Source organism: Etheostoma spectabile, unplaced genomic scaffold (genome assembly GCF_008692095.1).
Source record: "Etheostoma spectabile isolate EspeVRDwgs_2016 unplaced genomic scaffold, UIUC_Espe_1.0 scaffold00006419, whole genome shotgun sequence".
Lineage (NCBI taxonomy): Eukaryota > Metazoa > Chordata > Actinopteri > Perciformes > Percidae > Etheostoma > Etheostoma spectabile.
The window spans coordinates 21,182-93,270 of NW_022603378.1; the positions used below are offsets into that span (position 1 = coordinate 21,182).

A 72,089-nucleotide genomic window follows, 5' to 3' on the forward strand; every position below is an offset into this window, starting at 1 on the left:
ACTCCGCAAAACTGGTGACTCCTCCGCGCATCTCTGGTCAAACTGGGGTAACTCTCCTACGTGCAGCTAACTTGTACTTGTGTTTTATCTGTTTTAATGATTTTGTGTAAAGCACTTTGAATTGCCCTGTTGCTGAAATGTGCTATTCAAATAAAGCTGCCCTGCCCCTGCCCTAACAAGCGATCCCATTGGATTAATTCGTCCAATCGCATTTTCCATTTATCTGCCTCTATTCTCTTAAAGGAACAGGACCATAACCATGTTTTTCTATTTTCTCTAAATGGACATGATATATTAGCAGTCTATTTCCTAAAATGCATAATATGCTTGGATACAATAAAGGAGGGTGCATGACAGTAAGCACTGTCACCCCCCCAAAGCAATCCTGTACCTCAGTGGAGCCTGAAACTGATTGTCCTCCATGTGGTGGTAGTCAGACACTACAGGCCTGTCCCTCACAGGCTCAAATGCGTAATCCGTGCCATTAAAATAAATTTTTTTTGTGTGTATATTATGTGCTGCAGCCGATGCCTGTATACCTTCGCAGGTCCTACCATGCCAGTGACGTCATTGATATTATCAGCGTTCTATTACTAACAAACGCAATTTTTGTGTTGCTTAAAAAAAAGCTATATTGATTTTTTAAATATTTTTTTTAGTGTAATTCATTTGTGATTACCATAACCAACAAGTTATCAAAAGTTAGTTTTTCAGTTCAGTTCCTCTTTAAATGTGTGAGCATTTACTGCGTCTCTTTTCCACTGTAGTGTTCATATTTTGGAGTCTTCTCCTCCCCAGACCCAGTGTGACGTTCATTGGCTCACTTTCAGCTGGAGTCTTCTTTCTAGAAGTGGATCTTTTGACTAAATGTTGATTCTGAGTAGGTTTCCACGGCTCTGATTTGGATCAGGTCCCAAATTTAGGACCAATAAAGTTATTTAAGCAAGAGTAAATATGGATAGAGGACATTTTTACAAAGACACTTGATGTCCACATGTCAAATAATGTCCTGCCAGTGAAAGACAGGAAGGTCTTTTAAGTATACGATGTAAGATAATCCGGTAACCCTTCCTTTTACAGTCCCCTAATTACCAGGTATTTACCTGGTAAATATATGGTAAGTTATAGTGGTTAATTGGTAATTACCACAGGTAACAAGTATGTAAATGCACAGAAACTACAAACTAATTACTAGGTATTTACCTGGTAAATATATGGTAAGTTTTAGTGGTTAATTGGTAATTACCACAGGTAACAAGTATGTAAATGCACAGAAACTACAAACTAATTACTAGGTATTTACCTGGTAAATATATGGTAAGTTTTAGTGGTTAATTGGTAATTACCACAGGTAACAAGTATGTAAATGCACAGAAACTACAAACTAATTACTAGGTATTTACCTGGTAAATATATGGTAAATGATGTATTTGTGTGTAATTACTAAAGGTGATTAGTATGCAATTACAGAGAAACTATAAGGGAATAAACACCACTATTAAATATCAACTCAACAAAGTACTGTGTACTTATTACCTGTTTAGGTTGGTAATAACTCAGATTTAATTGTGTACTTCCTCAAAATGTAGGCAACCAATTTTTAGAAACACCTCCAGTATTACCCATCAATTCAAGTTAGGTTTGTAGTTATCCAAGGGTTATGTTGGTAACAGCCCATGTTTATTTATTACTATCTTGAAATTAAGATGTAGTTTCCAATAAATTACCATGTCTTACATAGTTGTTCTTCATGGATACACCCATTAATAGAGGGTTTATCACATTATTTACCTTACACTTACCTGGTAACTACCCCGCAGGAACAGTTTCTCCTAGTGTCATGGCACATACTGGGTATGTTCTTGAAGATGTTTTTACAATTTACTCAGTAAGTAAAGTGCAACTGTACTGTAAAAGGAAGCCTTGTTTATTTCCATGGTATTACCAGACTCTTACCACATCTTTTGCTACTGTTTATACATTTATGAAATCACAAACTTTTACCATGTGTGTTCTGAAACTTAACTAAAACATTCTCAGTAAGTAAAGTGCAACTGTACTGTAAAAGGAAGCCTTGTTTATTTCCATGGTATTACCAGACTCTTACCCTATAATCTGTCATAGATTTTCCTCCACTTTTTCGGCAGCTACAATTACTATGTAGAACAACAGTATTTACTCATTAAGAAGGCTGAAAATATACTGTAAAAAGAAGGTACCTTTTACATGGTATCAAAAAGAATTTAAATAAAGAGATATTTACAAACTTAAATCGTATTAACAACCCTTAGTAGAAACTGGGTTCAAACAAACAGAACCCGAACAAAGTGCAAAAGTGGGCATTAACAATAAGGACAGCAGTGTGGCCTCTCACTTTCTAAATTTATATTTAATGGGGAGCAGCTCCGAATCTTGTTTCATTTTGTTTATTTTTTCCCCAAGAGGTTTGTTGCCCTCTAAGAAGGCCTTGCAGGTTTTTGCATAATTGCCTACAGTGTCCTCCTTGAACACTGGCAGCGGGCCGAAGTTTTCGCCTTCTGCAGCAATCACAATTTCAGCAATGATAGCAGTCAACGCGATCGTGTTCCGGTCCACATCCAGTGTTCTGCAGCTGAGGCTCACGCTCCTGGTGCGTCTAAACTCTTTTAAGTCCTCTGGACTCTGAACTACAAGACAGATCATAAAACCACATTAAAACATTATATCATAACCACACAAAAATAGAGTGTTGACTATATAAAACCGGACATTCAGTCATTAAGTGAATAACCTGAAGCAATCTAGTGCCATCACAACTCTTCTTCTGTGACATCAATAATGTATTACAATAAAACACATGACTGATTCATTATTGAATATGGTTGAATATGGCAGATGTATATGGAGTTGTGGATTGTGTGTGTTGGCAGTAACCTTAGCCTTATACTTTTAACACATAAGGGCACTGCATTGAAAATAACATTCTTATATTAAGAAAATGTCATATGTAAATACAAATGTAATTTAGTTGTGAGCCTTCTTTTTTTTTAATTATATGAGTCACCTCGTTTTCCAAATGCTGTGTGGGTTTTCTTCTTCTTCTTCTTCTGCTTTCTCTTCCTGTTCCCTCTTTCAGAAGAGGAGTCCGACTCAGAGTCAGATGTTGAAGAGTCTGAAGAATCCATAACCCTCTTTTTGTGAGACCCTTAAACAGAGTAACAAAGGTTTTTACAAATCAAGCAAGCGACACAGGTTCAAGGTTTAACTGATAAAGAGAGAAAACACCCAGAACAACAAACAATCCACAGGACCTTACGGGACGTAACATTGTGGAAAAAAGCCTTCTGTGTTGGTTATGGGAGGACCACAGTCTGGATACCTTTTGAAGTTGTTGAGGGTCCAGTCTTTACTAGGTTGCAAGCTTTCTCCCTAAGGAAATCCCGTTCTTCTCTTAGAAGCCGGTTCTCCTCTTTCAGAAGCCTGTTTTCCTCTTTCAATAATTTAAAATCCTCCCGGAACTTATCCATGGTTGGAGCAGTGGCTTTCTGTTGAATCTCTACAACTATAATAGATGCAAACAGAAATATATTTAATGTTTAAGTATTTCTTTTTCATTTTACCGTTAACTCCAATGTGCACAACTTGTTCTATTTCAATTGCACTGCAGAGCTTTGTAGTAATCAGGCATCCATATGGGAAAGGCCTTTAATTCCTATTGCACTAAAATAATATAGGCTACTATGAAACAGTTTTTTTTATTTCAAACAGAATATTATTTGTGTAAAAAATTTCCAATAATAATATCAAATACACGTCATTCATTTGATCTAGCTCCGACAGACAGCTTATACGCTTTTATTTTGAAGGCAGCAACGTAACAAATACAACAGCAGGATGAGAGAAGTGTAGCAAGTTAGCAGAGAGCGATGGACTTCACATGACAGGATTCAGAAATTGGATTCATTTTTATGAAAAGCTGTTTTGATTCTTTTGATCAGTGGACCCTTACAGACTGAAGGAAGATAAATAATCAGGAACGGACACATTCGGACTTAACGAGGCTTCAAAGGTCTCTTGTACCTGCACGTTACAGCAGTAACTTTAATCTATAAGAATTAGACTTTGGGGCTCATTGTTTCCGTTAAATGAACTGAACGACTGAAGTGTGGAGAATTTAACCGATCTAACGATGTGCCAGCATGTCCATACTGACACACTGATTAAACATTAATATTTGTATTAACGATCTAAGCAGCTTAGAAGCAGCTAACTGTAATGTGTGCTGTTATACATGTTGTAGGTTGTTTACTGCAAATGTTGCTGACGTTAGCCTGATAGTTAAGTTATGCTAGCAAATAAACAAGTTTTTGCAGAGCTGTGACTGAGCAATCACACTAACTGTAAAAACCGTAACGTTACAGTGAAAAAAACAACTTGTAAGAGTGACAGTTGGTGGCACACTAAACATTTGATTTGGCTTATTAAATTCTTTACTAAAGTTATGTAATTTTAAGCCAACGTTACCTTCATTATCCAACTGAACCGGCCCATCATCTGGGGGGCTTCTGCTCTTATTGGTTCGTCTGGTAACTCGCGTCCTTGGCATGACTCTGTGTTTAACAATATTGAATATGATAAAAAGAAATTAAACAATGAAAATATCATAGCTAAAACACTTAAGTTATTTGTCTGAAATTAGCACTTGGGTTATAACGATATAACGTACCTTCTCTCAGTAGATAACCTCAGCGCTCTTTCTGCCGCCGTCGATATTCAGACTCTTCCGGTTTGACGCATTTCCGGTCTTTCCGCGGGCATTTGCTTCAGTGATTGCGGCGCCACGACAGTGTGAGTGTAATTAATTTATACATATCTATAATATACATGTTAAATTTAAGAGACACAAGAGTAGGCTACTACAGCTACATCTAATATTACGTCTCTTATAGTCTGTATTTTTCAGAAATATGACACTGACAAGAACATTACTTCAGAGGACAGCACAAGGGGGTAAAAAATTAATAAAATGGCTACAGAGGGAGAGGCTTTTGTCAAGTAAAAAACGATGCCCTGTGTGCAACAGCAGAATGAAACTCAAAAGAACCAACACGACCAAGGATGGATATAGGTGGTAAGAGCCAAGCATCACTGCCACACAGGCTACACCTGGATCAATGTGCCATTAGAATATACAGTGTGTAGACTGGGGGACAAGTGACAGTAAGCACAACTATGGGACAGTGATACTGTATTGTAGCATCCTGAGTTAGAAAGGATGTTATGTTACATAACAAACATATTTCACAAGTCAAACACCCAATTTGAATCAGATTTAAATATTTCACATACTAAAGAGAAAACACAAAGCCTTTAGAACATCACCTGGGAAAATCTAGCTTCTGATGATGCCTACAGATCACAGACTCAATACCGTTACTGCATGGAAAGGTTATGTGACCAAGAACTCACTACAACTATTCTGCATAATGTTAATCTGTCCAAATACTTTGAGTACAAAAAGTGCTAATCTCATCCTGTATGGATGTAAGTACCCAAAACTGAAGCTGACAGTGTGTACTTTAACCTCAAGGCCACGGAATCCTTTCACACTGATGGTGTTGAAGTACAGAAACAAAACATAGACTTACAGTACTCATTCTAAGTTTAATGTTCAACAATGATCACCCAGTACTTTATTACAGTCTGACAAACTATGCAATGTTGGATGTTTACAGATTATGTCATATGTTACAGGAGCTGTAGAAAGGCAAACCACAGGGGAAGGGGCATCACACGATCCATCAGAGAGGGCTCAATATTCTCCAGGTCACACATTACGTTAGCATCATGGATGAAGATTATGCACAGGTTGGGAGCTCTCTCTGTTTCTCTGTCTCATGCTCGTTCTTTGTTTTGGTTACACTGTAACAATGTCCTGCAATATTGCCTAATATTACTGATTTAGTCAATCCACATTGCTGGTTTGTTGATAGGTAATTGAATTATTATGTTTAAACGTTGTATTATTACAATTAGGCTATGAGGGTATTAACTGGTAATATGTTGATATTAGTTGTCATGTTCATTAGTTTTTTCTCAGTTTGTCGCAGGGTTTGAGGAAGAGACAAGTGGACATGATCGAGGATGGAGTATGTGGGAGCAGCCAATCATTGACCAGGGTGACTACACTGTTAAGAGAAATCTGTGGTAAAGCAGTCAGGCGACTGGAGATTAGACGGAAAATGCGTATAGGAGGGAGGAGAGCTTTTGTTGCCATAGATGAGAGCAAATTCAGACACAAAAGAAAGGTAAAGTCTGGTTTTGTAAATAAAATGGTAATGACTGTTTTAAAAAAAAAAAAAAGTACAGTGCATCTTGTAGGTGGACAACCATTAAGCAAGACATTTTACTTATTTTCAGTATGGACGTGGACGACATGGACACACCTGGAGAAGACGGTCTTGGGTCTTTGGAATGGTGGAAGTCAAGGGATGCCAAAGACGTCCCATCTTAAAGCTTGTAAAATATCGTTCCAGGAAGCGACTGCTTCCAATTATCCAGAAGTACATTAGACCTGGTAGTAAAGTGATAAGTGATAGCTGGAGTGCCTACAACAGGTTATCACGTCATGGTTACATTCATTATCAAGTGAATCACAGGAGACATTTTGTCCACCCTGGGAGTGGTGCTCACACGCAGCATATTGAACGGGCGTGGCGAAATTATAAAGAGGACATTTACAGATACAGAGGAAACCTGACAGAAAAGGCATTAAAGATGAACTTGAGGTTTATTGAGTGGAGCCACTGGCTTGGAAAGGAGCACAAGAAGGGTATTCTTGGACGCCTGTTTAAAGACATCAGAGCGTGCTACCACGTTTAAGTGATGCTGATGGGGTAAATACTGCAGATTTTCTATTGTGTGATTAATAGTTTCAGTCTATTTAAAAAAGAAATAAAATGAAAAATAGACTCAGAGGCCACATTACAAACCTATCACAAATTATAAAGTATGGTCTGATGTTAAGTTTGTAAATATCTCTTTATTTAAATTCTTTTTGATACCATGTAAAAGGTACCTTCTTTTTACAGTATATTTTCAGCCTTCTTAATGAGTAAATACTGTTGTTCTACATAGTAATTGTAGCTGCCGAAAAAGTGGAGGAAAATCTATGACAGATTATAGGGTAAGAGTCTGGTAATACCATGGAAATAAACAAGGCTTCCTTTTACAGTACAGTTGCACTTTACTTACTGAGAATGTTTTAGTTAAGTTTCAGAACACACATGGTAAAAGTTTGTGATTTCATAAATGTATAAACAGTAGCAAAAGATGTGGTAAGAGTCTGGTAATACCATGGAAATAAACAAGGCTTCCTTTTACAGTACAGTTGCACTTTACTTACTGAGTAAATTGTAAAAACATCTTCAAGAACATACCCAGTATGTGCCATGACACTAGGAGAAACTGTTCCTGCGGGGGTAGTTACCAGGTAAGTGTAAGGTAAATAATGTGATAAACCCTCTATTAATGGGTGTATCCATGAAGAACAACTATGTAAGACATGGTAATTTATTGGAAACTACATCTTAATTTCAAGATAGTAATAAATAAACATGGGCTGTTACCAACATAACCCTTGGATAACTACAAACCTAACTTGAATTGATGGGTAATACTGGAGGTGTTTCTAAAAATTGGTTGCCTACATTTTGAGGAAGTACACAATTAAATCTGAGTTATTACCAACCTAAACAGGTAATAAGTACACAGTACTTTGTTGAGTTGATATTTAATAGTGGTGTTTATTCCCTTATAGTTTCTCTGTAATTGCATACTAATCACCTTTAGTAATTACACACAAATACATCATTTACCATATATTTACCAGGTAAATACCTAGTAATTAGTTTGTAGTTTCTGTGCATTTACATACTTGTTACCTGTGGTAATTACCAATTAACCACTAAAACTTACCATATATTTACCAGGTAAATACCTAGTAATTAGTTTGTAGTTTCTGTGCATTTACATACTTGTTACCTGTGGTAATTACCAATTAACCACTAAAACTTACCATATATTTACCAGGTAAATACCTAGTAATTAGTTTGTAGTTTCTGTGCATTTACATACTTGTTACCTGTGGTAATTACCAATTAACCACTATAACTTACCATATATTTACCAGGTAAATACCTGGTAATTAGGGGACTGTAAAAGGAAGGGTTACCGATAATCCCAGGAGACACGCCCAATCTGACCGGTCGTTGCAGATTACAAAATGTTTCATTTGTTCTGATTCTTTGAACTGTTTCCTGATTAAATCTGTTTACTGTAAATTAAAACGCCGAAGAAGAATGAAGCTAAGGTTGAACGGCCACACCTTCAATAGAATGTCATCAGGTTATGTTATCTAAGATGTAAAAGGTTAAAGGAAGTTGTCATGTAATATGCCCAAGTGAACGGGGCTATATACCTTTAAGGGCATTCTGTTACGTCCCTACGTAAATATGCACGCAGCGCCAGTAACGTGAGTCACGCAGAGTTGTGAAGAGAAGTTTAGCACAGGCATGTATGTTTCCTGCTCGTCTGCTTGACAATACAAGTGTTCATTGAAGTCTAAAACCCGTGTGGACATTTGAATTCTTTACATGGTGTCAGAAGCGTTTGACGGACGCACTGCTTCTTCGAAAGATGGCCAAGTTTCACCCGCCGGAAAGTTTTGCCTTTGATCGACCGAATGAATGGGCTGACTGGAAGCAACGTTTCCAGCGATTTCGGCTAGCCACCAAGCTAAGTGACGAGGACGGCGTGGTGCAGGTCAGTTCGCTGATTTATGCCATGGGGCCTGAGGCCGAAAACATCTTCAAGTCTTTCACCTTCGAGACGGAGGAGGAAGAGAGTGACATCGACGTTGTGTTTGGAAAATACGACGCATACTTCTATCCTCAACGCAACGTTATTCATGAGCGCGCCTGTTTTCACCAGAGATTGCAGCGGCCCGGTGAGAAAGCTGAAATGTTTATCAGAGCCCTGTATGAGCTATCAGAACACTGTGACTTCGGTGCAAATAGAGAAGAACACATCCGTGACCGCATTGTTGTGGGCATTTTGGACAAAGAACTGTCACGTAAATTACAGCTAATGGCTGATCTTACACTTGCCCAAACCATTACAACTGTACGCCAGTCCGAGGAGGTTACACTCCAAGTTCCCCTGCAGGGTGAGTCACATGCAGCAGTGCAGGAAATACGCGGGAGAGGATTTGGCAGAGGAAAGCCCAAGTGGAATCCTAAAAAGAGAGGAAACGATCAAGGAGACTCGAAATGTGGAAAATGTGGGAAATTGAAACACAAAGATCCGGAAAGGTGCCCAGCCATGAACTCTACATGCAACAAGTGTAAGAAGGTGGGTCACTGGGAAAAGAAATGTTATAGTAATTCAGTCAGAGAAGTGACAGAGACTGTTTCACAGACACCGTACTTCCTGGGGGCAGTCACAAACGAAAACAGACATGATGAACAATGGACAATACAGTTTACAATTGGAACAACACCAGTTAAATTCAAAATTGACACGGGTGCAGATGTGAACGTTATGGGAGAAGGGACTTTCAAGACACTAGTTCCCAACAAAAAATTGGAGCCCTCTGATATCACACTGTGCAGCCCAGGCGGTCAGTTGGACTGTTTAGGAAAATTTCAAGCCATCACAGAATACAAAGGAAAGCCGTACTCTTTTCCTGTGCACGTCATCACTGGCTGTAACGCAAACAATCTTCTAAGCAGAGTCACAGCAATGATGATGGGGCTTGTTAAACGTGTCGAAGAAGTCCACAAAGCATTCGGTGAGCATGGAATCCTCAAAACCGAGCCTGTCAAAATCCTGTTAAGAGATAATGCTGAGCCATACACAGTGCACACCGCTCGTCGTGTCCCATTGCCTTTACTGCAAAAAGTTAAAGAAGAATTAAAACGCATGGAGGAAAATGAGGTGATTGAGCCTGTGACTGAACCCACTGACTGGTGTGCGCCTATGGTGCCAGTTCCAAGGAAAAATGGGAAGGTGCGCATCTGTGTTGATTTGAAGAGGTTAAACGAGGCTGTAAGGAGAGAGAGGTATGTCCTCCCAACTGCTGAGGAGATTACCGCAAAACTCAGTGGTGCAACCATGTTCACGTCTCTGGATGCTGCTTCCGGGTTTTGGCAGATACCTCTACACTCAGAAAGCACCAAGTTAACCACCTTCATAACACCCTTTGGGAGATATGCATTTAAAAGACTCCCATTCGGGATCACAAGTGCTCCAGAAATCTTTCAACGCAAAATGACTGAAACACTCAACGGCCTGGAGGGCGTGGCTATCTTCATGGATGATGTCCTGGTGTATGGAGACACTCCAGAACAGCACGACCAGCGTCTTAGCAAGGTGCTGGAAAGGATTGAGTCAGCCGGCCTGAAGCTAAACAAAGAGAAATGCAAGTTCAGGCAGGACAAGCTTCACTTCTTGGGTCAAGTCATTGACAAATCAGGTGTGAGACCTGACCCTGATAAAGTCAAGGCGATCCGCGGGCTTCCACCACCACAGAATGTGCAAGACCTAAAGCGTATTCTGGGCATGTTTAACTACTTGGGGAAATACATTCCCGATCTGTCTACAGTAGGTCAACCACTTTATGACCTGTTAAAGTCCAAGACAGTATGGATGTGGGACCACCCTCAGCAGGAGGCATTCCAGAGGATTAAAGACATCCTCTCCACTTCTCCAGTCCTGAAGTTCTACGATGTGAACCGCCCTACTGCTGTCTCAACCGACGCCAGCAGTTATGGTATAGGCGGAGTACTGTTGCAGCTACATGATGGGGAATGGAAACCTGTGGCATACTGCTCACGTCGTCTGTCTGATGCTGAGACGAGATATGCACAGATTGAGAAGGAGTGTTTGGCGAGTGTCTGGGCCTGTGAAAGATTTGAAAAGTACCTGTGTGGCCTTGAGAGCTTCAAATTGGTCACCGACCACAAACCCCTAGTGCCACTCATGAACCAGAAGGACCTGGACAACGTGCCAATACGGTGCCAAAGGCTACTCATGAGACTTATGAGATTTAAGCCAGTGGCCGAATATGCACCAGGGAAGACCTTAACTGTTGCAGACACACTCTCACGGAGTCCACTACAGTGTCTGGTAAAGGAGGCTGACACTCACTCAGACGTAGCGTGCTACATATCAGCCGTTGTTGACGCCATGCCGGCAACTCCACGTGAGGCCATAAAGACAGCTACAGCAGCGGACTGTAACCTTCAGTTGGTGTTACAGTACATAAAGTCGGGGTGGCCAGAGTACATAGGCCATGTCCCAGCAGCAATCAGAGAGTACTTTCCCATGAAAGCTGAATTATCTGTATACAATGGGATCGTTATCAGAGGCAGCCGTATGGTGATTCCAGATGTGCTGAGAACAGACATCCTGGACCGAATACACGACGGACACCAAGGTTTGTCAAAGTGTAGGGAGCGAGCCCATGCGTCTGTATGGTGGCCCGGCATCTCATCAGAAATCTATCAAAAAGTCAAGTCCTGTCAGGTGTGCTGTGAGATGAAACCCAATCAGCGGAAAGAACCCCTCATCTCTACTCCCTTACCTGACCGGCCTTGGAAGAGACTTGCTATGGACCTGTGCGATCATGACAAAAACACTTACCTCGTTGTGTCAGACTATTTTTCCCGGTTCCTGGAAATTCTTCACCTGCCGACAACCACTGCATCGCAGGTAATCTTGAAGTTGAAGGCAGTATTTGCCAGATTTGGCTGTCCAGACGAGGTCGTATCTGACAATGGGCCTCAGTTTTTATGCCAAGAGTTTAAAGACTTTGCGAGAGAGTTTGACTTTGCACACGTCACTTCGAGTCCACATAACCCTCAAGGGAATGGACATGCAGAGAGGGGTGTTCAGACCGCTAAAAGAATCTTGAAGCAAAAAGACCCTCTGCTCGCCCTTATGTGCTTTCGGTCGACGCCTTGCACCACCACAGGCGTGAGCCCGGCAGAGCTACTCATGGGCCGAAAGATGAAGACAACCCTTCCGACACTGGAGGCAAATCTACAGCCCAGATGGCCTGATCTGGAAACGGTCAGGACTAAGGATGCATTTGAAAAGGAGAAACAAGCGTTCTACTTCAATAAGCGCCACGGGGCTAGGCCCTTGCCTTCTTTAAAGCCAGGTGATCCCGTCCTCATGAAGCTGGACCGTCAGAAAGACTGGAGAACACCGGCCGTTGTCTCTGGAGGCAGCGTCACTCCACGCTCCTTTGTCGTTGAAACGCCTCAGGGAGCAACTTTGAGACGCAACCGGCGTCACTTGCAGCATGTTCTTCCAGCGGCTGATGCCACACACCCCCTGGCTCCAGATAGGCTTCAGCAAGGAACGGCCGCACAGCAGTCTGGGCCTGCGGTCTTCACGGACACCGCATCACCGACCCCCAGTGTCAAACCACCAGAAACACAAACTGGACTGTTCTATACCCGGTCTGGTAGGCTGAGTAAACCTGTTGTAAGGTTGGGTCTGTGAAGGAGTAATCACATGTTTGCTGTGACAGTGTGGCTGTTTCGTTGTTGTTTTTTTTGCCATGGACTGTGGGGAGGGGTAAAGGGAAATTTAGGCACATGTTTAGCGATCCTATAGACTTTAAAGTTATTGACTCTGTGAAGAGAGCTTATGTTCTAATGCTTGTTAGTGTAATGCACAAAGTAATGTTGAGTTAAGCCTATGGATAACTGTGACTTAATGTTTAATCATATACAGTACCCTTTCAAATGTTCAGTTATTGGAGCAGTCAGGATATCTTTTGTATCTCGTTCATTCTCTGAAAGAAACAAAACTAAAAAGGGGAGATGTCATGTAATATGCCCAAGTGAACGGGGCTATATACCTTTAAGGGCATTCTGTTACGTCCCTACGTAAATATGCACGCAGCGCCAGTAACGTGAGTCACGCAGAGTTGTGAAGAGAAGTTTAGCACAGGCATGTATGTTTCCTGCTCGTCTGCTTGACAATACAAGTGTTCATTGAAGTCTAAAACCCGTGTGGACATTTGAATTCTTTACAGAAGTTTCACTGGGAGATCACGCAAAACAATAGCAAACAACAAACAAAGCAAATGCACAACATTGCACGATGATTATATAGAATACAATAGAAAGCTTTTATTGTCATTATACACAAGTACACAGTACCTGTGCAATGAGATTGAAGCCAAACCTTCACACTGTTGACACAAAAATATAAGAAATATAATATAGGATCTATGTAATCACTCTATCACGCCTTAAAAGTACTGAAAGTTATTCTTGATTGAAGGTGTTTTGGAGTTGATTCCAGATGTTTGGTGTATATGACGAGAAATACTTTACCAAGTTCTGTTCTTGTTGATGGAATAATTAGTATTTTTTGATACCCTTGTCTATTAAACACTATTATGGTAAGTGAGCATATTTTAAATGCAGAGGGGTAATTTACCCATTAGTGCTTTAGAAGTGAATATCAGTAAAATGTAATAATAATAATAATAATAATAATTCATTTTATTTATAACGCACTTTTCATTCCTAAGAATCTCAAAGTGCTACACAGGAGAATAATTAATTACTGCACTTCTGAGGGAGAATGAGGACCATTGTACAGTTTCATACTGAATGCATGGTGAGTCCTAGCTGCTGCACCAGGCTGAGTGGTACTGCACATCTAGTTTCTTTCAAGGAAAATTAAAGTAGAGTGCATATAAATGATGTCACCATAATCCAACCCTGATAGGAATATGCTCTGTACAAACCTTTTCCTGGCTGAATAAGGAAAACACCTTTAATTTGTCCATCTGGCCAATGTTAACTGCTTTAGATAAGTCAAATGGAGTAAATAATATTAAATAATAATAAATGGAGCAGCACAAGACTTCATCACCTCAGCTGAACCTGCCAGCCCCGCTGTACCTATAGCTCACTGGTCACTATAGCTTTACCCCCCCCCCCGCAACCTGCGCTCAAGCAGTTACATCTTGGTCACCCCAAATCCCCCCCCCCCTCCTTTGGCTGCCTGTCCTTACAGTTCTCAGCTGCAAAGGACTGGAATGCAAACCCCTTATCTCACTAGCTGTCTTTAAAGTATGTGTGTCTGAGCTCTGATCTGATCCCTGTGCGTGCTAACTGTCCTCCATCAGTCACGCTCTGTTTCACACCCCCTATTGCATTATTGCAGCCATTACTTCAGTCACCCCCCCCTTGCATATTTGCACAGATGCACATCTGCACCTGCATTGTTTACACATTCTGTTTCCGTTCTTTTGCACTATTCACCCGCCCCGGTATGCTCAGGTCTCATCGCCCCCCCCACCTTTGTTGTCACACAATGTTTGCACACCACATTCTGCACTAACTGTCTACTGACTCTTTACTACATCTCAGCATTCAGAAAGTCAGTCTATTCATATATACTGTGTTATTACTGATCTCCATCACTATCTAGACCACACCTTGCACCCAGTGGACGTTGACTCGTTACTACATCTCAGCAGTGTGCTCATACTTTGCTGCACCGGCTGTGTCATGCCTACTTAATCTCCACTCTATGGAGCCTGTTGTATTCTGTTTTCTTCTACTGTACTGAATGAGAAACTGTAAGTTGTCTTGAACGCTTATACTTTTCTTGGCCAGTTCGCTGATCTAAATGAGAACCTGTTCTCAACGGCCAACCTGGTTAAATAAAGGTTAAATACAAAAAAAAATTAAATGAAATGGATCTCTGCATCCACGCTAACGCTACATGCTAAACATACATAATAAGTTATAATAAGTTTTTATAATATTATTAAAAACACACCTAGCTAAATAATGCTAGCTAACTTCAGGCTTACCATCACTGACGGGCTACCTGTACAATCTGAAAACATGGCGGCCCGCTGGTGTTCAGGTACAAGTGAGACTTAATGTCTCGTGTTTTCTGGATTGTTATATAAATTATTTCTTATTTAACCATTTGTTTTAGGTTTTAGGATTAACTGGCTTTGTGAAATGTTATATTTTCATATTGATATGTTTTATGTTTATTTTGTGATTGATATTGATTGGATTTGTTTTATTAACTTAACGTTTTGAACACTAACCCATAAATGAAGGTAATGTATTTAAATGAGTGTTATGAAAACGCAAAAATCTTCTGAACCATTATTTATTTGTCTGTGTGTGTGTGTGTGTGTGTGTGTGTGTGTGTGTGTGTGTGTGTGTGTGTGTGTTCGTTACTTCAGCAGATGAAGGTCTCAAGTGAAGAACTCTTGCGAGAAATAGAGACTTGTTTTTCTGCGCTCAAATGCAACAATGAAATGATGCTAATTTCTTGTTTTCCACAGTTATAGTTGTCATAATGCTGAAAATCAGAAGACAGAAACTTTTTCAAAACAAATTTAAACAGCCAACACAAAGGTGAGATTTATGTTTTTATCAGAAATGTTTTCAAACTGTTTCTTCCACTTTTAGGAGAGAAAAGATTTCAGTGATGAAGACTATGATGGCAGTTTAATCTTCTTCATCTTCCAATTCATGCTCACTAAAGAAGCCTCAACACTGTTATTTGGATTAGTAATCTACATATTTCTTTGCTTTGAGCCTTACTCTGTTTAAATGGAGTGCACACATGTTAAAGTGATAAATAATCATTGTTCTGTTATATTAATCATCATATTTGGTTCTTTGTTACCAAGCTGCAGGGCCGGGCCTTCCTGGGGGAGAAAAGACAAGGCCTGCTTCTTCTTATTATTCTTGTTTAGGGTTTTACGGCAGTTGGCATCCTATTCGTTGCATTACTGCCTCCTACTGTTAATTACTTATCTATACTTTTCGTTTTATTATACTATTATTTTAGTAGACCAGTGTCTTTAAAAAATGCAAACATATATTTCCGTAGTTATGGAAACCCCACGTTCAAGAACATCTTTAAAACCTGAGTTCCACTGGTCCTAACATACGTAATCCTGCAAACATGACCCCTGTTTCTCGGATCAAGTTCCTGTACGACATCCGGACTTCCTCCACGGTCTCCATTTCCTCACGTAGACTCTCATGTCCAGTTGTTTTCCTATTTATAAAAAAACTAGTGTGACCAACCCTCAATTTACTGATAATGACTCGCTCCTTTCGGTTAGCCCCAGTGTTACCCACCCCTCCTACCTTATTTTATGTAATAAACGGCATACACACACACACACACAAACACACACACACACACACGGCTGGATAACTGCTGTAGCCTTGAGTGGCAAGCTTCAGTGGTGCAGTACAGTCACACGCAAAATTATGGATCTGCTGTAATATCATCACACCCCAAACCGCCATCGTCAGACTTTGCCTACAGAGAGTCAGAGTCTGTCGGATTTTTCTCCCTAAAAGAACGTTTTCCTCACCTTGAATACAAAATTGTGCATATTTAATGAGATATTACCTAATATGCATATTTCAACATACAAATTTCAAAAACTTGTAATAATTTTTTTCTATTCACCTGTAGTTTCTCGCCTTAAACACTAACGGGCCTTTGGTTATTTATTTAAGGGGCCACCAGAACAGTTTTGGGATGTTTTGTCAAAATAGACTCGACCCTCCCTTTGCCAGCGATTCATTTTTCTATGACCCTCCAAAGTGATTCAGAAAAAGGCATAACTTATGTACTGGTTTGCATGTGGCAAAGACATCCAGATAACCATTGCTTCTTTACAACCATGACACATGAGTTAACCTCTGCCATCTGATCTTACACATCTCACTCCACTGTTATGGTCGACATTTCAGTAGATTTACTCACTACCATGGAGACTAAATGCACACTTCCTGCATTACTGCATTACCTCAAATACTAAGGTACTCCTCTAATAAAATAATAGTAAATAATAGTAAAAATAATAAATAATAGTAAATAGTAAAAATTCTGTCTATAATAATAGCCACCTGTATATATATATTCATAGTACATATTCACCTGTAAACTCTGTAAACCATCAGTATATTATGTTCATTGTACATATCTGTAAAATTTCTACTTATAGTAATATCCACCGGTATAATATATTCACTACATTTCCAGCTGTATATCTTGCTCACAACACTTGTTATCTATATTTTATATTAATAGGACAAACCCATCTGTGAAATCCTGTTCATAATAGTATTAATTTCTATATTTATTATTCACTTATGAACCATTGTATATCCTGCACTTACTGCTATTGCACTTCTGGTTAGACCCAAACTGCATTTCGTTGCCTTGTACCTGTGTAATGACAATAAAGTTGAATCTCATCTAATCTAATCTAATCTAATAAACTAGTGTTTACATGAAATAAAAAATTGAACAAAGTATGCTAAGTAGGTGCCAGAAATCACATTTCCTTTAAATCTTTTGCTAGTGTGACCTAGTTTGACATTCATGCAAAAAAAAATAATCTTTGAAGCGGCTGAGAGTTTTTATTTTTAAAGCAGACTTTAAATTATATTCTAACAATTTAACAATTCACCATGAAATCCAATCGCGGCACGGCGGTCTTGGAGACGGTGGTGGAATGTCCCGGCACTTAAATTCAACTCAAATATAACAGAACAATCAGCGTTTGACCTACAGTCTGCTGAGATATCTCTCTAGATGCAGAAACAAAGGGCAATCACACCATAAACTTTTAGACGCGTTAATAAAGATCCGTATTTGGCCAGAATCCAATGACATGAAGACATTGTGACAGGGTTCCAGTAACACAATTAAAGTGCCCACATTATAATAAGATCAGGATCTGGGATTTGGGGTGTTTCAGTTTGTGTCTCTTGTGCTTCCACACGCATACAAACTTTAAATAAAAACATCTATGCTGTTTTGAGTAAGATACAGGTTTCTGAATTCATCCTACCATCAGTTTCTGGGTGAGCTGGTGAAAGTTGGCAGAGCCGTCTATGTCATCGGCCAAAACATTTTAATGTTTGCTCGCTTAGCTGCAAGCATGGACCGCCCTCATAATCTGCACTGACTAGCTGTAGTTACTGCGCATGGGACTCCCAACAAAGATGGAACAGAAGAGACTCTGTACCTTAAACAGAGAGCTCAACACAAAGGGTGAAAAGAGGAGCTTCAGCAATGTGTAGCACCACAAAAATATGCTGTTTTCTGAAAATTACACATAAACCTATTCTGGTACAACCTCAAAATGCAATTATGATCCTAAAAACTAGCAGAATAGAGGCACTTTAAACGTGGTATGGTCAATCTCAGGGCATTTGTCTATTCTTTATACTGTTTTATAAGTGGAAGCTTGTTCATATGAGAAATAGGACTGAGGTGTTGGCACAAGATTAGCATGGCATGTAGCCAAGGGCTGTTTGAACATGTGCTGTTTCAGTTGTAGAACAGGGCTGCCAACTCTCACGCATTGGCCGTGAGACACACGCATTTGACTGGTTTCACACGCGCACACGCCACACCCCCGATTTCTCACGCTGAAGTGTCAGCCCGGTCGGTCAAATTTATGAAAGATGAGTTTATCTATGTTTTTACCTGTTGAGCCACTTGTGATCGACTAGTTGTGCTTTCAGAGACCGTGAGGGGCTTAAGAGCGCTCCCTGTCTGTGGAATTTTCAAATTGTCGCAAAATGAGAACATTTTTTTCACGAGCCATCCCAGGTGCATTTCCCCTGCTTCAGGTATGAGCTCTGAGTATCACAGACCGTCCGGCGCTTCGTGTCCACTCTCTCTGTAACAATAGAGGTGAGCAGCGCGGCTGGTAGTGTAGCAACTTCAGTTCATTGTAGTGGACTCGCTCTGCTGGGGGCAGTGAGGCGTTGCATCCATGCGTAGACCTCCGATAAAGAGCAGCGTACGGACACCTCTAAACTCTGTCAGAGACCAGAGACCCAAATGGGCCTCTGCGTCTGTCAGACGGTATGAATGAGATCTACCATATCAGCGGAGGAATGACATGCACAGCAGACTGTATTACAACTCTCCACATCTCGGACACAGAGATGGGAGGAGTTATGTGCACAAAGTTGTAAATATGAGCAGAAATCTGGTGAAACACACCTGAGCTATACTAGCCTATATATACTATTATATATATATATATATATATATATATATATATATATATATATATATATATACGATACTGCAACGTTGGGCCACTATTGTGCATCTCTAACCTCTGCATCTCTAAATGTAACTGTAAATAATTAATTTGATGTTTTTTAAAATGAACAAATAGTCTTTATTTTCACAAAAAAGTAAAAACAGTAAGTGGGGCCAGAGGATGAGGGCCAAACATTACTGAGCCTTGGCACAAAGGTTAAAGGATTAGAACTTATGTAACTCAGTGGTTCTCATTCTTTAGAATTTCAGTGGTCTAAGTTGATCCCTCAACATTAATTTAACTTTGGGTCCCTGGTCCCTACACCAGAGACTCCTGGACCTGTTCACCACAGACCCAAATCTTCTCAGCTGTTGCTGACATATGCTACTGTCTCTTCATGTGGTTCATTATGTTTGGCACATTGTGTGGGTCAGTTCTTATATCATAAGAAGTTAATAATGTAAATGCTGAATGCCCTAAAACCTGTTGATACAACAACACAAAGGCTCCTAACCCTACCGTTTTGCACATATCATGTAAGACTTGATTTCTCCATTTTTTTTGCAAAAAAACTCTCCAGAAAGTGCCATTTAATGGTTTATTTTTCAACTTTTTTTCCTGGGGGGGCATACCCCCAGACCCCCCTAGGGAGTCCCCCATCCACCCACATATACCAAATACCAATTTAAACCCTAAAGGATAAAGACCAAAAGAAATTGCTTTGTACGCGGCAAAATATGGGTTGGCCCCCCCCAAATCTCACTCCAAGGTTTTTGGAAAAGTTGGCAGCCCTGGTAGAACCAGAATCCAATAATGCTGAAAGGATGACAGACTGAAGATATTAATATGTCTAGAGACACAGTGAGCAGGCAGCAGAGAACATGGCCTCATTAGCAAAGAAACAACCAACAACCAGACATAAACAGAGTTAGAAACTGGAATCAACAGCCAGCTTACCACTTGAGTTGACGTAACAATTTAGTGATGGTGAAGTGAAGAAGCAGGAGCTTCTACAGGCTGCTGGAGAGTTGAGTTGATGAGGTGCAGCTGCTATTCATGAGCAGTGCACAGGTGAAGACTGGCCACGCCCTTGACCAACACACACAGACAGAGGAGAGACAGTAACACAAGGGACTAGGGGAAATACACAAGCAACTGGAAATACTGCAGACCCACAACACATTGTTATGCATTCACTCTAGTGGCGACCCATTAAAACTGGGTCCACAAACCAGTTTGGGTCCCAGCCCTTTGGGAAAGACTAAATGAAACAATTACCTGTTAACCCTTGTGTGGTATTCAAAGTTTTACAAGAAGAAACATTGTCCAAGTTACATTTTTTCTACCTAAAAATCAGCGTCCTTTCCTTATTTCCTGTGATAAACATGTAGTCCTGACTCAATTGAGAACATTATTCTGGATATGACACATATTTTTCCATAGTGGATTTTTAACATGAATTATAATCTTATGACAAAAACAAATCCCACTTCCATTTGTAATTGTGTGCTAGTAGAGACTGACTGAACATATGTTATCCCAGCTGTTTGAAATTGAGATAAAGACAATATTTGTTAATAGATTATGAAGTAAACGGACAAGAGAGGGTCAGACAGTGAAGACAACACATTGATTAAATTAATCGCATAACACAGGCATGCTACTGAGCTAGCTTAGCACACAGCCCTGCCACCTGACCTGGCCGAACTTCACACACTCCCTGTGGCTGATTTTAAATGTTTTTTTCTTTTAAATGTTTTACTCTTTAATCATACTAATAACAGCAGTACAGCTGACATGATTTAGAGATCACTGAATGGTTTTTCTTTCTTCCAGAGAACTCATGTGGTGCTCCATCCTCAAGCTCCTGTGAAGCTGTTACCATGGCAATGTGAGTAACCCTAATGGTAGATGTGTAATGGAGGATGTGGAGAGCCGCCTCACTCAAAGAGGAGGGTTTACACACTCCTGGTTCTTTATTTTCACACTATTAAATAGTGAATACACTACATTATATTGGTCTGTTACACCGTACAAAAAACATATTTCCTATCCCAACTAAATGTTAGAATAGTACTACGTGAGTTCGTCAACAGATGTTTTCTGCAGATAAGTTAACTGTTTTGCCAGTTGTGTGTTGCAGGTGTGTTGGTGCGTTAAGAGTTTAGGAAAATTGTTAAAAGTATTGAAAAATTGTAAAACAAATACATTGTAAAAAAACTGTAAATGTTGCCTTTGCTGTTGACACACACTGTATCATATTCGCAGCAGACCGTAAACAGCAGTGAGATCATGAGCATACGTTTGGGGAAATGGAGATAAGACCTGGTGGATAACAGCTATACTAAGTAAAACAAAAGCCTTTTCAGCTATGTAACTAATATGTTTGGAAGGACTTTTACCAGATATGAAGAATTAAACAAGACTAGGTCAAAAATGAGTATTTGTCTGGACCATCTTCCATTGACACATTTTAGCCATTTATTATTATGTTACTACATACTACATTACTAGATCATTACATGAATACATTGCTAGCCTGTGATATATGTTTTTTTCAGTTCATGTTTTTGCTTTTATACAGGAATACTAACACCTCGTTGAAATATGAGGACATCATTTCCAAAAGTGTTCTGATCCAATCAGGATCTCCTGCTGTCTACCAGCTGAAACTGAAGAAAGAGAACATTGGATCTCTAAGAAAAGTTACTCTTGGTGAAAAGAATCCAAACAAGACAAACAAAACCATCTTACTTGTTGGTGAAACAGGAGCAGGAAAATCTACTCCATGCTTCAACACTACAGTAGATACAGTAGTGGAGGTTTCATTGGTACGACAGCACTGAGGTAACTGTTGGTGCAGATAAAATGACCTCTGCAATGTCCATTCATGGTTCTCCTATAATAGTTTCATGTTAACTTGTTCTTCCAAAACTATTCAGCAAGAGCCAACCAACACACTCGGCTGTTTGTGTCATGGTTGGGGTCCAGCTGGCCGGGAGTATTTTCTCAGCCTTTTCTATCATCTTGCCTTGTTTTTTCCTCCCCCTCTCCTGTCCAAAGCCAGCTGATTGCCCAACCTGCCTCCCGTCTACTATCAGCGATCCTCTCCACCACACCTGCTCATCATCACCTGCTCCCACCGCTCACACCGGCTCATCTTCATCAACCTCAGTATATCTACCCCGGCTCTTCACCTGATCGTTGCTTCCACTGCATTGGTGAACTTCTTCAGACAAACTCCTTTTAATATATTCCTGTGTTTTTATGTACTCACCTTCTCTGTGTTCTCCTGTCAGTTTCTCTCTCCTCCGGTCAGATGGCTTTGGACCCGGGACCCTCTCCCTCAGCGCCCCCTCATCTCTCCTCCTCGTACCTGTGTCTCCTCCTCGGCCCGCAGCCTGGGTTCCTCCCGGGTCCCCCGTCTGCTCTCCTCTCCTGGTCACCGAGCCCCCACCTGTCCTCCTGTCCACCTGTCCACCTGTCCACCTGTCCTCCTGTCCACCTGTCCTCCTGTCCTCCTGTCCACCTGTCCTCCAGTCCTCAGCGTTCCGACGTCCGCCCCCCGCTCCCTCTCCCTACCCTCATTCTCCTTAATAAACCCCTTCCCAGTGAGCCGTGCGTTTGAGTCTGTCCTTCTGTCCCGTAACAGTTTGACCCTTACTTACACAATGAGTAATGTGTTATTTGTTGGTTTCTGGGTAAATGAAGTTCAGAATGCATTGTGGTCTAGTTTTCATATTGTAGTGAGCTGGTATTTACTAGAATATCAGGAGTAACCTGAAATGTTCTTCAAATATGAATTACAATTCGGACCCTAAAGTAAAAATGGTTGACCAGGTAACAGAGCCCTAAAACGTGAATAATGACTCATTCCAGACACAGAATATGTAAATATATAATTTACAGGATAAGGGGGGGGGGGGGGGTTCAGTTACCTTCTTTCACCACCTGCTGGTCAAAAGGACTCATCACTGCTGTTTTATCCCCCCTCAATTTAAAACTGATAATTAATGAATTCACTGTTTTTTTTATTTATTTTTTTACATACGACCAGTTTTAAACAATTAAAATATAATAACAATAACAACCAATAAAATACTAAATAGATACAAAGAGACTTACTGTCTGAGACAACTATCTTATAAAAAATGTATCCCACATTCATCAAATTTAAATATTAAAATTGTCTTTCTCAATTAGAGAATAACTGTTTTACATCAAACTTTTCTATATTAAAAATAACGTTTTCTGATTGGCTGATAACATCTACTGAAACTGAAAGATGAAAGGAAACATAAAAAGGTGGTGAGTTTCTGTCTCTACGTCCTCAAATTATTTGTAAATAATATATATCTATATAAATATAGATATATATTATATATCCAACAATGTTTGATATCAAATACTAAACATCACAAGTTTCATTGTGTTGACCAGAACTTTATGAGACTGACTCACATTCAATGTTTCAACACATCAACATATTCACAACTTTAACTTTGAGTGCATACTCTGTTTTTTATGTGCGTGAATATATATATATATATATATATATATATATATATATATATATATATATATATATATATATATATATATAGTATAAATACTGTATTTATATCAGAGTGTTTCTAGTGAGGCAAGGACTAAGACTATAATATAAAATGGTATAACAACAACAAATGATGATTTATTGAAGGACGTTGAGCAGAACAGACTCAAAAAGCTGCTGATGAGCCGGTGAAGACACTCGGAGAAAACTCATTAAAGCAGATATATTTATTAATATTTGAGAGAAACTACATCAACCAGGGAGTGATTTCATGAGGAACAACAGAATATAATAAGAATAAGTCCCTTTTTTACATTGTTGTTATTTTGCTTCATTTCCACACAAAGAGAAACATATAGACATGCATTAATATGGAGGAAGATGCAGAACCACGAGCAGTTAGATAGTTTACACCAGGATGACTGCTACCTCTCCATATATATATATATATATATATATATATATATATATATATATATATACATACATATATATATATATGTATATATATACATTCGTATATAACAATATAACGGCATTAATCTGTTCTACAAATAAAAATTCAAAGTCAGATTTAATCAAACTTGAAACACTGTGATGTGCATGTTGGAAACATACTGAATGCACATAATGTATAATGATGATAATAATAATAATATTAGTAATAATAATAATAATAATAATAAGTACATTGTAGGTAGAAGTGAGAGCTAATTGCAGTTATTTTCTTTTATTTTCCTGCTGTAAGCCTTAGTGGTTAAATCATTGAGTACCAATAATATCTCCAGCCTTTTCAGATCTAAATCTCCATGTGAGGAGGACGTTCCCGTCAGGAATTACCCAGCATGCATTCTCTTACTTCATATTAAAGGACTCTCTGATGCTTGCTTCTGCTTGCTCATGAGTGATCTCCTTCCACGTTGGAGGAATATCAGCAGGCTCTGCGCCATATGCTTCAGCAAACTGCTTGTTGAACTTTGCCAGTACATATTTCCAGTAGTCTGATGCCTGAAGACTTGCATCTGGAGTGATTCTCCAGTCTGGGAAAACATCTCTGTAACTCTTGTAAGGGTGATATTCACCCTTTGTAGCATTGCAGCTAAATTTGATGCCACTGATCACAGAGGAAGAGCATACGTCAGTGGCTAGTTTTTTTGTCTTATGCCACTTGAATCTACCCAGACCCTCAGGCCGATGTAGGGAAGTCCAGTGCTCAGTGTGGGACCTTCCTCCTGCCTCACAAGGTGCTTTGCAGAACGGACACTGATGACCACATCCAATCAGTTTGGTGAAAAGCTCATCCTGAGGATTCACATGAAGGTTTTCTAGTTTCTTTTGGATGTTAGTGTCTTTAAACCTTTCTCCAAGAGTGTTCGCCATGTCCTTCACACACTCTGTGAGCCAGTGAGCAAACTGTTCCTGGTCTGCTTTGTTCAGGATCATGAAAGCACCAAAGGCATCCTGGGAAATGACCAGTTTATCACCAAGTTCCTGACAGACATTTCTAACAAACGTCTTCAAGTCGCCACTCTTTTCTGTTTTAGCTTTGTTGATGGCGTTATTTATGCTTCTGACACTTGACTGGAGATGCTGATCCTCAAACTGAAACAACGTAGACGGATTTGAGAAGTGTTCCACTATTTGATCGAGTGTCCATTTCTTCACATACTTCTCATATGAACAAATATATCTCTGATAGTTTCTGAAGTCATCCTTTGAGAGCAAATCCAGTAAAACTGAATACTGGAAGAACATGCGTGTGCTGAACTGCTGGCTTGTTGACATTTCACAAATGATATCAGGACCCAAGGAACGGTTGACAAAGTCTTCGACTGCAGGCTTCAAGCAGCGGTTGGTGAATTCTTCGGCCTTCTTCTGGCACTGGTCTTGGTCATGGAACACATCTCTAAAGTCAGCTCGGAACTTTTCTTGGTTTTGATTCAAACATCTGTAGGGATCGTTCATTTGTATGAACTCATCGTGCATCTTCTGAAACTCTCTAGCTGCAAATCCACAGATGTGCTGTTTCAGAGAAACTTCAAACTCGTTCTCTCTCTCCATCTTAACATCCTGATTGTTTTGCAGCCTCTCATCAATCATGTGTAGGATCTCCTGGATGTAATTGTCATGGTAGTTGTTCTTTTTTTTCAGTTTTTCAGTCACAAACTGTGTGCACTCCATTATGATACGATCAGCTAGGTTTTGCAGAGCCTTCACGTGATCTTTAATGTTGAACATCTTGCTGAATGTGTGTTTAATCGACTCGTAATATCCTGTAGCTGTGTATGTAAAAGGCTTAAGTCCACAATCTTTTAATTTTTTTTTACTTAATAATTCACAAACATGACTCCCCTTATGAGCTAGATTTTCTCTCAGGTAGTGGGACACACTTGCGATGACATTTGTGGCCTTTTGTTCAGGAAACGATAGTTCATTTACCATTTGATTCCACATCTTATCAAATTCTTTGTCAAGCTCGTCGTCTGTCATCTGGACTTTTTTCTGCCGACATTGTTCAATCAGTCCATTTACTCTCTTTTCTAATTCTTTTGTGTGGTTCTCCTTGATTCTATCAAGTTCTGCCATTCCCTGTCTGATGTCAGATGCTGATTGAGCTGATTAAGTACAGAGCGCTCCATTTCTCGTCTAAGGCTCTTTGCACTGTTTGCAAACTCCTCTCTGTATTGTTCAACTAGATAGACATGTCCCTCTGTTTTCTTGAAGTACTCTGTCAGATTGTCAAGGAGTTTTGTCTCCCATGTAGACAGCATTGTGCAAGCTTCACTTCTCAAACCTGTGAGAAGTTCTTCCATGTCAGATGCCTCAGATTTCACAGTGACTGTACCGTAGTTGGAAATTCTTGTTTCAGATTTCGTCACCCATGTGTACATTTCTTTTTTGAATTCCCATTCCCATTTGTTGAATTCGGTGCAGAGCCTCATGTATGCATCCGCCACTAGGCTGTTTCTGAAGCTGAAGATGAAGTTTTCATGCTTTACTGCATTCCACAGGCTTTTCATCCACTCTGTAAACTCCAAGATATTATTAGCAGATGACTCACAACGTCCCAAAATTTGGATTATGTTCTTCTTGAGCTCATATACAGCTTCACTGTACCCGGCATTGACTGGTGCCATTGGTGGGTTTCCATTCCACAGTCCAGGAATGTACCAGTTCCCAGTGTCTGGACTGTACTCCATCACATCAGTGAAGCTCTTGTTCTCCTCTTTCTTTTCCATTTTGGCTGCTGCCTGCGTCATCTCATTTAACTGTTGCAAGAGCAGTTTCCTGTCTCGTGAGTTCTTCTCATGGGCTGAAACATCTGACACATTCTGGTGAACAAACTGACATTTGGGCCTTTTGCCAACCTCTTTCATTCTGAGGAAGGCATGCACAACTATCTGTAGGATGTCCTTCATTTCTGTTGAATTCTCCATTGCAATATTGATGATGGTGATATCACTCAGCCCCACAACAAGTGTTGCAAGCTCATTGTCGTGCTCATGGCTATTGTCCAGTTGTGCAAGCTCTGGCGACTTCAAGCCCTCAGTGTCAATGATCAGCATGAAGTTACAGTTGAGTTCTTTTCTAAGATCTTCACTGATTCTGATGAGCAACATAAAGGCACCTCGAGTGCATCGGCCACTGCTGACTGCAAACTGCACTCCAAACATGGTGTTGAGGAGAGTGGACTTCCCTGTGCTCTGAACTCCAAGGACTGTGACTACCAGTATCTTGCTCTCGGGGGGCACCATGTCATTGAGCTGAGACAGAACGTCACTCACCCATCGTAGAGGTATGTTGGATGCATCTCCATCTACAAGCTCAAGAGGGAATCCATCAAGTAACAATTCTGCACAAAGTTTGGGCAGATGCTGTAACTGTTGACGTGATTGGTCTGTTTCTGGAAGGGAAAGTGAAGCTTCATAGATCTGACCCATTTCACGGAAGAAGTGTTCAGTCCCCAGTGAGCTGTTGGAAAGTTGTCTGTCAATGTCTTTGATCTCCTCTCTGTTCTCAGAACTTTTGCATTTTTCTTTGTACTGCTCCCTGAGACCAGACAGTTTTTCTTGGGACACATTATCGAGGTTCATTCGCATCCATTTCAGGAAATAGCTCCTCTCCATCCCTGGGCTTGATATTGCGCTGATGAAACATCTCATTGCTTTTGACATGTCATAAGAGTTTTGTTTTTTCCTAAGTTCTGTTTTCTGTACCTTAAGATCACTTTTGTACTTTTCTATGTCCTCAGATCCAACTTTTCGAAGCCGGAATTCTTCCTTCTCTAAGGAAGTCAGTTCCTTCCATATTTGGCCTTGCAAGGGTAGCTCAGCTTCTTTATATTTGAGGATATTTTGAATTTCTGCAGTGATCCCATCTGCATTTTTCTTTGCATCCTGGCACTCTGGAGTGTCTTCATCGACCTGGATTCCCAGGTCACGGGCGATGTCAGCCATCTGCTCCATTCTCATCTTCATCTTTGAGTTCTCAACAACATTACCGACTGTTTTCCGCAGGATTTTGACAAAGTCGGCATCATTTTGCTTATCCTTTAAAAGGATGTTGCTGTTATTTAAGCCCAAATTGGTTGCTAACTTCTTTAGAGCATTCAAATTGAAATTCTTGCTTTGAAGGTTACCCACCAAGAAGATCTGTGCCTTGTGGTCTTGGTTGCTAAGTAGTTTACATTCAGAATCCAGAGTGTCGAAGAACACAAACACTGCTGCAGATGTCTGACACAAAAAAGAAAATTGTGTTTCAAACAAAGCAATGTCCCCACGAAGGTTAGCTACAGCTACTGGCTCCCTGAAAACATCCATGTTTTCACTCCCACATGGAAGGTACCAAGTCATTTCAGCCAGTCCATTGGATATTTTCCTTTGACTGTCACCACACTCCATATTATGATGAACAAAGAAATCATGGTATTGCTGGGGATTGCTCAGAAGCTTATTGAGGATCTCTGACTTGGACATTGAGCTTTCACCCAGTCTCACAAAAGATATCATCGGAAGTTCAGAGAGAACAATTCTTTGTTCAATGAAGCCCTTGGATTGTAAAAGAGACTGAGGTCTGTACTTTTTAACAATATCTCTCATGGCCCAAAGCATGAGTGTGCACTGATTTGTGTCACAGTTAGGAAGCAACAGAGGCACAGCAAACTGACACATGGACATTTTGAGGGCCATTTCCTGCCGTACAAAACCATCAGAACACAGAAAGAGAGCAGTGATCATGTCAAGGGGGTTTAGCATGTCACCTGAATTTAGAAATTTGACCAGATTATCAAGATCTAACTCTGTATTCCCTGACGGATCATCATAGCTGGACTCACAGACTGATGTACCTTTCACATTCCTAGCGGTCACATTAACCATCATCAGTTTCTTCAGAAAATACCACGGAAGATCTGAATTACACTTAGCAGGGTCATCAGTAATGGTCTTCTCATCAATCTGGAGTATTGTGCTCAGGGACAGCTTCTCTGTGTAGTGCTGCTCCAACCCCAGATCCTCCAATACGCCTTCTAGGTGTGTCTCTGTAGAAATGACAATTAAATAATAATCCAATCACTGGTTATTTCAATAATCCATAAATTGATCAAACTTAATTTTAACATATACTCAGTTGTGTATGAGGTACACCTAAAACAAATGTGGTCTAATACAACAACCTGGCCTTCACAGTGATACGTTGTGTTGATTCAAATGTCATTAGTTTCTAATTTATCTTTTTATTTTGGATTACAGTTTTGGTGAGTTCTGTTCCTGCTGCTGTCAACAAATAATGCTCTTCCAGAAACATTTTGGGAAACACTTTATTTGAAGGAGTTTGCATAAGACATGACACGTCATATCCATGAAGGAGTCTTCATGAATGTTTGTGTCTGTTGTCATTAAGTCTGATTGATAAATTGACATCTTCAATGCTAAGTTTGCATTGTTTGAGATGTTTGTGTTATGACGACTTGACTTTAAGCAATACAGCAATCTTTGTTATGACAACTGCGTTAATGTCAACATAAATATCTCATAGCAGGCCTATTCATAATATTTTTACATTGGTTGTTATGAGACCATTATAATGTGTCAAGAAAACATGTCCTGAAAGTTATAAAACCAGTTTAACAGCAGTGAATACGGTGCCGGGGGATTGATGGTTGACGTTTGAGTTTTGGACAGATAACATTGATAAAACACAACGTGTTTACTTATGTTTAGCTCCTATTTATGCAAGGTTAGCTTTTATTCATATAGAAATCGTATTTTATGAAATATGTATGAACAATAAATATCTCATGATGAACGAACCATTAACGGTGGGGGCGGCTGTGGCTCAGTGGTATCGGATCGGAAGGTTGAGGGTTCAATCCCTGGCCCTGCAGTCCCATGTCGAAGTGTCCTTTGGCAAGACTCTGAACTCCAAGTTGCCCCTGATGCTGCGCATCGGAGTGTGAATGTGTGTGAATGTTTATCTGATGAGCAGGTGTGTAGATGTGTGTGTGAGTGTGTATCTGATGAGCAGGTGTGTAGATGTGTGTATCTGATGAGCAGGTGTGTAGATGTGTGTGTGAGTGTGTATCTGATGAGCAGCCTCGGCCACAGTGTATGAATGTGTGTGATGGTGAATGTTTCTTTTATGATGTAAAAGCGCTTTGAGTAGTCGTTAAGACTAGAAAAGATATATAAATACAGCACATTTACATGTAACTAATGCTCAATAAATTATGAATTGTGTGTAGTTAATATAAAGTGTTACTTCAAATGGTTTCACTTTACTTGAGGTCGAGGGAATTTTTCAATGCATTGTTATAATGCCATTTGACTTTGTAATCAACCTTTATGACACCTTGTTGATGTTCCAATAGTTTCAGTTTACTTGAAGTCAAAGAAAAATATTTATGACACAATTATATTGATCTAATGGCAACCAATGTAAAAACCAACCATTTATGACAATTTAATGTAATGTTAACACATAAAGCTAAACAGTTTCTCTAAATTTGATAAATAGGCCTGCGATGACATGTTCATGACAGGTTGCTGTCTAGGTTAATGTCAAGTTGTCATAACAAAGATATTGACTGGCTATATTGTCTTGCTTAATGTCAGGTTAGTCATAACACAAACATCTCAAACAATGCATTAAAAGTGTCATTATTTATGAAATCACACTTATTAACTTATATAACAGGCATAAACAATAATAGAGACTCTTTATGTTCATGACAGCTTTCATGTCTTATGCCATTATTTATGACGTCAATATTTTTCAAATGTTTTTTTGTTGTCTATAAGATACATCTAGGTGAATAAAATAAAACATTTTTAATTTCATTCTTACTCAACTTGTCACTTTTATCTGCATCATAAATTTCTCGTTGACATGCACATGTGCGCAGACACACTCGCACAAAACACTCATTTTGTTTTTATTTTTCATGTTTTTATTTAAAATATTTTAGTACTTTTTCATCACTATTATGTACTCATCTACTTAACAGATATAATTGTTCTGTGTTTTTTTATAATGTAAAATCTTTATAATAAATGTAATCAATATTAAGGTGGAGGTCTAAAATAACCCCTTTGGGATTTCTGCCCTGTAAATTCTTAGGTTGGTTTATTTGGCCGTTTGAAACTGGGTTTTTCTTTTGTCACGCTATGGAATTGTGTTGAGACATTCTGGCGGGTGTCTTGAACGCGTGCACTACAGTTATATCAACGAGGGTACACTAAATATTGGGGGTGGGGGGGGGGAATCTCAGTATAATGTAATAGTTAAACTGCACCACAAATACCAGCCTAAATAATAAGTTGAATTAAAACACTATTAGTAAATAGTAACATGCTAATCTTAATGAACGATAACTGCCTTTGGGTCTTTATCCCTGTTGCCCTGCATAACCAGCTGTGACTTTATTTTGAAAATTCATTCTTCAATATTTTGAATTGCCATGATGATTTTATTTAACTTACTTGTGTTGACAGATGTTACTGCTGGCTTGCTTATTCTTCCATACCTAAGTTGTGCAGAAACCTGGAGAGAGTAACACACTCCTGGATTCAGGTTGCTGACAGTCAGGCTGTTTGTGGCCGTTGACATCTCTTGCACAATGTCTCCTTCACTGTGACAAGTCACAGTGGAACTCTCCACTTCACCATCGGGGGTGTCCCAACGCATAGACAGGAACTCACTGTTCACACGATGGACTGTAATCTGGACAGGAGGGGGTTCTGTAGGAACAATAAAATGGTATTACTTATAATATAAAAATCATATTCCGTCATGTTTCTATTTAAAAGTGTTGCTTGACTGCCAAGTTAAAGAGGTGTGGTAAAAGACAAAGCCTAACTATCTACCAGGTAGCTGTTCCTTTTGTTGGGAAATGGTGGAATCTCAAGTTTACATGAACCAGTCAACAATACAAACACAGAGTAAATTTATATATAGTACATTACACATATTATATGTAGCTGACATGTGTGACCACTCAGTTTGATGTGTTAGTCCGCCTGTATCTTACCTTGTGGTTCTGGGCTGGTCCTTGATAGTTTCTCCACCAGATCATTCCTATTAATCTTCTTTAAAACCTTCTTCACCACTTCTACAGACTGATGGCTGAAGGTCTGTATGATCTTATCCACGGTGTCCAGCCTGTCTGCGTTTTCCAGTTGGTTCTTTGGGATGGCTGGGAGTATTCCCAGGATGTCAGGACTCTGCAGGAACAACTTGAACTCCTTGAATTCTTCATCTGACAAATCTTCCAGTGTCTCCAAAAGCTTCTCTTTATCAGACATTATCTCCGTCTTTGACACAAGTTTTCCCTGAAAAACAGAAAGACTTGAAAATGTACATCATGGTGAGTTTATCATGGGGGAAGAGTTGAGTTTGTATTCATAGATAATTTAAATGTTTTAGAAGCTTCTTACTAAAATATGATTAAATATCCTCCAACAAAGAATTAAATCAGTCTATAATATGAACAGGTCTCAGAGTTTTCTTCAGTGAAAGCATAGAAACACCCCGTCTATTATTGGAGTGTAATAAAGTTTCTGATTGGTGATGCAGACTTCTCTGTTGGTGGGACACATCCCTGCAAACATGATGGGAGCGAGGTCTCGCCTCCACCACAGCATCAGATGCTGAGTAGAACTGCCTGGGGAGCATCAGCAATGTTTATCGGGTGCTATCTAGTCACTATGACCCTCTGGGGGTACTTCCTCCTACACCTACAAGCCAAGCTACTGGAATAACGTGTTCCATCCTGAGGAGCTCCTGACAGCTCCAAACCCATAGATATCCGAACTCTCCACCCTGCCACTGATAAGCCTGCCTCACTGCTACATTCCTGCTGGACCAGACGGATGCTACCCATTCAGGTTCAGGTTCAGGTTCAGGTCACTTTATTGGTACCCGTGGGTAAACTAGGTTCAAAGTCTAAGAGGCAGGACATCCTTAACGCTTTGTAGACCACCACATAACATGCAACCCACCAAACATTACAACATGTAATAGAGACAGTAAAAATGGATAAAAAGCATAGGAAACAGTACGTGACCAAAGTGCTTGTGCGGTTTGTGCAAATAATTCTACAGTTTGTTCAACAGAGGGATTGCTGCTGGGACAAAACAATGTGAATGAACAAGATTGTTGAATCTTGTCCCTTGTCAGGTGAAAATAGGAGAAGAAGAGGTGGGGCCTAATATTCCTTGATGATGGGTGTTAGCCACAGCCTTAGCGGGGGAGAACCCCAGCCTGATTCAGCTCCTTGCTACGCACCACTGGATTGATTTTAATCCACCAGCAGCAGTACCACACTTTGGAGGAGCATGGGAGTGTGAGATTTGGTCAGTAAAGTCCACCCTGCGGGCCACCAGTGGGTCCCTGACAGTCCCAGAAGAGGTCCTTCAGTCTCAATGAGGTTAAAAACATGTGTCCTCCGACCAGAGGTGGGTAGAGTAGCCAAAAATTGTACTCAAGTAAAAGTACTGTTACTTCAGAATAATATGACTCAAGTAAAAGTAAAAGTAGTCATCCAAATAATTACTTGAGTAAGAGTAAAAAAGTACTTGATGAAAAAAACTACTCAAGTAGTGAGTACCTGTTGAGTAACGTCTGATTTATTCTGTAACACAAGGATCAATCAGACCGACAAAGATAAAAAATAATCATCTTTAGGCAAATTATAGTTCATCCAATCAATAAAATAAATTTAAATTAATTTATTAATTACAAAATAGCTTACTTTAGAGACTTGTCACATCAAATTTGGGGATGGATCTGCATGTGTAAAACATACTTTATGTGACCTAAAGACAAAGATCCACCTCTCCACAGCAGAAACTACAACCACCGCTACGTCTCCTCAGGTTAGAACCACCGCTACGTCTCCTCAGGTTAGAACCACCGCTACGTCTCCTCAGGTTAGACCACCGCTAACTCTCCTCAGGTTAGAACCACCGCTACGTCTCCTAGGTTAGAACCACCGCTACGTCTCTCAGGTTAGAACCACCGCTACGTCTCCTCAGGTTAGAACCACCGCTACGTCTCCTCAGGTGAACCCACCGCTACGTCTCCTCAGGTTAGAACCACCGCTACGTCTCCTCAGGTTAGATGTGTGATTGTTGAACGCTGACATGTCGTTTGTTTTGTTAGACCTGAACACACCGCATAACGTAGCTGCTGTTTCGCACTATTCCTAAAAGTAACCGTGCTTTCACTATGAGGCCGGGGGGGGGGGGGGTTCTCTCCTGGTCTGCGTTGCCTTGGCGACGTTTGGAGTGAACGTCTTTGCTTTGCTACGACTGTAAAGCTAACCTGTCCGGTTGCTGAAACGAGTATGGTCACGTGACTGCACAACGACGTGTGATTGGTTAAGCACAGTCACGTGGTAGAGCCTTCAGCGGAAGACTCTCTCTCTCTGTCAAAATAAAACATTAAAATGAGACTACGCGGGGGTAAAAACAAGACGCGTAGTAACGAGTAACGAGCTCATTGGAGCCTAATGTAGCGGAGTAAGAGTACAGTTTCTTCTTCACTAATCTACTCAAGTAAAAGTAACGTATAGTGTTTAAAAACTACTCCTAGAAGTACAATTTTTCAAAACTTACTCAAGTAAATGTAACGGGAGTAAATGTAATCGTACTACCCACTACCACCTCTGCCTCCGACATTGCTGAACTCAGTCCTATCACACTGAATCACCTTCTCATGGTGAGGCCCAGTCCCTCCCTACCTCTCATGTGGATCTCTTGAGCAGAAGGTGCTGGAGGAAGAACCAGATCCTGACTGACCACTGCTGGTCTAGGTCCATCAGGTCCTATCTACTAAGTATGCTACTGTGGCAGAAAGGGCAGACGATAACATACTAACTCATCGTGGACATCGTCGTCATGCTAACCAACACGTCCACCACCACGTAATCAGGAATATTACTGAAATATTCACTTTCATTAGCCATGAAAACAGCTCAGAGGAATATTGTATTTTTTTTGGAATAAGGGCAAAAACCAGAAAGGGTGCATGTAAACGTAGTCAGTGTTTGCGTTTGTTTCATAAACAACTTTATGACACATATCTGCCCATTGCTCTTTAATATGATCCATCTACATGTCTGATACTCCCATTTAACAAACCATAGAGTCCTTTACAAATCAGTTACTAAATACTCATAATGAAGTCATTATGAAGGTCAATGCTCAAATACATACACACACAAAGCTGCAATATAATTAGAGAAATAGGATAATAAAAAAGAAAGAAAAGAACATAAAGTAATTTAACTTGTAACATAAGTTCCACTTACCAAAAACATGAACTGTTCATCGCACACAAGAACCGTGTTTCTTAGGCAAGTCTGTCTGGAAAACAAAAAAACATTTGTCTTAAATGAGTTTAAACATGAAAAGGACTGAGATGTCTTCCTCATGAAGATGTACTGAGTTCCTAATTGGATCAGAACCATGCAGGTCGTGTGTCATACTTTAGGAGGTGTTCCTCCAGAAAAATAAAGACATGAATGGGGGGGGGGGGGGGGGGGGAGTAGTGTTGCTGCAGCCTGTCATTGTTATGAAGTTGCAGTATTAACACACACGGTCCCTTGTGTGTTTTCCCTTTTTATTATCTCCATGTAGGTCAGGGGGCGTGGCCTCTCTTCACGTGCACTGCTCATGAACCCCAGCGGCGTCGCACCAACAACTCTCTGGTATATGAGCTACTGCAACTAAATTTATTCCCTCAACAGATTTACAGATTTAGTTACAAACTACTTAAAATGATTTCAGAGTTATTAAAAACTTGTTTAAAGATTATTTATGTCATGTTTTAATCAGCGCATGGAAATAAGATTTTAGAATTATTGAATCCATATAGGTAAGTTTTTTTAGTTTAATAATATTTCTGTGTCATGTTAAACATTTTGGCCACTCCCACATTACAAGACACCATAAGCTTATTTAGCAAAATCATGAATACAAATTACACACACACACACACAGACACACAGACAACACACCACCACACACACACACACACACAGACACACGGACCACACACACACACACCCACACATACACAGACACACACACACACACACGACACACACCCACACACAGACACAGACACAGTATATATACACAAACACACACACACCACACACAAACACACACACACACACACACAGTATATACACACACACAGACACAAACACACACACACACACAACCACACACACACACACAGTAATATCTACACACACACACACACCACACACCCACACACACGACCCACACACACACGAGTATCTATATATACACCACACACCGACACAAACACACACCAGTTTTTATATACACACACAGACACACACACAGTATATATACACACACACAGACACACACTCAAACACAACCACACACACAAACACAAACACACACACACCCACACCCCCTCGTCTACAGATCCTGCTGACTGAGAGCTTTCTTCCTCCCCTCTTCGTCTCCCAGACGTTCTCTAGATAATTAACTCATTTATGATTCACAACAGCCATCTCAGTCTTTGAGCGTCATCCATATTTACCGAAATTAATCTCTGCTTTTATCTCACAAAACAAAACATGTAACTCATATTTTATATGATTCAAACACAGGGGAGAGTTCCCTCCTCTCCATCAGCATCTCGTCCTGTTTCAGTCAGAGGTTAACACCACATCTCCATGAGCTCATACAGATCTTTGACTAATTATTCACAACATGAGTCCCTGTGCCATATTCTGATTTAATCATTACAATAAATACACAATTTTGGCTGAGCCCATCTATCATCAGCCCACGGTTCTGTCTCCAGCAAACAGAGATTCTTTAAATAAAAACAATATTCAGCTTTTCATTATTATATCTGAAGATAAATGCAAACTGTTTTGTAAGTGTGGATTGTTTAATAATCTTTTTAATTTTAATTTAATTAAAATTAATTTAAATAAAAAAATATGTATTAAAAAACTGTTATGGTTTGGGGTTTTTTGGGGTTATTTTTCCCTCCTAGCCTCCTTGTGTGTGTTCTTGGTTTTCTCCGGGGTCCTGTGTCCCTGTCTTGTTCTCCTGTGTCTGTTTGTTCTGCTTTATTTTGGTAGTCAGCTTCCTGTCTAGTCTTGTCCTGTCTTGTCTAGCTTCACTTTGTCTGTGTGATTGTCCTGCCCCGCCCTAATGTGATTCACCTGATGTGTCACTTGTTCCCCGTTACCTCATGTATTTAACCCCTGTGTTTCCTCTGCTTCTTGTTCAATCCTTCTTGTTTGCTCGCCTGTCTACTCGTTGTCCGTTGGCCTGCTCCTGTAAGTCTCCTCGTTGGTTTTGCCAGCCTGCCGTTTCCCTGGGAGTTTGCTGCTTACCTGCCAGTGTTCCCGCTCTGTGCTCCCTTCCTTCTGCAGTTGTGTTTTTCCCCGTGAGTTTCCCAGCCCTCGGGCTACGGCTTTTTGTCCCCCCTGTGTCCCTGTGTTTTTCTTGTGTTTTTCGGGACGTTTTTGCTCTGTTTTTTAGTTAATAAACCATTGTGAACTGTCGTCCTGCCACACTGCGTCTGGGTCCTCCTTCTGCATCCCATTACAAAAACCCATACTTACAAAACAGTTTGCATATATCTTCAGACCAAGGAATAAGAATGTGTTTATCCCAGAGAGAGATGTTCCTGGTCCTCCTATCTGTGTCTATAACTAGTAAAACATAACCGGGTCATACATATCTTCCATCGAGCCGAAACATGATTCCCACTCCATGTCTCAGACTCCATGTCTGTGCACCCAGAAAATATCTTATGGCACTATTTAGATCTAATTTACCATTAGATATATTTCTAATTCATCTAACCCTACAGTATAATCATGTATAGGGCACACAGAGGCTTTAAACCGGTTAGAATCAGTTAGAAAACTCATATCCTTCAGATTTCTGCTTTTACCAACGACTCCTCCCAAAGCTCTACGTGCTGGATCAGCTAGAACCTTCTCTGGAACTCATATGTTCATCACCATAGAAACATAGATATTTATGAGTCTGATAAGTTCAGCTTTCAGACTCATAGATGCATTTGTAGTTATTTTGGAATTGTTTTGGTTTTCTTTCTATAGATAAACAGTCTCCACTTATTACACCAATCATTAATATAGGATAGCATCCGCTGCATTTTATCTTCACATGATTGTTGCTACACAGAATAAGCAGAATCAATACAGTATAGTTATGTAAAACATATAAATTAAAGTAATTCCAGTTCTAAAGTGTTCTTACCGGTGCTGTTGGTCTGTGATGCTGAGGATGCGGAGACAGAGACAGAGACAGAGGACAGTTTATATATCTGCAGAGAGGGGAGGAGGCTCTTTAAATCATCAGTCTAACCGGGGGGGACGTGAGGGAGGAGTTCTCTTTTCCAGTCTCCTGGCAGGGTCTGTTATGGTCCCACAATATAATCTATTGATTAGTGGACACAGACAGGTTTATCTGGTTTTTCCGTGTAGGTCAGCACGTATTTTAATTGATGTATTTCAATGGGAAGCTTCCTTCCTGACCACAGCACCTTTCTTCCTGCCAGTCAGCTGCAGCACATATATATATATATATATATATATATATATATATATATATACAGTGGTGTGAAAAAGTGTTTGCCCCCTTCCTCATTTCCTGTTCCTTTGCATGTTTGTCACACTTAAGTGTTTCGGAACATCAAACCAATTTAAACAATAGTCAAGGACAACACAAGTAAACACAAAATGCAATTTGTAAATGAAGGTGTTTATTATTAAAGGTGAAAAAAATCCAAACCATCATGGCCCTGTGTGAAAAAGTGATTGCCCCCCTTGTTAAACATACTGTAGTTCAATTTCTCTAGCCACACCCAGGCTGATTATTGCCACACCTGTTCACAATCAAGGCATCACTTAAATAGGAGCTGCTTGACACAGTAAGGTCCACCAGAAGATCCTTAAAAGCTACACATCATGCCGAGACCCAAAGAAATTCAGGAACAATTGAGAAAGAAAGTAATTGAGATCTATCAGTCTGGAAAGGGTTATAAAGCCATTTCCAAAGCTTTGGGAATCCAGCGAACCACAGTGAGAGCCATTATCCACAAATGGAGAAGACATGGAACATGGTGAACCTTCCCAGGAGTGGCCGGCCGCCCAAAATTACCCCAAGAGCGCAGCGACGACTCATCCAAGAGGTCACAAAAGACCCCACAACAATGTCCAAAGAACTGCAGGCCTCACTTGCCTCAGTTAAGGTCAGCGTTCATGCCTCCACCATCAGGAAAAGACTGGGCAAAAATGGCCTGCATGGCAGAGTTCCAAGGAGAAAACCACTGCTGAGCAAAAACAACATCAAAGCTCGTCTCATTTCTCCACAACACATCTTGATGATCCCCAAGACTTTTGGGACAACATTCTGTGGACCGATGAGACAAAAGTGGAACTCTTTGGAAGGTGTGTGTCCAAGTATATCTGGCGTAGAAGGAACACTGCATTTCATAAAAAGAACATTATACCAACAGTAAAATATGGTGGTGGTAGTGTGATGGTCTGGGGCTGTTTTGCTGCTTCAGGACCTGGAAGACTTGCCGTGATAAAAGGAACTATGAATTCTGCTGTCTACCAAGAGATCCTGAAGGAGAATGTCCGACCATCTGTTCGTGTACTCAAGCTGAAACGAACTTGGGTTCTGCAGCAGGACAATGATCCTAAACACACCAGCAAGTCCACCACCGAATGGCTGAAGAAAAACAAAATGAAGACTTTGGAGTGGCCTAGCCAAAGTCCTGACCTGAATCCTTTTGAGATGTTGTGGTATGACCTTAAAAAGGCAGTTCATGCTCGAAAACCTTCTAATGTAACTGAATTAGGACAATTCTGCAAAGATGAGTGGGCCAAACTTCCTCCAGGACGCTGTAAAAGCCTCATTGCACGTTATCGCAAACGCTTGGTTGCAGTTGTTGCTGCTAAGGGGGGCCCAACCAGTTAGTAGGTTTAGGGGGCAATCACTTTTTCACACAGGGCCATGATGGTTTGGATTTTTTTTCACCTTTAATAATAAACACCTTCATTTACAAATTGCATTTTGTGTTTACTTGTGTTGTCCTTGACTATTGTTTAAATTGGTTTGATGTTCCAAAACACTTAAGTGTGACAAACATGCAAAGGAACAGGAAATGAGGAAGGGGGCAAACACTTTTTCACACCACTGTACATGAGTTAACCTCTGCCATCTGATCTTACACTGTTATGGTCAACATTTCAGTAGATTTACTCACTACCATGGAGACTAAATGCACACTTCCTGCTTTACCTCAAATATTAAAAGGTACTCCTAATAAACTAGTATTCAAATGAAATAAAACCATGAGTCTATTCAACAAGGTATGCTAAGTAGGTGCCAGAAATCACATTCCCTCTTAATCATTTGCTAGTGTGACCTAGTTTGACATTCATGCAAAAAAAGAATCTTTGAAGCGGCTAAGAGTTTTTATTTTTGAAACAGACTTTAAATTATATTCTAACAATTTAACAATTCACCATGAAATCCAATCGCGGCACGGCGGTCTTGGGGACAGTGGTGGAATGCCCCGGCACTTAAATTCAACTCAAATGTAAGAGTAACAATCAGCGTTTGACCTACAGTCTGCTGAGATATCTCTCTAGATGCAGAAACAAAGGGCAATCACACCATAAACGTTAAGACGCGTTAATAAAGATCCATATTTGGCCATAATCCAGTGAAAGGGTTCCAGTAACACAATTAAAGTGCACACATTATAATAAGATCAGGATCTGGGATTTGGGGTGTTTCCGTTTGTGTCTCTGGTGCTTCCACACAAACTTTAAATAAAATATCTATGCTGTTTTGAGTAAGATACAGGTTTCTGAATTCATCCTTTCTTCATTTTCTGGGTGAGCTGGTGAAAATCAGCGTCTATGTCATCGGCCAAAACATTTTAACGTTTGCTCGCTTAGCTGCAAGCGTGGACCGCCCTCATAGTCTGCACTGACTAGCTGTAGTTACTGAGCATGTGACTCCCAACATAGATGGAACAGAAGTGACTCTGTACCTAAAACAGAGAGCTCAACACACAGGGTGAAAAGAGGAGCTGCAGCAATGTGTAGTACAACAAAACATATGGTGTTTTCTGAAAATTATGTCTCAAACCCGCCGCGAGGAGGGGAGTGTTCTTTTTTTTAAACTAATAGGCGGTCTACCAGCAGTTAAAATCTTCCCACTGACAAAATAGGACACACAACACAGCTTGGTCTAAATGTAATTCTTTATTCTAGACTAAAACAAGGTTAAGACTAACAAACAACAAATATAAAAGAGACAGTAAGGAAGGGTTAAAATTCATATACTATACTAAGAGTCATGTCCTTATCGTTTATGGTTCAATGTTCGTTTCAGTCCAAGGCAGCAATGATGCAAACGGCAGCCACGTTTCACTCCCGGAAGCCGGGGTCCTTCTTCGTCTGGTCGGCGTAGCGTCTTCGTTGCTCCGTAGCTGGACTGGGAGGGAACAGAGAGAGAGAGAGAGCTCTCAGAACACAGATCACAAGCAGTACTTCACGCCACAACTCTCCGAGGTTAGCCGGCAGACGTTCCTTTACTGATCTGCTTTCTCGCGTTTCAGTCCTTCTCGGAGTGTCTATCGTAGACGCTTCTCCCGTCCGTCCACTCGTCTCAGCTACCGCTATCCTCCGTGTCTCTTTGGCTTCACTTCTCTTGCTTCGATTCTGCTCTGCTCTCCTCCTCTTCCGCCAGTTCCTCTTGCCCTCGCCCGTTGCTTCCCCGTGGCTTCTCTGTGGCTTCTCTCCCTCTGGCTTCTCTGAGCCTCTCCCCTTTTCACCGCCTTGTTCTCACACACCTGCCCTCATCAAGCCCAGGTGTGTCCACTTATGTAATTCTGAGCTTGTTAAGTCCGAGCGACAACAACAAACAGGGGGGAGGGTCTCCAGTCTCCATAAAGAAAACCCACCTAAAAACAAGGAAATAAAGCCACCACAAAACCAAACATGCAATACAACAAACTCAAGACATGCCACAATAAACCCAAACAGAAAACACAGCAAACACATGCAAACATATCACAGTGTAATCCACCTTTGACAATTACACATGAACCTATTCTGGTACAACCTCAAAATACAATTATGATCCTAAACTAACAGAATAGGGGCACTTTAAATGTGGTATGGTCAACCTCAGGGCATTTTATTTATTCTTTATACCGTTTTATAAGTGGAAGCTTGTTCATATGAGTAACAGGACTGAGGTGTTGCCACAAGATTAGCATCGCATGTAGCCAAGGGCTGTTTGACCATATGCTGTTTCAGTTGTAGAACCAGAATCCAATAATGCTGAAAGGATGACAGACTGAACATATTCATATGTCTAGAGACACAGTGAGCAGGCAGCAGAGAACATGGCCTCATTAGCAAAGAAACAACCAACAACCAGACATAAACAGAGTTAGAAACTGGAACCAACAGCCAGCTTACCACTTCAGTTGACGTAACAATTAAATGATGGTGAAGTGAAAACGCAGGAGCATATATAGGCTGCTGGAGAGTTGAGTTGATGAGGTGCAGCTGCTATTCATGAGCAGTGCACAGGTGAAGACTGGCCACGCCCTTGACCAACACACTCAGACAGAGGAGAGACAGTAACACAAGGGACTAGGGGAAATACACAAGCAACTGGAAATACTGCAGACCCACAACACATTGTTATGCATTCACTCTGCCTAGTGGCGACCCATTAGAACTGGGTCCACAAACCAGTTTGGGTCCCAGCCCTTTGGAAAAGACTAAATGAAACAATTACTTGTTAACCCTTGGATGGTATTCGGGTCAATTTGACCCATTTTAAATTTTAACAAGGAGAAACATGATTCAAGTAAATTTTTTCTACCTGAAAATTAACGCACTTTCCTTATTTCCTGTGATAAACATGTAGTCCTGACTCATTTCAGAAAGTATTCTGGATATGACACTCATATTTTTTCCATAGTGGATTTTTAACATGAATTATAATCTCATGACAAAAATGAAATTGAGATAAAGACAACATTTGTTAATAGATTATGAAGTAAACGGACAAGAGAGGGTCCGACAGTGAAGACAACACATTGATTAAATTCATCGCATAACACAGGCATGCTACTGAGCTAGCTTAGCACACAGCCATGCCACCTGACCTGGCCGAACTTCACACACTCCCTGTGGCTGATTTTAAATGTTTCTTCTTTTAAATGTTTAAAAACTTTAATCATACTTATCTAATAACAGCAGTACAGCTGACATTAGTTTAAGATCACTGAATGGTTTTTCTTTCTTCCAGAGAACTCATGTGGTGCTCCATCCTCAAGCTCCTGTGAAGCTGTTACATAACCCAAGTTCGTTTCAGCTTGAGTACACAAACAGATGGTCGGACATTCTCCTTCAGGATCTCTTGGTAGACAGCAGAATTCATAGTTCCTTTTATCACGGCAAGTCTTCCAGGTCCTGAAGCAGCAAAACAGCCCCAGACCATCACACTACCACCACCATATTTTACTGTTGGTATAATGTTCTTTTTATGAAATGCAGTGTTCCTTCTACGCCAGATATACTTGGACACACACCTTCCAAAGAGTTCCACTTTTGTCTCATCGGTCCACAGAATGTTGTCCCAAAAGTCTTGGGGATCATCAAGATGTGTTGTGGAGAAATTGAGACGAGCTTTGATGTTCTTTTTGCTCAGCAGTGGTTTTCTCCTTGGAACTCTGCCATGCAGGCCATTTTTGCCCAGTCTTTTCCTGATGGTGGAGGCATGAACGCTGACCTTAACTGAGGCAAGTGAGGCCTGCAGTTCTTTGGACGTTGTTGTGCGGTCTTTTGTGACCTCTTGGATGAGTCGTCGCTGCGCTCTTGGGGTAATTTTGGGCGGCCGGCCACTCCTGGGAAGGTTCACCACTGTTCCATGTCTTCGCCATTTGTGGATAATGGCTCTCACTGTGGTTCGCTGGATTCCCAAAGCTTTGGAAATGGCTTTATAACCCTTTCCAGACTGATAGATCTCAATTACTTTCTTTCTCAATTGTTCCTGAATTTCTTTGGGTCTCGGCATGATGTGTAGCTTTTAAGGATCTTCTGGTGGACCTTACTGTGTCAAGCAGCTCCTATTTAAGTGATGCCTTGATTGTGAACAGGTGTGGCAATAATCAGGCCTGGGTGTGGCTAGAGAAATTGAACTCAGGTGTGGACAACCACAGTTATAGTATGTTTTAACAAGGGGGGCAATCACTTTTTCACACAGGGCCATGATGGTTTGGATTTTTTTTCAGCTTTAATAATAAACATCTTCATTTACAAATTGCATTTTGTGTTTACTTGTGTTGTCCTTGACTATTGTTTAAATTGGTTTGATGTTCCGAAACACTTAAGTGTGACAAACAGGAACAGGAAATGAGGAAGGGGGCAAACACTTTTTCACACCACTATAAACCTATGGCTGTGGCCGGAGTCTTTCCCTCATTCCCTCATTCCCTCCTCCCTACCCTCTATATAAGAGAGTTTCATGTAGAAGACATGATGTAGTGATTGGACATTGCACAGGTCATTTTCTCTGTACCAACAGTTACCTCAGTGCTGTCGTACCAATGAAACCTCCACTGCTGTATCTACCGTAGTGCAGCAGTGGAAGCTGGGTCACCTCTAATATAATCCATTCATGGTTCTCCTATAATAGTTTCATGTTAACTTGTTCTTCCAAAACTATTCAGCAAGAGCCAACCAACACATTCAGCTGTTTGACCCTTACTTACACAATGAGTAATGTGTTATTAGTTGGTTGCTAGGTAAATTAAGTTCAGAATGCATTGTGGTATAGTTTTTATATTGTACTGAGCACTGATATTTACTAGAATATCAGAAGTGGCCTGAAATGTTCTACAAATTTGAATTTGAAGTAAAAATGGTTGACCAGGTAACAGTGCCCTAAAACGTGAATAATGACTCATTCCAGACGCAGCCTGTGTAAATATATAATTTACAGGTGCAGGGGGTGTTTCAGCTTCAGTTACCTTCTTTCACCACCTGCTGGTCATAAGGACACATCACTGCTGATTTACCCCCCCCCCCCCTCAACTTAAAACTGATAATTAATGAATTCAGTGATTTGTTTTCCTTTTAACAATTTTAAAAAAATTAGCAAAACAACCAATAAAATACTAAAAAGATAGAGACGAATATCTTATATAAAATGTATGCCACATTCATCAAATTTAAATGTTAAAATTGTCTTTCTCAATTAGAGAATAACTGTTTTACATCAAACTTTTCTATATTTAAAATAACGTTTTCTCATTTGCTGACATCATCTACTGAAACATTGAAGGAAACATTACCAAAAGGTGGTGAGTTTCTGTCTCTACGTCCTCCAAATATTTTATATGTATTTATCCTTCTGAGTAAAAACAGCACCTCTGATTCATAGTTTAATCATTTTTTAACCATAACAGCTATTGACTCACCAAAAGTTGCGTCTAAAACCTGACGAGTTAGTGGTTACGGAGGTCTCTTCCGGGTCTTTCTAGCCTCTACAAGTGATTTTCTATTGAGCCTGGAACTTCCAGTCTCTTTCGGAGTCGTTGGGCTTTAAATCCAAACTGTTACATCCAAGATTGATTTACTTTATGTCCATGATTCATCGCGTTTTGGCTCATTTCTACGGCTAGCTTGCAGCTCCGTCTCTCCTCTCTCTTGTTTAGGGAAACAAAGGTCCCAGTATGCCCATATGGCATGCCGTTTCACAGTCTCAGGTTTTTGCCCCATCGTCGTTCGTGCCGTTTGTTTTGCTCCTGGTGGCGTCCCTACTTGTTGGTGGCGCTGACTCATCACTGGTTTATGAGCGCCAGGCACTGTTCGATACCTGGGATTCTTTTGGGAGGTATTCCAGCGTCGAGGGTGGACGCGGTGCTGGTTCTCCACTCTTCCTGACTGCGGTGCCAGAGGAGCTTCTCCGCCGGGAGTCAACTTTCCTGCTTCAGGCGAGACCTCGCAGGAGACGTCGGCGTGCTTGCGGTACACGTTCTGGCAAGTGTGTGAAGTTGAGGACTTTGTTGAGAGGGACTGTTATGGACCCGATTGTTGGTTTGCCGGCTGGCTACAATAACTGGATTTGGTGCTTCGGTGTCGGTGTATTCAACCTGTTTGTCCGGGGTGTCCGAGGTCCGATCAGCAGTTTCAGCCCTTTTGGATTGACAGGAGGCGGTGCAGAGGAGGCGGGGTGTGTGTGAATAACCTGCATATACTGGACTGTAATTTGTCGCCGGTTGACGGAGAAATAAAAGTCCAGATGTCTTTTCTGAACGTTCGGTCATTGTCTAATAAGACATTTGTTCTTCGTGACTTCTTTAATTCCCACGCTCTAGATTTTATGTTTATATCTGAGACGTGGATGCGCGAGGGTGATGTATCGCCCTTGATTGATCTTTGTCCTCTTAACACCAGTTTTCTCAACACGCCGAGACTTTCTGGAAGGGGGGGGGGGGGGATTGTCTCACTTTTTTAGGACAATTTTAAGTGCAGACAGATTGTCAACTGTGATTCTTATTCTAGCTTTGAATCACAGATTTTTACTATATTTAAACCTTCTGTGGTTTTGATTGCTGTAATATATCGTCCACCTAAGTATAATGACAACTTTATCTCTGAGTGGGCTATCTAGATTTGTTTTTCATTATGAGAGGATTTTAATTGTTGGCAATTTTAATATCCATATTTGCTGTGACAATAAGCCATTAGTTAGACTTTTTAAACGTTACTGAGTCTTTTAGTTTTATACAACTTGTGTCTGAACCTACACATCAGCATGGTCATACATTAGATTTAGTTCGAAGTTATGGTTTGTCTGTGTCAAGTTAATTAATTAATTCATTGGAAAATTATAGACCTGACTTTAATTTGGCCTTCCTATCAAAAGTCTTTAAAAAAGTCATCTTGAATCAGCTTTTAAAATATTTGTCATATAATAATCTTTTTGAGTCGCTACAGTTTGCCTTTCGAGCAAAACATTCTCCTGAAACAGCCCTCACAAAGGTGGTAAATGACCTGGTGCTGACTCAGATTTAACATCTGGCCTTTTGTTATTGGATCTTAGTGCAGCTTTTGATACTGTGGACCACTGCTTTTTATTGGATAGAATCGAGAATTACTTCGGCATCTCTGGCCAGGTGCTTGAGTGGTTGAGATCCTACCTTTCAGCATGGGGTTCCACAGGGTTTAGTCCTTGGTCTCCTGTTGTTTTCATTATATTTAGCTCCACTGGGTCACATCATTCGTTCTTTTGGTATTGATTTTCATTGCTATGCTGATGATGTACAAATATATATGCCAGTTATTGCAGGAAATTCATCCGATTGGTTGAGCTGTCGACGTGCTTGGCTGCTGTGAGAAGCTGGTTATCAGCAAACTTCCTGCTACTCAATTCAGCCAAAGCTGAGATGATAGCTATAGGACCACCTAGATTAAGTCATTTTTATGACAATTTCACTCTGTCCATTGACGATTTGATCATTAAGTGCAAGGACAGAGTGAAGAATCTTGGGATAGTTTTTGATTGGTCACTTTCATTTGACTTGCATATTAAGGAGGTGACAGGTCGCCTTCTTTCATCGTCGAAGAATTGCTAATATCAGATCAGTATTGTCCCTTAAAGATGCCGAGGCCCTTATTCATGCCTTTGTTACATCTAGACTAGATTATTGTAACGTCCTGGTCTCGGGGCTGCCTAAGAAAAGTCTGCGAGGTCTACAGATGGTCCAGAATGCTGCAGCACGTATTCTTACTGGATCATCTAAATACAGACACATAACTCCTGTGTTGGCCTCACTTCACTGGGTCCCGGTCCAGGTTAGAGCAGATTTTAAGGTCTTACTTTTAACTTACAAAATATTGAATGGCCTTGCACCAGTTTATCTGTCTGATCTGTTAACCTCTTATGTGCCTTCTCGGGTGCTGCGCTCCCACGGGTCAGGACTGCTGACTGGACCAAAGGTCAGAAAGAAAACGGTTGGGGAGCGAGCCTTCTCGTTTCACGCTCCAACATTATGGACCAGTCTTCCAGTAGATATCAGACTGACATGTTCAACTGGGGTCTTTAAATCAAAGCTTAAGACTTATTCACCGCTGCGTTTGAGTCCTAAATGCTAATTTATCTTTGATGTATTTGTATAGTGTTATTTACTTTTTACTGTCTCGATTTAAAAAATGTTGTACTGTTTAATGTTTGTACTGTTACTGTATTTAAAGTGTATTCTTGCTGTAAAGCACTTTGATGGAAAGCAAATTATAAATAAATGTATTATATGTGGGAGATAACGTCACCCATCTTGTATGGAAAGCCAAAGGGGACAAAAAGGCCAATGGGGTGTATGGAAGGCCAAGAGGCGCACACATTTGACACGCATTTGCTTGTGTAGCATTGCTGTGGGTGTAATATCAATAAATATGACATTATTATGTTATGATTGGCATAAGTAAATGTCATGAGAGCAAAAGCGTCTGGACTTTCTTTGAAATAATGTCTGTATTTTGTCATCTGTATAATTAATTATGATTATTTCTTCACAGTGTGACTCCCAAGACATATGAGAAGTATTTTAGAGAGTAAAATGGCTTATTCATTACTTGTCTGTCTGTGATATCAATACATATCTGGAAGATTCTTGTTCCGTTTTATTTATTTATTTGTCTTTAAGGCCCTACAACCATTTTTAACATGCAAGTGACCTCACTGCAACCCAAATATTCTAATAACCCAGTTTGTCCTAAAAAAAAGCTTTTTTATAAAATAAATCCAGATGGACAATAAACTGTAAAAATGGCCTCAGGGCTCAGAGGGATATATATATCATATATTATATATCCAACAATGTTTGATATCAAATACTAAACATCACAAGTTTTATTGTGTAGACCTGAACTTTATGAGACTGACTCACATTCAATGTTTCAACACATCAACACATTCACAACTTTAACTTCAAGTGCATGCTCTATTTTTTATATATGTGAATATATATATATATATATATATATATATATATATATATATATATATGAAAGGACACAAAGAGAAACATATAGACATGCATTGAAATGGATGAAGATGCAGAGCCTGCAAGCAGTAAGCTAGTTTACACCAGGATGACTGCTCTCTCTCTCTCTCTATATATCTATATATCTATATATATATATACACACTGTGAATATAGTGTGGAATGGTACCTCTCCAGCTACCAGTCCACACTTACACTGCCCTCCAGTCCCAATATATATCTGTAAATACATTAAATCACTTAAAATAACAAAATAAAAGTACAACAGAAATGATCAACATGTTCCCACCTGACCAGGGTCATTAGGCATGAAGACACCAGGGTATATAATATATAATCACATATATAATATATAATCAAATATATAATCACATATATTGATGATAATATCCATGAGATTAGATTTGATGGCTGAAGGGTGAAAGTTGGACCCAGCAGAGTCTTTGGGTCTGAGTCCAGTTCTGTAACATCCTCTGAACCAACGGATCAACCAGAGGAGGAGACAGCATGTTTAACAGCTTTATATCATATTTATTAATGCCCCCCCACCAGGTTACTCTGTCAACATCACATTAACATCAGAATAAATCAGCCTCTTATCCACTCAACAGCACGTCAGAAAAGCATTAAAACATTAAACTTACACAAAGAAAACTTAACAATAAATATATTTATGATATGACTTCAGTTTTGGGAATCTTAAATTCCTTCCTCTAATATTTGATGAAAGGACCCTCTAACACCAGATTTATTTTAACCTAATGGGAAACTACTGAACCTATTTTTGCCATCTTCTGCACTGCACCCCCGACAGACCTCCATCTTTTCGACCTCCCATTTGTTTTAGATGGTTGACCTTCTCTGTGTCCTTTCTCTTCTCCATCTCCTCAATCAGGAAGTCCAGGTGGACATAACTAGACAGTGAAACCTCATTCAGGGCGATCTGCTCCAGTTGGACAACATGCTGGTAGGCTTCATCCACCAAAGGTATTTTCTTTGCTTCCAGGGTTTCCATCTCTTTCTGAAGAGTTTCCAAAATGCTCTCTTTCTTCTCAGTTTCTGCTTTAATATTTACTTTCAAATCTTCTAGAGTTTTTTTAACTTGTCTTGTCTTGTTCACATACTTCCATTTATCTTTCACATGAGCTGATGCAGGACACTTCCTTCTACATGAAGTGCAGTGGCCACCTTTTATGACCTCACAGTGTCCTGGTTTCCAGGCCATTGTGCATCCAGGATAGTGACAGTTCTCCTCACAGACAGTACAGCAGACAGCTGCTTCATAGAACACCAACCCCCACATCCCACCATCAATAGGTTCTTTATCTTTGTAGACCTCATCAACTTCTATAGTGAACTTCTCATTGTTCTTCATCTCTTCTTCATGTTTCTTCAGACCATCCTGAGTCTGTTGGATCTCTGTTTGCTTTAGATCGATCAACTTAATTCTCTCTTCCAGGTTTTGGATGCAGGCTGTCAGTCTGACTCTCTCGTTCAGGACTTTCACGGTTGTCTCCAACTTCTGAGGTTCAGTTGTTCCCAGAAAGGTTGTGAACTGCTTCATTCCTTTCATTGATGTTTTATCTGCATGTTCAAGGACTTCTGCATCCTCTGTCCTGTCTTCATGTTGGCGATTATTAAACAGGAAGTGAAGAGGTTGATTCTTCTTATTTTTGGCACATTTAATCTTTGCAGCCTTGAGAGCTTTCAGAACATTTTTAGATGCACTTCCATCTGAGTGTGTAATGAAGGTGACGATGTTCTTCTCCATGTCTTTTCCAAACAGAGACACCACTGAATCTAAGATGTACCTCAGTCGCTCAGTCAGTCGAGTCACACTCGCTTTCATCACCAGACCCACTGCATCAATCTCAACAACTCCATCGACTGACTGGAACAAGTCTAATAATCTTTGACTGATGATGTCATCATGCTCGATCCCTCTGATGTCTCCGTATCCAGGAGTATCGATGATGGTCAGAGAGTAGGGCAGAGTTTTATCTTCAAAACCAAAGATCTGGTACACGATCACATCTGATGTCTGACTTTCTAATTGACTTCTCTCCTCCTCCTCTACTATCTGAAACCAGACATCGTCCTTCCACTCCACTCCCATGGCGTAGTTGACCAGAGCGTTGATCAGAGTAGATTTTCCTGCTCCTGTTTCACCAACAAGTAAGATGGTTTTATTTTCCTTGTTTGAATCTTTTTCACCAAGAGTCATTCTTGTCAGAGTTCCAATCTTCTCTTCCTTTGGTATCAACTGGTAGAGAGTGGGAGATCCTGAATGGATCTTATCTTTGCAGGTGATGTTGTCATATTTGGATGATGTGTTCCTGTAGAAAAGTAACGAGCAGAGCTCAAAACATGAATTGGTGCATTAGAGATGGATTTATAAAGCTGTAATAGTAATTATGTAGGCCAGTAATATCATGACCAGAGCTGTCAGTTTAACGCGTTAATAACAGCGTTCAACATTCTGTTACAACAACTAGTATCGTTAGAAAAACTACAACACCCACCGGATTTAGCTAATCCGGAAACAAAACAGGGACGCTGCACACACGCTGGGTTTGCGAGCCGGCCAAAGAGTGGTAACATACCTGCAAACTAGGCGCTTTTCGGCAAGAATCGCCGTTTTGAATGTGAAAATGTCATCCATGTGAATTTTGTAGATCCGAAGAGTTTTTATTTGGAGGGAGGGGAGGTGGCGGGGGTGTTGCTAATACGGCAACATGTCTTAACAACCGTTATCTACCGGACCGAGTAGCAACGCAGATTCCGGTGCCTTATTTAGGTGCCGCTTAATTGCCGTCACTTCTCTGTGATGCTCTGAAAACGGACATTAGAAACATCGCCACACGGGACGCAGGTCAACACTACACTTAGCAGCAGGTAACGTTAGCCTACCGTTAGCTAGCAGCTGGAGTTAACAGTTAAAATGCTGCTGCCAGCTGAACGGTGTAAAATGTGACTGTATGTCACTGGAGAGGTTTCTGAGTCAGCAGCTGCTGCTGTCTGAAAAACACAGACTCAGCCTCGCCAGCCTCGTGGTGCATATAAAGTTATAGTAAAATACCCTTTTCCCATCCAGTGGTTGTTTTTGCCATTTTGTCCTCAGTTTGAACAACAAAAAATAAATGGGACAAAAAGAAATCGAGGGACATTTATGATAGATAAAAACGTGACATCAATGCGTTTAATCGCTAGTTAACTATCAGAATCAGCTTTATTCGCCAGGTATGTGGACACATACAAGGACATTTTTCTTTGGAGCATCGTTACTCACACTGTTCTTACACACACAAAAACAACCAAAACAAAATATACACACTAATATATACACACTAATATATACACAATATATACATACTTAAAACAGAAACAATATAGAGGCATGAGTGCAATGAAGAGATCAATAAAATTATTTTAAATGTGGAGCATAGTGCAAAGGATACTGGGATAAATAGTATTATGTTATTATATTACAATATGAAAGTAATGCGAATAATTGCGATATGTTATAATATATATAAATATTTAAATAATTTCTTGAGTTTAGATGAACCCAAACCCCCTCAGAGAGATAAGAATGTGTGCCTAGGGTAGCTCAGTTGGTATAAAGAGGGTTATTCCTCGAAGGGAGAGCCGCTGGCACCTTCGTTTTGTTAGATAACATCATAATCTGTTTTTTTCAGAATTTAACACCAGTTTGAGATGGAACAGGTGTGACTGTATAGTGTCAGATGCGGCCTGCAGACCATCGCAACAGTGTGTGCATGACAAACAATGATGTCATCTTCGTCATGCTGTGTGGACGTTCCCATAAAACGCTGCGTTTGGTGTTATTTGAGTCTTGGATTGGCACTAAATGGATAGATCGGTTCCTCCTACTTCCGTCAAGAGGAACACGTCTTTATATGGAGATCAATAGAGAAAATGGAAATAAATTTAGTCTTTATAAAAATCTAACTGAATTAATTTTATAGATTCAATATTATCTGTAATATAGAATTAGTTCTCCAATCTGTCTTCTATCAGCTGCAAAATCTCAGCAGTATGAAACAGACCAATAACATCATAAATAAGTTAATAAATTTGAATATGAAATACATCCTGAACATGGGCGTAACTTTCTTCTACCAGATGGGGAAGACAATGAACATTTCATAAGAACACTATTGGAAGTGGGGGCATATAATTAGGTTAAGCTGTATTGTTAGGATATGTGTAGTTGTGGAACTCCAGTAAGAAGGCTGACTGTTTTGTCCTGCTGTCTCTTCCCTTCCCTGTGTTCTCAGTTTTTTCCCTTCCCATTGTCCCTGTCTGTCTTGTCTGTTTTGTTTGTATAGGCGTGTTCAGCAGGCTCATCTCCGCTGGCAGTGCTTCTCACCTGTGGCTCTTCATCTGCAGCTCACCGCACCTGTGGCTCATCATTCATTACTCTCCCTGAGAGAGAGGCCTTGGAGACTTACATTCGTGACTCCCTTCTTACTGGTCTTATGCGCCCCTCTTCATCTCCTGTAGGAGCAGGTTTCTTTTTTGTTGCTAAAAAGGACAAGTCCCTTCGTCCCTGTATCGATTTCCGTGGCCTCAAAAATATCACTGTTTAAAACAAGTACCCTTTACCACTAATCAACTCGGCCTTTGAACCCCTGCAGCAGGCCACGGTCTTTTCCAAACTGGATCTTCGCAACGCCTAACAACTGGTGTGTATATAGGAAGGAGACGAATGGAAGACGGCGTTCAACACCCCCCTCCACCACTTCGAAAACTTGGTAATGCCGTTTGGGCTGACTAATGCTCTTGCAGTTTTCCAAAGCCTATTTAACGATGTTCTCCGTGACTTCCTGAACCGTTTTGTGTTTGTTTATCTGGACGATATTTTGAATTTTCATCTCCGCTGGTGGTGCTTCTCACCTGCGGCTCATCATTCATTACTCTCCCTGTTAAATACTCTGGTTCTGCTCCCACTCTTCGCCAGTTCATCAGATTGCCATACGTGGTATTGTGCTCCGGCCTCTTTATAGTTTGTCAAGTACTTTTGTCGTTTTACTAACTGTCCGTTCTCGTTCCGCCGTAGTGCCATCCCTGTGCCTGCCTGCCTACCTGCCTACCTGCCTGCCATCCTGTCTGTCCGCCCTGACTGCTCCTCTACACACCATCACCTGAGCTCCGTCAAGCCTGGATTTCCTCAACACTTTGGCTCACCCTGTTATATCAATAAATCCTACCTGATCTATTTACTCTTGTGTCCGCTCCTGAATCCTTCCTGTGTATCACAACACTGACAAAGCTACTTAGTCCCTTCAGACATTAGATGACGGATTCTTTTCTCTAAAACAGATGATTCTGAACTGCCAAAATGTATGAATGTGTGTGAATGGTAAATGGTTTCTCTACTATGAAGAAGAGCTTTGATTAGACTAGAAAAGTGCTGTATGAAAACGGTCTATTTACTGTAAGTCCATTTAAAGCCCATATTTTGAGGAGGGGACAATGCTCAGATGGTGTAGGTCCTCCACCCCCCCACACACACAATTTACGCCTATGATCTTGAAGTAGATATATTAGGCAATACATGTATCAATTCAGTAGTTCAGTGAGAACATTTTATGAAATTAATCAGAATTTCTCACATTTCTGCATCATCAACTGAATGCATGTAGGTTCCCATGGCAACACGATGCATGTAACTTTAAATGTGTTGTATTTTATATAGCGCTTTTCTGATCTTAACAACTACTCAAAGCGCTTTAACATCATACAGGAACCATTCACCATCACACACATTCACACTCCGATGGCACAGCATCGGGGGAAACTCGGGGTTCAGTGTCTTGCCCAAGGACACTTAGACATGGGACTGCAGGGCCAGGGATTAAACCTTGTCATAGGTGAACAATGACAGTTCAGTGGGTAAAATGGGCATGCACGGCAACACCATCCTTGGTAGCTACAGCGTGTCCTTGGATAACGAGGTTTGGATAAAGCTCTGGTCAGATAAAGGCCTGAAATGCTCAAAAATCATCTTTCAGGTGGTAGTGATGGCGCAGTGATATGTCACATGCCTATAGTGTGGGAGATCATTGTTGGAGCCATTTATGCTATTTTGTTATTTTATATTTTCTCAGTATAATTAACTATGGTTTAATATGATATTGCCTGGTTTCAGTCTGTCTCGGGTGACTTGTGACTAGAAATGTCTCTGCACTACCTATTTGGCCGATCACCTGTCCAGGTGGGACTGTGGAGGTGATTGGTAACGAGGTGGCGGGAGTAGAAGGGACAGTTTTTGGACCGTGCTCATGACTCTGATATGTACTAAATAAACATTTAAGTTGTAAAAAAGCCAGCTGCTGCGTGTCCGAGACCCACTGTAATTCATCAACCAATGTGTCCCTGAGCAAGGCACTTAACCCATAGTTGCTCCAGAGGCGTGCAACCTCTGACATATGGCAATTGTAAGTGGCTTTGGACACCCAACTGTGAAGAACATTATTCTGCATAGGGTGACATGATGTTGTGAAGCAACAGTCTGAATTGCAGAAACTGGACTTTACGGAACTGCTGGACACAGTCAGCCCCCTAAACGCAGATGTGCTTATCAGTGGCCCTATATCTACCTACCTACCTACCTACCTACCTACCTATCTCGCCAGTCAGAAGAGGAGATGAGAGATTCAGCCGGCTGTTGGCACTAAACAAATGGCTTTCAACTGAATGTACCGTCCATTCTTTGCAGTTCATTGACAATCTTAACATTTTCTGGGAGCGCAGACATCTTTTTAAAGCAGATGGACTTTCCCTTAACAACCCAGGAATCTACTCTACTTTCTGCTCCACACATCTGCTCCCTCTGCCAAGGACACGAGACAAGACAAATCAAAACAAGAGGAAGACACAACAAAGTGCGGCAGCTAACTCCTCCCCCCAGACTGATAAGGACGCTTGTGTGCAAAATCTAGCGAGCACTACCTGATATGTGCCGGGTCTTGGCTGCAGGACTAGTGATACTAATGACTCTTTCCAAGACAAGCCCGGGCCCTGTGGATTCAATTCTTCCTCAATTTCTGTTGTGATAGGTAATAGGAAAAGAATGGCGAATAAGCACTTAACTGCAAACTTAGCAAATTTAGCATCCATTCCTCGTCAGCTACAGCCTGTCCCAAAAAATGAGAACACACTAACACTAGCCTTACTAAACGTCAGGTCTTTGGCAGGAAAATCCTTTTAATCAATGATTTTATTATCAACACAATCTAGATTTTATGTTTTTAACTGAAACCTGGTTAGACCATAACAACAGCGCTGCTGGTCTCATCGAGTCAGCTCCCCCTAACTTCAGTTTTATGAGCGAGAATAGAGTGAATAAGAAAGGAGGTGGAGTCGCCATTTGTTTAATGACTCATTCCCTGTACCAAATATGCTATGGAAGTTTTGCTTCTTTTGAATATGTTGCTCTTCAATTAAGATCTTCCCCTCAAGCGATGTTTCTAAATATCTACAGGCCACCTAAATATGATGACTTCACTGAACTGCTGTCTATAATCTGTATTAACTTTGATTGTGTAATCATTGCGGGTGATTTTAACATTCATGTTGACAGCCCCCAGGACAGGGGGACCAAAGAACTGGGTTGTGTTTTTGATCAATCAACCAATCAATCATTGGGATTGTTACTTCCACGACCACACTGTTGAGCTCTATTATGAATTATTCTTATGGCTCTTTTTGTAATATACTGTGTAAGTATTGTGATAAACTTCTCTTATGTAGTGAATTGTCCCATAATGTATTAAGATGTGATCCAGCCGTGTTTAACACTGTGTTTTAATAAGTAATACTCACGTTGCCATGGTAACGGCTTCCCAGGAGATTAGGATGGAGGACCTTGTAGTTTTCTGGAAGAACAAGTCAGTGATCAACCATGGTGAGTTTGATATGGGGGGGGGGGGGGCATGGCTCTGAGCTACATCAGTTACATTCCTGCTTTATGACATCACTTTATTCTGATAACTGATAATTATAACTTCTTTTTGAGAGAGAAACCATAACATACAGTTTATCTCTATGTTGATGTTTTCACAGACAAAATAATATCTATTGACCATCCTTTAGACAGATAATGGTTCAAAAGATTTAATGATTAAATCTGAAATGATCATCTATCACGTTGTAACCCTGACCTCTGGCATTGTAACATCAGAGGAGTGTGTATGTGGGAACTTCTCTCTGGACTCTTTAGAAACATAAGTCCTCCTCTTTAGAGACACTCTTTAGAGACACTTGAAAATATATTTTAAATTTTTACCCCCTAAAACGTGCTGCAGCTCCCCATCCTCGGCCCTCTGTGATGACCCTGAGTTCATTGTGAAGCTAACACTCAGTTTGTTGTTTCTAGTGGCATTGTGACACTAGGCCTTACTGACACAGAGCTACAGAGGTTAGAACACAGAATTTCTATTTCCGTCCAAGTAAATCATCTGAAAAATTAATAAAAAGCACTACTGTAAGAATATTACATGGGCTATATACTAAAATAGTACCCTAGCCACATGTCTCAACTTAGAACAGAAAAAATCAAGAAAACAATGACTTATAAAATGGATTTTATATGAATGTATTTCTACAGATATGTCTGTGCGTTTGTCTTATTTCTTAAATACAACACTTCTGAAATACAAAAACACATCAACATCACTCACACATATACCTAAAATAACTACATGCATAGATTTATAGGAATAAGTAATCATAATTTGATGAAATGGTGAAATGCCATAAGAAGGCCTTATTTTTGCTTTGACAGAGCTGGAGACATCACAGGGTTACAGTTTTCTGGTCATGTTGGTATCAATCAACTCGCCTTCTTATTTGCTACACAGGGAGGCTGGTTTCATGACTTCTTCTTTCCCACAATCTTTTCCACGTGGGCCCAATGGGGACTGTGGGATTTGATTGGCTTGTCTCAGGGATCTCTCGAGATAGACTGAAGCTATTGGCTGGGAACAAAGTTCAGTGGAATCGGCTGAAGCTAGATTTCTCCACATCAAAACTTGGCCAGAAACTACAAGATTGTGAGGGAAGCAACTATTTTTGGATTACAAGGCTTGGATATTCTAATACCTTGGAGTGTTGGCAATGGAGGAAAAAAATGTTTATGGCAATCTTTCACCGGTGTGATTAAAGACACGAGGAGACAAGTAGGAAAACACACTCGATTAGACTCAAATCTTTCTGTGTTTCTTTACTTACTAACGTGATTATAACCACTGTAAGTCACCTTATGCTTTGTGTGTGGGCTTGATGGAATCATGAGACTTTAAGCTTTCTAATGACGTGTGCATGAGCATGTTCATGACGATTTAATGCTTGCAATTCAGTAGTGAAGATAACGTTTTCTCAAAAGTCCCGTTGCCGGGACCCAATTCTCTTAAATGCTCGACCAACAACCCTGGACCGACTGGAGGGTCCAGCACAGTTAGAACTGTTCACATTTCATATTAATGCCATCTTTCAAAACAGATTAACACTTTACCTTGATTTATTTTCTAGGAAACAGGAAGACAGACTGATTCAGAAACATCCAACCTGTGGTACATACCTGTGTTGTTGAAGTCCTGGTCCACCCAGGAAGAGGATCAGTTTATGTATCTGGAGGTCCTGAAGCTCGGTGACGGGGTGACTACGGACACTGTCTGGAAGAAAGGAAATAATAAATGTAATGTAGTATGTTCAGGTATTAGTTATGGTAAATACATTTTCCTCATGCATTGATACGTGGTGTATCTCCTGGTATTATTAGTAGTAGTAGTATAGGAAGTATCATTTAAAGTAGTTCCAGTTCCAAAGTGTTCTTACCTGTGTTGTAGGTCTGTGATGCTGAGGAGGCAGAGATAGAGAGACAGTTAATATACCTTCAGAAAGGGGAGGAGGCTCTGTGGTCACATGATTTCCCAGAAATTGTCTCAGAGACAGAGTACCTTATAGACTGCAGTGAAGTCTTTTTTAAGATTTTAATGTCACGTGATTTCCCAGAAACAGACTGACTTCAAATTATCAGTCTAACCAGAGGGAAAGTGAGGGAGGAGTTCTCTTTAGATAAAACTGTTACTGATCACCTGAGACAAAGTTCAGGTGATCAGTACAAGTATTATAGTAAAATAAGTAATAATTATGAATGTATTAAACAACATTTGTCACAGGTAATCAGAGAGCATGTGTGGATTAGGAGTTATGTCCAACAAGGGAAACCTTCACAGAACAAAATATCAGACTAATAATCAACTTATTACTCAAATATGGAGAATCTCAAACATACTGTCTCTAAAAGAACAAAACCTCAAAGATAATCCCAATCAAAAAATATGTTCTAGTAGAAATATAAGGTATCTTGTTCTCCTTTAGCTTTAGAGCAGAGCAATCAAGTTGTGATCTGTGCGTGCACGTCTCATCGTTAAACCCGACAAACGAGAGGAGCAGCTGGTGTCCGTCACACTTCTGAGTTTCAGATCTTGATAATGGTCTCTGACCTCCCAGAGAAAGGTCACGCTCTGTTCAGAAGAACGTAATCAAATGTTTGGGTCACGCCGTGGGTTGTTCTGTGCTCAGCTGATCGCTCATCTTGATTTCAGAGGATAGAACGTCTCTAAAAGCTTTTTAAAAAACAGCTAAAACAGATAGATGACTGGTAGTGTTGGTGAAACTTCCTTTAACCTTTTCCATCTTAGATAACATCACCTGACGACATATTCTATTGAAGGTGTTGTCGTTCAACCTTAGCGTCATTTTTCTTCAACGTTTTAATTTACAGTAAACAGATTTAATCAGGAAACAGTTCAGAGAATCAGAACAAATGAAACATTTTCTGTAACCTGCACCGACCGGTCAGACTGGTCTCCTGGTATTATCTTACATCGTGTACTTAAAAGACCTTTCTGTCTTTCACTGGAGGGACATTATTTGACCTTTGGACATCAAGTGACTTTGTAAAAATGTCCTCTGTCCATATTTTTGGTTTTTGGTCAATTGTTCAGTGTCTGAACTCCTGCCTAAATAACTTTACTGGTCCTACATTTAAGACCTGATCCAAATCCGAGCCGTGGAAACCTACTCAGAATCAACATTTAGTCGATCAATTCACTTCTAGAAAAAAGACTCAAGCTGAGAGTGAGCCAATGAACGTCACACTGGGTCTGAGGAGGAAAAGAGGAAAAGATAGTTTCATTTTAATTTGACATTAACAAGTAACATAAGGGAAAGCCTTTTAGCATTGGCCTATAAAACATGTTTTTCAATCAGTGTGTGTGTGTAAGTGTATATCCATCTTAGAATATGCAACAACTCCAGATTAATGACAAGACAGAATCTAGAAGAAGAACGCCTAACAGCCAGTCCACTATATACTAGTCCACTACTATAACTATAAAAATGGATTCAAATGAACTACAAAGTCAGACAAAACACAGAAAAAACAAAGTCCAGAAAGGAAAATAATAAACTGTGTGAATATCCGGACTACTTGTCACAGATTAGAGAGGCTTTTTAAATTACTTTACTTTTTAAAAGTAACTTGCCCAACACAGACACACACACACAACCCCCAACACACACACTAACACACACACACACACACACACCATCAGAATACACACACGCACACACCATCAGAATACACACACAGACACACACACACATCATCAGAATAGACACACACACACACACACACGCGCGTCAACATCATTCTTTAATGATGACTGTTCTCTACAGGGTTGACCAATGTCCCTAACACGCAGGTGCGCTTCATGAGCAGTGGACAGGTGAATAAAGGCCACATTCTTGACCTACATACACAAATACAAGTGTTATATTTTATGTGTATGTGTGTGTGTGTGTGTTTGTGTGTGTGTGTGTGTGTGTGTGTGTGTGTGTGTGAGAAGGCGTCAAGTGATAAGGAACTTCTGCGAGAAATAGAGAAATTGTTAAGAATTTGGTGTTTTGTCTATTTTGTGTGTGTGTGTGTGTTTGTCTGTAACAGCCATCAATGGTAATATTGTCCCAATGTCTCCCGATTCTTTTAGTCCACAGGTTAGCTTTACACTCAGCCCCCCCCCCCCCTCCAATTCATGCTCACTAAAGAAGCCTCAACACTGTTAGTTGATTAGTAATCTACATATTTCTTTACTTTGAGCCTTACTCTGTTTAAATGGAGTGCACACATGTTAAAGTGATAAATAATCATTGTTCTGTTATGTTAATCATCATATTTGGTTCTTGGTTACCAGGCTGGAGGGCCGGGCCTTCCTGGGGGAGAAAAGGCCAAAGGTCCTGTGGTCTGCCAATCCAGCCATACCATGTGCTGCCATGTCAGGGGGGTTCAATGTGTCCTTTGGTTTGTCCAAACCAGTCTCCATGTCTCCTTGTGTCTGATTCAGTGAGGTCCGTTTGTTTAGTTCACTTCCTGTTTTGTTGATGCTATTTTGAGTAAAGTTATATTTTGTTGACATATTTTAAAGGCCCAGATATTAAGTTCTTGGTACACAGCACATCATAAAAGCATTAAAGGCTCTAAGATTCTGACTTTTGAAAACTTTAGAAACAGCCACGCAATTGCATTTTATTTTCAGATTCAAAATACCGCCTTACCAGCACTTGTTGCACCTTTTCCGACACCCGTGAGACCAGGACCCCTCACTAGGTCAGTCTCACAGGCCCGACACACGTGAGACCTGGACCCCTCACTAGGTCGGTCTCACAGGCCCGACACACGTGAGACCTGGACCCCTCACTAGGTCGGTCTCACAGGCCCGACACACGTGAGACCTGGACCCCTCACTAGGTCGGTCTCACAGGCCCGACACACGTGAGACCTGGACCCCTCACTAGGTCGGTCTCACAGGCCCGACACACGTGAGACCTGGACCCCTCACTAGGTCGGTCTCACAGGCCCGACACACGTGAGACCTGGACCCCTCACTAGGTCGGTCTCACAGGCCCGACACACGTGAGACCTGGACCCCTCACTAGGTCGGTCTCACAGGCCCGACACACGTGAGACCTGGACCCCTCACTAGGTCGGTCTCACAGGCCCGACACACGTGAGACCTGGACCCCTCCCTAGGTCGGTCTCACAGGCCCGACACATGTGAGACCAGGACCCCTCACTAGGTCGGTCTCACAGGACCCTTATATCCCGGTTCCCTCATACAAAAACAACTTTGGTCAGAAATCTTTTTTTTATACATACACTACCATTCAAAAGTTTGGGGTCCCATTGAAATGTCCTTATTTTTGAAGGAAAAGCACTGTACTTCTCAATGAAGATAACTTTAAACTAGTCTTAACTTCCACTCTCTACATTGCTAATGTGGTAAATGACTATTCTAGCTGCAAATGTCTGGTTGTTGGTGCAGTATTTACATAGGTGTATAGATATGGGGCGCCGTTTGTAAAGCGGCTCACGCTGAAAATAACAGCAACATTTTATCACATTTAGCTTTAAAAAATGTTTAAAAAACTGGTATGAAATTTTGAGGGTCACTTTCTTGCACATTTACAACAATATTTGTCAACTTGGAAATATTTTAAATAGTTAAATCCAAATATTAAATGTTACACCTAAATGTTAAATGCTAAATCTAAATCTAAATGTTAAATCTAAATCTAAATCTAAATGTTAAATCTAAATATTAAATCTAAATCTAAATCTAAATGTTAAATCTAAATATTAAATCTAAATCTAAATGTTAGATCTAAATATTAAATCTAAATCTAAATGTTAAATCTAAATCTAAATCTAAATATTAAATCTAAATGTTAAATCTAAATCTAAATCTAAATGTTAAATCTAAATGTTTTGGGTGAAACTAAATATTTAGCTAATATGCAAATGAAATGCCGGTAACCGGAAGTACCAAAATAAAAGCTGGAGGAGGTCAGTGTATGTTTATAGTGTCAAATAACGAATAAAAATCATCTCATCCGGGGATATGGACTCTTGAACTTGGACAAACGTGATAATAACTAACTAAAATAATAAACACAGTGGGGGAAACTGTATTTGAAGAGTACTTTGAGTTTGTAGTGTCACTTGAATGAATGGTGTCGGACTTATAGCCACTATAGCCAGCCACGAGGGGGGGGGGGGCTCACTTTGACTGGTCAGTCACGTTCGCTTGCATTAAGGCCAGCTAGAGCCTATCCCCGCCCCCCCGACAAGGCACGGTACTGTTGGCCATGGTCACTCTGCGAAATGTCTAACGAATCAGCGTTAGCCGAGAACATCGGCAGAGCCGTCCCGGTGGCTGAACAAACTTATTCAACAGCGACAGCCTCAGGGCCACCTCGGTAAGCATGTTTTCCAAAACACGGAGCTAGCATTGTGTTGTTGTCAAGGCTAACTTAACTAAACTAGCTAACGGTAGCTAGCCAGTAGAGATTTGCTACTACCTTGACAACAATACAATGCTAGCTCCGTGATTTGAAAACATGCTTACCGAGGTGGCCTGCGGTGGCCCTGAGGCTGTTGCTGTCGCTGTTGAATAAGTTTGTTCAGCCACCAGGACGGCTCTGCCGATGTTCTCGGCTAACGCTGATTCGTTAGACATTTCGCAGAGTGACCATGGCCAACAGTAGTTTACCGTACCTTGGCGGGGGCGGGCGGGGATAGGCTCTAGCTGGCCTTAATGCAAGCGAACAGGACAGATCAGTCAAAGTGAGCCCCCCCCCCCCCCCCCCCCCCCGTGACTGGCTATAGTGGATACAGGTCATAATTCCCACACCATTCATAAAAGTCACACTAAAAACTCAAAGTAGGCTACTGTTTCTCCAACTGTGTTTATTATTTTAGGTAGTTATTATCACGTTTATCCAAGTTCAAGAGTCCATTTCCCCGGATGAGATGATTTTTGTTCGTTATTTGACACTATAAACATACACTGACCTCCTCAAGCTTTTATTTTGGTACTTCCGGTTACCGGCATTTCATTTGCATATTAGCAAAATATTTAGTTTCACCCAAAACATTTAGATTTAATATTTAGATTTAACATTTAGATTTAGATTTAGATTTACCATTTAGATTTAGATTTAATATTTAGATTTAACATTTAGATTTAGATTTAGATTTAACATTTAGATTTAGATTTAACATTTAGAATTAACATTTAGATTTAGATTTAGCATTTAGATTTAGATTTAGCATTTAGATTTAACATTTAACATTTAGGTGTAACATTTAATATTTGGATTTAACTATTTAAAATATCTCCAAGTTGACAAATATTGTTGTAAATGTGCAAGAAAGTGACACTCAAAATTTTATACCAGTTTTTTAAACAGTTTTTAAAGCTAAATGTGACAAAATGTTGCAGTTATTTTCAGCGTGAGCCGCTTTACAAACGGCGCCCCATATATAGAGGCCCATTTCCAGCAACTATCACTCCAGTGGTCTAATGGTCCAATGTGTTTGCTCATTGGCTCAGAAGGCTCATTGATGATTAGAAAACCCTTGTGCAATCATGTTCACACATCTGGAAACAGTTTTGGTCGTTACAGAAGCTCCAAAACTGACCTTCCTTTGAGCAGATTGAGTTTCTGGATCATCACATTTGTGGGGTCAATTAAACGCTCAAAATGGCCAGAAAAAGAGAACTTTCATCTGAAACTCGACAGTCTATTCTTGTCCTTAGAAATGAAGGCTATTCCATGCGAGACATTGCTAAGAAATGGAAGATTTCCTACAACGGTGTGTACTACTCCCTTCAGAGGACAGCACCAACAGGCTCTAACCAGAGTAGAAGAAGAAGATAAGGACATTAGAGTCTCTAGTTTGAGAACCAGACGCCTCACAGGTCCCCAACTGGTGTCTTCATTAAATAGTACCCGCAAAACACCAGGGTCAACATCTACAGTGAAGAGGCGGCTGCGGGATTCTGGGCTTCAGGGCAGAGGGGCAAAGAAAAAGCCATATCTGAGACTGGCCAATACAAGAAAAAGATTAAGATGGGCAAAAGAACACAGACATTGGACAGAGGAAGACTGGAAACAAGTGTTGTGGACGGATGAATCCAAGTTTGAGGTGTTTGGATCACAAAGAAGAACGTTTGTGAGACGCAGAACAAATGAGAAGATGCTGGAAGAATGGCTGACGCCATCTGTTCAGCATGGTGGAGGTAACATGATGGTCTGGGGGTGCTTTGGTGCTGGTAAGGTGGAGATGTGTTCAGGGTCAAAGGGATTCTGAATAAGGAAGGCTAGCACTCCATCAAGCAACGCCATGCCATACCCAGTGGACAGCGCTTGATTGGAGCCAGTTTCATCCTACAACAGGACCATGACCCTGAACACACCTCCACATGGTGAAGAACTCTTTAGAGCAGAAGCAGGCAGCTGGTCTTCTATCGGTGATGGGGGGGCCAGGCAGTCCCCAGACCTGAACCCCATGGAGCTGTTGTGGGAGCAGCTTGACCGTATGGTACCAGGAAGTGCCCATCCAACCAATCACACTGGTGGAGCTGCTTCTGGAAGCGTGGGGGGGCATTTCTCCAGATGACCTCAACAAATGAACAGCTAGAAGGCCAAAGGTCTGCAACGCTGGAACTGCTGCAGACGGAGGATTCTTTGACCAAAGCAAAGTTTGATGTAAAAAAAATCTGATTTCAAATACAAATCATTATTTCTAACCTTGTCAATGTCTCGACTCTATTTTCTATTCATGTCACAACGTATGGTGGAGAAGAAGTGGGACTTTTCAGGAAAACACAAAATTGTTTGGGTGACCCCAAACTTTTGAACGGTAGTGTATACAAAGATTGACAGGTTGAATAACATCCCGTATCACATCAGAACTCTATCATCCATCACATATTTTAAAAAGGCCAAACAGCTCCTTATTAACAGTTACACCTGCACACATTAAAACATTTGTTTATGTATTGTCCAAGCCTTGTTTGCACTGACCGTATCTGTTCAGCCCAGCTGATGTCTTTTATAAATGTCTTTGTTCCTTATGTAACTGTATTGTGGTTTTCAGTTGTTGAAATCTATATTTTTATATAGATGTCTTGTATTAACGTCTGTCCTGACGTGCTGTAACCGTGTTTTGTGTTTCTGCAGAACAGGAACCTGCTGAAAACCAGTTTTTAAACTGAGTCAGGCCCGTTTTCTTATATTGTAATGTAATGTTACTTTTTCTAACTTTCCTGTATGATAAATATATGAAATGAAATGAAAAAAAAAAAAATTTAAACACTAACCTTACACAAAGAAAACATAAGAACAATAAATGTAGTTATGATCTGACTTCAGCTTGGGATTTGGAGGGGGGCCTGCTGAACTTTAAACAGCAGGGGGGGGGTCTTCTGTACTCAACATTAAACAGCGGGGGGGGGGGGCTGCTGTACTCAATACTAAACAGCAGAGGGCGTCCTCACTTCATTTACAGTATTTCTGAGTTGCTAAAACACATTTTTTGAAAATTTCTCTCGCTTTCCCAAAACCTTAAACACAAATCACCAAACTTAAGCTACACTGTCAAAACCTTTGACTTGTCTTGCTATATCAAACAATTGCTTCAGGACTATGTTATCTTTACCCAAAACCAAACACTGTTTTCAGATATCACACACATCCAGCTAATGCATAAACACTACACAGCAGTCAGTACACACTACAGAGATACATGCAAAACACTGCACTCAAAGCAGAGCAGGGGAAAAATTTGATATATTATGAAGTGCTTGCACAATCCTGCACACAAATAGTCACAAACAAAATATGCAGCAGATCGATAGCAATGTCTTGGAATCATTCTGCCTCAGCATCATGCCTCTGGGCATGGTCAGGCCACAGGACCTCATCAACGTCACAGGCAATCCTGTCCCTTGCTAAACAACGGGGAAAGAATCCTTTAGCATGACGAATCCAACTTGAATCGATTCCACTCCAATGTTGTCACATGCTGCATCCGTTGACTGAAGGAGATTTCCTGTGCATAAGGAGTTCTGTCATAGAGCCTCCACCTCCATGCAGAAAAAAATTCTTCAATGGGATTAAGGAAGGGCGAGTATGGTGGGAGGCACACATTTATAAAACGTGGGTTATTTTCAAACCACTCACGGATTCTAGGACCACGGTGAAAGTTCACATTGTCCCAGATCACCTCTCTCTTCACGTCTCAGTAATGCTTCCTGTAGAGCATACAGAAACGTTATAAGATGGGCAGTGTTGTAAGGTCCTAAAGTCACATGGCGGTGAATAACCCCGTAGCTGCTGATGGCAGCACATGTGGTCACGTTGCCACCACGCTGCCCTGGCAACTCTACAATGGCTCGTTGACCAATAATATTGTGGCCTCTCCTTCTCCTCTTGGTGAGATTGAAGCCAGCTTCATCCAAGAAGATGCACTCATGAGGCCTCTCCATGGAATCCAGTTGAAACATTCTCTATAGAAATGAGAAAAAGTTCATTTTTGATATAACGTAAATGACATAGCATTCCAGGCTTCATAACTCTGTATACATGTGCTGCATTACATCAACACAGTAAAGATGTACAGTAACTCAATAGTGCTTTATAATCTCTGGACATTACGTATTACTTACTTGTACATATTGATATCGTAGCTCTTTTACCCTCTCAGAATTTCTCTCAAATGGTACTCTGTAGACTTGTTTGAGACTTATCAGGTTGCGTTTCAGGACATGGTCAATTGTGGAGAGACTCACACTGTTGATTCCTTCAAAGTTCTCGTTGTCTTCCTCAACTCGCTGTTGTATTTCTCGCAGACGAATGAGATTATTTTGAAGGACCATATTGACAATAATGGTCTCCTGCTCTTGTGAGAATATACCTCTCCTTCCACCGGCATGTGGCAGTCTTTCAATTCTAGCAAATAAAACATCTTGTTAGAATTGTACAGACAGACCTAATGCAATGTAACCAAATATGTAAAATACATAAAATATATATTTTTATGTAATACTATTATTAGTTTTACTGTAATACTGCAACAAAAGGGCCAATTTTTAGAGATGTTACAGTAATTTACTGAGACATTCCACAACTGTACATACTGTACTGTAAGTTTGAGGGACCACAAATGATAGTACACTTACCGGTTGTGTTCTCTGAATGTCCTGACAATGGAGGCCACAGAGAACCTGCTTATATTTGGTTGAACACGTAGTCCTGCTTCCCTCATACTCATTCCATGAACCAGAACATGGTGGATGATTGTTGCTCTAATTTCATTGGAAATGATGGCTCTTGTTCTTCCTCTTCCTCCTCCTCCTCCTCTTCCTCCTCCGTCTCTTCTTCCTCCTCCTCCTCTTTCTCCTCCTCCTCCTCCTCCTCCTCCTCCTCCTCCTCCTCTTCCTTCTCTTCCTCTTCCTTCTCTTCCACGTCCACGTCCACGTCCACTTCTACTTCCACCTTCTCTCCTGCCCTCCATTGTGAAAATCACACATCCCATTTGGATTTGACCTGGCTTTATATCCCCATTACTGATTGGGTGCAACACATTACTGATTTGAAACAGGTGTGTTAAATTTTGAGTGCTTGTGTGTTACCGATGACAACAGTGTGTTACTTGTATTTCACTTTTGGGGCTGTGTTGTGCCATTCTGAGTTGAAGTGCACCAAAATGCTACATGTGCTTTTTGAATGACAATGTGTTTACAGTTTTGCACAAAGAGCGATTCCGATTTGCTAGCTGTGTCTAACCACATGAGAAGTGTTTAAAGTTCTACAAACTGTGTGCTTCAATCAATAAAGTGGTTTGTACACTTGCAACTTTGGTTTTGCGAATGGATTTTAGTGTTTTAGCAACTCAGAAATACTGTAAAACCAGAGCTGTTTAAACCAAGACGTTCTCACTCAGCTCATCAACATGCAGACGCTCGGTATTAAAGAATAAAACAAAGGACTTTCTGTGTGTCATTTAACCGCACATCATATCTTTTAACTTTAATTCTATTTTAAGTGTAAACTCTATTCTTTTATTTATGTATGTGAATATTTATGAGTATTTCTAGAGAGGTAAGGAGTCATTCTGAAACATTAAATGTAATTAACATAACGTTATGAAACTTTGACTCAAAAAGCTGCTGATGATCCAGTGAAGATACTCTGAACAAACTGGTTTCAAGCTGACGTTTTATTAATATTTGACAGGAAACTGCATCAATCAGGATGTTATTTCAAGAGCAACAACAGAACATATTTAATCACTCAAAATAAAAACTGAAGTGAACAAAAAATGGATCAATATGTTATATTCTGAAATATAATCTATAAAATATGAATTCATTAATCATGAAGACACCAGGTATATAATATATTATCAAACATTGATTATAATATAGGCTACATCAAAAAAAGTCCATTAGATTTTAGTTTAATTAAAAATATTAAGTTCTGTAGCATGTTGATTAAATAGAGAAGTTAACATCATGTTTAAATGATGTTTAGCCTTCTTTATATGGATATTTACATATTATGATGTCAGTGATGTATTACTGTCCCATCCCCGGTTTATTTCTGTCAACATTAGAGTAACATCAGAATAAATCACAGCAACAGCACGTTGGAGAAACATTAAGAACAAAGGCGTGACACCACAGAGGGCGCTGCTTTCAGGAATTACACAGTGGACATTTTCTTATGTAATTATTAAATCAGCATCACACTTTATAGAACTATAATGGAAGACATGTGATCATCAGTGTAGGCCTTGCTCTCTACCCAGCGGTCTCCTCTCAGTGGTTCTAGTTCTTCTGCTTTGCTTTACCAGCTGATGTTAGTTTACTTAACCCGTAGCACATCGCTGCTTGGATTCCTTCTTCATTATCAATTTGACATTTCATCTCTTCCAGTTTCTTCTCCTTCTCTGTGTCTCCTTTCTCCTTCATCTTCTCAATCAGGAAGTCCAAGTGGACCTGAGTGGACGCTGCATCAACCTTCAGGGCGATCTGATCCAGTTTGACAACATGCTGGTAGGCTTCATCCACCAAAGCTGTTTTCTTTGCTTCCAGGGTTTCCATCTCTTTCTGAAGAGTTTTTAAAAGGCTCTCTTTCTTCTCACTCTCTTCTTTATTCTTTTCATACTTTGCTTTCACATCTTCTAGAGTTTTTGGAACTTTTCTTGTCTTGTTCACATACTTCCAGTTTTCTTTCACATGATCTGATGCAGGACACTTCCCGGGACATGAAGTGCAGCGGCCATCTTTCATGACCTCACAGTGTCCTGGTTTCCAGGCCATAGTGCATCCAGGATAGTGACAGTTCTCCTCACAGACAGTACAGCAGGTTGCTGCTTCATAGAACACCAAGCACCACATCCCACCATCAATAGGTTCTTTATCTTTGTAGACCTCATCAACTTCTACAGTGAACTTCTCATTGTTCTTCATCTCTTCTTCATGTTTCTTCAGAGCTTCCTGAGTCTGTTGGATCTCTGTTTGCTTTAGATCTATCAACTCAGTTCTGTGTTGCAGGTTTTGGATGCAGGTTGTCAGTTTAATTCGTTCCTCCAGAACGCCCACCGTTTTCTCCAGCTTTTGAGGTGCATTTTTTCCCAACAGGTCTGTGAACTGACTCAATGCCTCTGTTGTTATTTCATCTGCATGTTTAAGGGCTCTTATGTCCTCTGTCCTGTCTTCATGTTGGCAGTTATTAAACAGGAAGTGAACAGGCTGATTCTTCTCATTTCTGGCACATTTAATCATCGCAGCATTTAGAGCTTCCAAAGCATTTTTAGGTGTCACACCATTTGAGTGTGTGATGAGAGCGACAATGTTCTTCTCCATGTCTTTTCCAAACAGAGACACCACTGAGTCAAAGATGTACCTCAGTCGGTCGTTCAGTCGAATCTCACTCGCTTTCATCACCAGACCCACTGCATCAATCTCATGAACTCCATCGTCTGACTGAAACAAGTCAAATAATCTTTGACTGATGATGTCATCTTGACCGATCCCATCAGTGCTTCCGTATCCAGGAGTATCGATGATGGTCAGAGAGTAGGGCAGAGGTTTATTTTCAAAACCAAAGATCTGGTACACGATCACCTCTGACTTCTGACTTGTAACTTGACTTCTCTTCTCTTCTTCTACTATCTTAAACCAGACATCGTCCTCCCACTCCACTCCCAGGGCGTAGTTGACCAGAGCGTTGATCAGAGTAGATTTTCCTGCTCCTGTTTCACCAACAAGTAAGATGGTTTTGTTATTCTTGTTTGGATCTTTTTCACCAAGAGTCATTCTTCTTAGAGATCCAATGTTGTCTTCTTTTGTTCTCAAAGGTTGAATGTCTTCTTTCTTTGGTTTCAGCTGGTAGAGAGTAGGAGATGCTGAAGGAATCACAACACTTTTGGAAATGACATCCGTGTAATTCAAATAGGATGTGTTCCTGTAAAAAAGTAAATATATGATTTAAAAAACTACTGAACATAGAATGAAAAGAAATAACCACTTCACTTCCTGCGGTCAAATCAAAAACATGTAATCCCCGCAATAAGATGGTAATAGTGGGGTAACAGTGTGATAATAAAGAGGTATTATATAAGTAATAACTTGTGGGTAATAAGGTGACAAAAAAGTAACAGATATAGTAACATGCAATTACCAAGGTAATAACTAGCAATGGCTTTGATGATAACCATATGTATATCTGGGTAGTGGTAATATAGTTATACTAATATTGTAATAACATGGTAAAAATGGAATAATATATGTTGATGTGTTCACAGTATTAAAGGCTACT

The 72,089-nt window shown here is 40.4% G+C and overlaps 5 protein-coding genes and 2 long non-coding RNA genes across 8 annotated transcripts in view; 2 read left to right on the forward strand and 5 right to left on the reverse strand.

Annotated features, from left to right (window-relative positions):
* Positions 1-1,476: 1,476 nt before the first annotated feature.
* LOC116678083 (protein FAM133) lies at positions 1,477-4,845 on the reverse strand. Its single transcript, XM_032508165.1, has 5 exons — positions 4,706-4,845; positions 4,504-4,589; positions 3,359-3,541; positions 3,044-3,184; positions 1,477-2,666 (listed from the first exon to the last, which is right to left on the reverse strand). The coding sequence occupies exons 2-5, from the start codon at positions 4,583-4,585 to the stop codon at positions 2,371-2,373; spliced, it is 702 nt and encodes a 233-aa protein (XP_032364056.1). The 5' UTR covers positions 4,586-4,589; positions 4,706-4,845; the 3' UTR covers positions 1,477-2,370.
* A 29-nt stretch (positions 4,846-4,874) lies between these two features.
* On the forward strand, positions 4,875-7,440 carry LOC116678082 (uncharacterized). Its single transcript, XM_032508164.1, has 4 exons — positions 4,875-5,110; positions 5,734-5,847; positions 6,080-6,287; positions 6,400-7,440. The coding sequence occupies exons 1-4, from the start codon at positions 4,947-4,949 to the stop codon at positions 6,859-6,861; spliced, it is 948 nt and encodes a 315-aa protein (XP_032364055.1). The 5' UTR covers positions 4,875-4,946; the 3' UTR covers positions 6,862-7,440.
* A 13,366-nt stretch (positions 7,441-20,806) lies between these two features.
* LOC116678085 (uncharacterized) lies at positions 20,807-21,868 on the forward strand. The gene is made up of 2 exons (XR_004329158.1): positions 20,807-21,023; positions 21,717-21,868. It is a non-coding gene; the product is annotated as an uncharacterized LOC116678085 (long non-coding RNA).
* Positions 21,869-23,899: 2,031 nt separating this feature from the next.
* Positions 23,900-49,629, reverse strand: LOC116678086 (uncharacterized). The gene is made up of 2 exons (XR_004329159.1): positions 49,495-49,629; positions 23,900-24,116 (listed from the first exon to the last, which is right to left on the reverse strand). It is a non-coding gene; the product is annotated as an uncharacterized LOC116678086 (long non-coding RNA).
* On the reverse strand, positions 24,401-35,546 carry LOC116678084 (interferon-induced very large GTPase 1-like). Its single transcript, XM_032508166.1, is given in 5 exon segments — positions 24,401-26,299; positions 26,302-29,226; positions 31,667-31,924; positions 32,215-32,515; positions 35,497-35,546. Coding segments are annotated over 5 exon segments (5,250 nt in total). The 5' UTR covers positions 35,506-35,546; the 3' UTR covers positions 24,401-24,542.
* Positions 49,630-50,103: 474 nt separating the features above from the next.
* On the reverse strand, positions 50,104-58,961 carry LOC116678087 (uncharacterized). The gene is made up of 3 exons (XM_032508168.1): positions 58,933-58,961; positions 57,177-57,229; positions 50,104-51,661 (listed from the first exon to the last, which is right to left on the reverse strand). Exons 2-3 carry the CDS (start codon positions 57,182-57,184, stop codon positions 50,104-50,106), a joined length of 1,566 nt encoding a protein of 521 aa, XP_032364059.1. The 5' UTR covers positions 57,185-57,229; positions 58,933-58,961.
* An 11,040-nt stretch (positions 58,962-70,001) lies between these two features.
* The window catches only part of LOC116678080 (uncharacterized), a 15,622-nt gene continuing 13,534 nt past the window's right edge, over positions 70,002-72,089 (reverse strand). Inside the window, exon 4 of one of the 2 annotated variants that reach the window (XM_032508162.1) lies at positions 70,002-71,735. In XM_032508162.1, coding sequence (XP_032364053.1) covers positions 70,094-71,735 — 1,642 coding nt within the window. In that variant the 3' untranslated portion in view covers positions 70,002-70,093. The remainder of the gene's footprint in view (positions 71,736-72,089) is intronic. The other variant, XM_032508163.1, reaches the window with a different exon arrangement.

Bases quoted from the DNA above. Each gene is read 5' to 3' on its own strand.
- LOC116678082 (XM_032508164.1), top strand. From the start codon at position 4,947: ATGACACTGACAAGAACATTACTTCAGAGGACAGCACAAGGGGGTAAA. The intron at 5,111-5,733 runs GTAAGAGCCAAG...CATATGTTACAG, and splicing joins ACCAAGGATGGATATAGGTG to GAGCTGTAGAAAGGCAAACC. The intron at 6,288-6,399 runs GTAAAGTCTGGT...ACTTATTTTCAG, and splicing joins AATTCAGACACAAAAGAAAG to TATGGACGTGGACGACATGG.
- LOC116678083 (XM_032508165.1), bottom strand. From the start codon at position 4,585: ATGCCAAGGACGCGAGTTACCAGACGAACCAATAAGAGCAGAAGCCCC. The intron at 3,542-4,503 runs GTAACGTTGGCT...CATCTATTATAG, and splicing joins GGTTCAGTTGGATAATGAAG to TTGTAGAGATTCAACAGAAA. The intron at 2,667-3,043 runs GTGACTCATATA...TCTGTCTTGTAG, and splicing joins CACAGCATTTGGAAAACGAG to TTCAGAGTCCAGAGGACTTA.